We start from the raw sequence: 64,112 nt of genomic DNA on the forward strand, positions 1-64,112 counted from the left end.
CCAATTGACTTTGTACTATGTTGTCTGTTTTTAAAAAAAGTTGCTGCCTGCTCTGTGGAATGTGTTTTTCATCCCTGTCCATCGGTCTCCTAGTAGTTTTGATAGACACTCAGCAACCCTTCTTATCCTGTGTTTGCAGCCCGAACAACCCATGTGGAATACATGCTTTCAGTCATTGTTTGGAACGGTTGATGTGATCTGCTGTCAACAAGCCTAAATTTAGCTCTTTACTTTCTTACCCTGATTGAGGCATGATTTACAAGGACATACAACGACTTCAGCCGACCTCTTTTCATTTTGCCATAGTCCAAGTGAATCTGGTATCTTTTATGGTGTCAGAAGGAAATGGAGATTAATTTCTCTTTTTCTCACCTACCAATTTCCACTTTTATATTCTACGCTCTCATCTTCTCTGTGAATTCCTGAATGAGCTTGACATGCAGATTTCTTCATTCCCAAATGATGGCTCACCACTCATTTCATTGGAAGACTTCTAACTTCTGCCGTTGATTAATTTATTTCACTTGCCACTTTTTTCCTCTTTTGACCTCCCTCTTTCCAGTTAACTGCCTCTCACAAAACAGTTAATGCACTTAATCTAATCTTTACTAGATCCTGTCTGTCTACCAATCTCGCAAGTACCCCTTTCCATGGTCAGTACCCAGCCACGTGTTACACCGCCATAATACTTGTTCTCTCTCCTGAACTGCTCTCTCCCAAATCCTATAATCTCTTCCATCCCCTTAATCCTTCTGCCTTCTCCCTCCTGATTCTGCCTCTTCCACCTTCCTCTCCATGCTTTCCAAGTCCTACGACTCTCACTGCCCCCTTTTCTCCCTGCTGGCCAAGCTCTACCCTCCTTACTCACTGCAAATGACCAACGAGGAAGACAAAACTTCAGAATGACCTAGCATTCTCAGGTTTCAAAATGAGCCACTTGACCAAGATTGTTCCCTTCTATGTTACTGGGGCTCTTAAAATGGCAATGACCAAGCAAAATCATCTGACAACTCAGCTTTGCATAGAGTACCTAAAATAATTCCACTCCCACCACCACCTCTGGCTGTTGTCTTTTGTAACCGTTGCTTATTTTATTCTTAGTTTATTCTTCGTATTTTGCTGACAACCAATTCACTGATTAGAATGCACTCACTGTTAACCTGTGTGGTTGTTTTCACTAGCTTTCTTAAACAGTATGCATTTACTGTAAGTCAGTTTGTATAAGAGCGTCTTCTAAATAAAATAAATATAAATGTAATTTATATTAGTATTTGTGTGCAGGCACGTGCACAGGCAGGGGTGAAGGGGAGCGACTGCCCCTGACCCTCTTCCCTGCTCTTGACAAAGTACCCTTCTGTCTGGATGTTTTTTTAAGAATATCATATTTTTCTAAACGCAACCAAAGAGTATGTAGTAACATGAAAAATAGAAGCCCAAGGGAAAAATAGAACACCCCTCTTCTTCCAAATGGTTTTGCCTAACTTGGAAATTACTGCTGGTCTTGTGTTTAATGCGCTGCCCACTGGCTGGTTAAATTATAATTCAAGCACATTATCTAGGTATGTCTATTGCAGCTATGTGACATTACATCGGTTTTTAGCATATCAGCAGTCAGCTAGCGAACATACAGCATTGGTTTACTGGTGAGTGCATGAACCAATTCTTCCTGCTGCTGTTTTCACCCCCACTGTCTGACAAAGCCTAAAGTTCATCCCCTATTAAATGAAATTAATATATATAAATACAGAAAAAAAATCACTGGCTATCTACCTAGTTAACCTAAGCGTTGGTGCTAGCTTGGAATGTATTGCTCAGCTGCAATGGTGCATTAATATTGTAGCTACATTAACTTAACAAATATGTAATGTTTCCATCTGGCCAACATCCTCTTGGTAGGCAGACAAATTTATATTCAGAAATGAATATGTGGTTATTAAAATGCGGTTATTAAAAGCCCTCCAATCCAATTAAACATCTCAAACTTGATCTAAAGTACACACAAATTATTATAGACCTATGAATGTGTCAATAACTGTGCTTTTCTGGCCAGCAAATGGATTTTGACAAACACAATTCCTATCAAATAAAATATGTGCAGCCCTCTGTTGAACTTCAAAATCCCTATTTGAGCCTTGAACCAAAACGTTTGCTGAGACAGGGCACATAGTATATAATAGGAATACTTATTATGCATTAAAAAGCTTGGCCATTTCTCCTGCGAGTGTAGGTATGTATTTTCTCTATTATTATTATTTATTTTTTATTCAGGGGGTGCTCTTTTTTGTGTTTGTGTGTGTTTATGCATATGTTTGTAAGTACCTTTGCTTGAAGTCAGCATAGAGGATTCTGCTGGGGAAGCCTTTCCTGCAGATCCTGATACCCTCCAGTACATCGTTACACCTGAGCTGATGGATAACCAGGTGGTTCTCCATCAGACCTAGAAAGACAAGTCTCCTTTAATACTCTGATCCAGTTTTTTAAAGGTACTGATACTGTACTAATGTTACTTGGCGTTTGTAAGTCTATATTTGTGGTACCTGGAGTCTTTGACTCATTAGGAATCAGGCAGCGCACAAAGTGAGGGTGAGTGCTCCTTAAGTTGGTCATCAGTTTGCCCAAGTTCTCTTGTAAGAGGGTTACAAACCAGTTTCTCAGAAAATATGATAATCAAAGCAGAATTAAGGACTTGATTCTGAAAAATCCAAAGCTCACCCTGAACTGGGAGGTCACTGTCTGCATGGAACCACCCTTCTTCTTGCCTCCTTTCTTGGTTGTATCTTGATAAAATGGTGGAAAGTCAAATATCATAAATGAGAGGATCTCAGGTAAACTTGTGGCCTAGCAGTGGGATGATCTGACCGGTAATCTAGTGGATGCTAGATTAAATCCCAAAAAGTGAAAAGATAATCCATAGTTTTGTCACAGGGAATTGGAATTTCTCCCCAGACTCTCATATTGAATTACCCCATGCCGCTACAACATAGAGAGGTTCAGATAAATGCAGAAGAAATACCTTGGTGGAACTTGGTGACATATATCTACTTTTTCCTCAAGCTAATTCTAAAATAAAGATTTTCTGAATAAACTAGAAGATGATAGTGATACTATCATAAACGATTGAGAAAATGGTGGTCTGCATTTTGACTGAAGTTTCATTATTTAGATGTGTTACTATTCTTACCCAAAGGTGGGGCAGCAGGATACAGGGCAGCCAACAGTTTAACTGAGGACTTCCCGTACAGCTGACAGACTGAGTCATTCAGGGGGTCCTTGTTCTTGTCCAGCCAGCCAGGGATGTTGTAGTCCACAGTGCCAGCGTAGTGCACCAGGGCAAAGTGGGCCTCCACCTTGCCTTTGACGGGCTTTGGCTTCTCAAATACCTTGCATTTACCAAGATGTTGGTCATACAGCCTGTTCTTGAAGGTAGTGTCTGAAGCCTTGGGGAACATACACTCCTCTTCGAGGATGGAGAAGATGCCCATTGGCTGGACAAAAAAGATTGATATTAAATTGATTAGATTTACATTTAGGATCCATATTTGTTAGCTTAGCTGTTGGGGTAGGTAATAAGGTCTTCACTTTCAGCATGAAGTATGAAGTTGATGGAAGTCTTCATTTCACAAGTTATAGAAATCACATAAACAAACAAAAAATGTATCATAAAAACAGAGACTTCAAATGTCCTATGACCTCACTTATCTTGAGAGGTTGAGACTCTTCTTGTTCATATTTGTGTTTCTTAACAATCTTGCATTGTGAGGAGGGGAGAAAAAATTGTAGGGAGGGGATTCAAACTGTTTGTTTTCTCTGGTGAAGGCTGTGTGTTTTATCAAGTGAGGCATGAATGTTTTTTTGGCATTGGCTGAGGGGATTTTGGTGAGGGCTGAGAGTTATTTGGCAAGGTCTTTGTGTTTTTTTGGGCATTGGCTGAGTGTTTATTGGTGAGGACTGTGTGCTTTGAGCTGGCCAAGAAGAGCGAATGTGACCGACCCACCGACCGAACCACCCGACATAACACACTCTCATACACAGTCTAATCTGTCCTTTCTATTCTTATTATGATTATGAATGGTTTGCACTTTGTGGTAAACCCTCTGTATTTCCTCTCATGAAGTTTTCTCTGTAACACTTTATTTGAAGGGGTGTGCATAAGAGTAACATGACACTGTCATGATAATGTCATAAAAATGACATGACACATGAAGGAATCACTATGAATGTTTATGAATGTTGTCATTAGGCGTCATTCGGTTGATTATGTCATTTTTCTATGCAAGCTTGACATTGTTTGTGATGTCTTTGTTATGACAACTTGACATTGACTGAGACAACATAAGGTAACACTTTATTTGAAGGGGTGTGCATAAGAGTAACATGACACTGTCATAACCAAGACATGACACATGAAGGAATGACACTGACAGGTTATGTTGTCTCAGTTAATGTCAAGTTGGTAGACTTGGTAAATTATATGCCTACCTCTTGGAGAGTGTCCTTTACTTGGCTGGATGTTGTGAAGGGGTTTTTCTTTACCATGGAAAGGATCCTACGATCATCCACCACTGTTGTCTTCTGTGAACTTCCGGGCCTTTTTGTGTTGCAGAGCTAACCAGTGTGTTCTTTTTTTTTCTCAGAATGTACCAAATGTACCACTCCAAATGTTCCTGCTATCTTTTTTTTCTTTTTGCAGTCTAAGGATGGCCTGTTTCACCTGCATTGAGAGCTCCTTTGACTGCATGTCGTGGGTTCACAGCAACAGCTTCCAAATGTGAATGCCACACCTGGAATCAACTCCAGACCTTTTACATGCTTAACTGATGAAGAACTAACAGAGGAATAGCCACACCTGTCCATGAAACAGCTTTGGAGTCAATAGTCCATTTACTTTCGGTCCCTTGAAAAAGAGGAGGCAAAAAAGGGGGGAAAGTATTTGATCCCCTGCTGATTTGGTACGTTTGCCCACTGACAAAGACATGATCAGTCTATAATTATAATGTTAAGTTTATTTGAACAGTGACAGAATAACAAACAAAAAATCCCGAAAAACCCATGTCAAAAATGTTATGAATTGATTTGCATTTTAATGAGTATTCGACCCCTCTGCAAAACATGACTTAGTACTTGGTGGCCAAATCCTTGTTGGCAATCACAGATGTCAATCACAGACGTTTCTTGTAGTTGGCCACCAGGTTTGCACAAATCTCAGGAGGGATTTTGTCCCACTCCTCTTTGCAGATCTTCTCCAAGTCATTAAGGTTTCGAGGCTGCTTGGCAACTCGAACCTTCAGCTCCCTCCACAGATTTTTTATGGGATTAAGGTCTGGCTAGGACACTCCAGGACCTTAATGTGCTTCTTCTTGAGCCACTCCTTTATTGCCTTGGGTCATTGTCATGCTGGAACACCCATCCACAACCAATTTTCACTGCCCTGTCTGAGGGAAGGAGGTTCTCACACAAGATTTGACGGTACATGGCCCCGTCCATCGTCCCTCTGGGCTGATTCCTCATGATCATTGCAACTCCACGAGGTGAGATCTTGCATGGACCCCCAGACCGAGGGAGATTGACAGTTCTTTTGTGTTGTCACCTTCTCTGTTGTCACCTCTGTTGTCACCCTCACGAAGCTGCTTGGAGATGGTCTTGTAGCCCATTCCAGCCTTGTGTAGGTCTACAATCTTGTCCCTGACATCCTTGGACTCTTTGGTCTTGGCCATGTTGGAGAGTTTGGAATCTGATTGATTGCTTCTGTGGACAGGATAGTTTGTGGATAGTTTGTTCCTAATCTCAGCTCGTTACCTGTATAAAAGACACCTGGGAGACAGAAATCTTTCTGATTGAGAGGGGATAAAATACTTATTTCAGTCATTAAAACGCAAATCAATTTTTTTCTGGATTGTTTGTTGTTATTATGTCTCTAAATGTTGAAATTAACCTCCTGTTGAAGTCTAACACTTCCCCGAGTTGGTTTGTTGGAAAGGAGAATAACACACCAGGAGTCAGGTCAATTATCGTATCGTATATCCATTTATTACAGAAGCTTCCGGAGACAAGTGACGCCGCACAATGTCCAAGGATCAACAGTCAAAACATAATTTTATACTTCCACTACTCCCAAAAGATAGAGGCGTTAAGTTCACAGAGCAAGTGTGCCATTGGCCCAATCCCGGTTCTATTCCTTATAGGATAACTGCAAGTATCCCCTTGCCCCCCTTGTGGTTTCTGTGTTGTCTGTCCGACTATGTGTGTGTGTCTCTAACCTGTGTCCTGTTTCTCAAAAGACAGACATACTAAATATGTAGGGTTTCTTGTTCTCCTACTTGCACCTTCCGTTTTAGCTCATATTTCAAACAATTAATATTTTGCTTCATTGGTTACAACAGCTTACAACAGTTCACTAACTTATACAATCAATATATCTACACTACCATTAAAATAATAGACTGATCATTTCTTTGTCAGTGGGCAAATGTACAAAATCAGCAGGGGATCAAATACTTTTTTCCCTCACTCTACATATTAAGAGCTGTAATTCCTAAGGCCTTCCTTCAATTTGGATATGAATACCATCAAATGTAAGCTGAGAGACTGCACTTTAAGCTCATATTCACTATTTAACTGTAACTTGAATAGTTTGTTAAACAAACAAAATAACAAAACTTGTGTCAAAATTATCATAGATTTTTATCCCCTGCTCTACATAGGTAGTAAATGTAGGGTATAATGTGTCCGAATGGTGATTTAGGACCCTGGAGGGCAGGACTTCCGATTGATGTGACAGGTGGGCGGGACATCCGGTTTGTAGGGTGGGACTTCCTGTATGACGTGTGTTAGGGTGGGACTTCCGGTGTGACATATGGACTTCCTGTATGACGTGTGTACGGGCGGGACTTCTGGAGTGACATATGCATGTCCGTTGACTTTGTAATTCATGATTACATTGAAGTTTCCATGTTTGATGTTTTACAACGACTGATGAGCAAACCAGACTAGTGTTATAACAGGTGGGTTATGATGGATGATAAATAAATGGTCGTAGGGTTCCAGAATGTTAAATTCCCAGGCAATAAATAAATGTTGTGTCAGCGGCAAGATGGTTGGTGTTTAACAAATGGGGTCCAGCATATCTATAAACCCCCCAGGGTTTTATCTTCTGACAAGTGGTACAACAGATGTAGGTTTCATGTTTTATGGGATGATTGGCGTGGTCTGTGTAACCATGCAGAGACCGGTGATGTTCATTCAGTCTTGCCTGAGTAAACCTGCCTACACAATACAAAACATGGCGGATTGTGTGGCGATCAATGTTTCGGGTGAAACACATTTGAAAGCTAACAACTTAACCACAGCTCAGCGATTTGGTAAGAAATTACAAATGGACTGCAGAGACGCAATCAACACGGAAGCACCGAAGAAGCCGATGCAGAGTTTATCACGGATTCATCATCTGCACCAAGATATGTTGCAACAGGAATGGAAGTTGGACGACGGTCGGATCGGTGGATACATTTTCAACCCAGAGATACCGGAGGTTGCATTTTATGAATTACCCGAAGGCCAAGAGTTTAAGCCTGGTGTGACTGATCAAATGGTTTTCAATGCTAGTTTATGGAACACCTTTCGAAAAGTGTTTTATTTGGGGCCAATACAGGGCACACATAATACGCTTGATGTATTGTTTATAGGTGTCGAGGGGATGAAACAGTATAACTATGTCCGTAAAATGTCAGCGGGTTAGATTGTGACTGCGACTGCGGACTGTTCGACTGACGTAAGACCCTGAAGCCCCGCCTTAAGCTAACACCATACTCAACAGAGCATAAAAACAGACATACTGCCTGTGACTATCAAGCACTCTGAAGAATTTACGAAACATGTCGTAAGATTACAATCAAGCGGAGATTGAAAAACCCAAGGTTGAGGACTGGCTGTGTGATGCCTGGGATGACAATGCTGAAGCCTTCTACGGAACCCCTGATCAACCAGATTGGTGATCAGCTAGGTCCTCTTAATCTATCATACCTTTCAAATGCTAACAAGAGTTGGACAAACATTTTGTACCAAAAGTTTTAAAGATCAAAGCAACTGTTGTGGAAATTCTTGAACGGATGTATTCTTGGTCGTCCTATACATGTATGAATCATTACTAGTTAAAGATGCCGAGAGGGATCTGGTGTTTGACTAGGAGACCTCCTTGACCGGCACCGGTGGATTAGAGAGTTAATCATAAATCTGTATAACTATGTTGACTATCCAGACATTGTGTCTCCTCAGGAGTTGAGAAGGATAAGGTGGGGGGACAGCCCGCCCTTTGGGTAAATGTTACACAAGACAGATGGGCAACAACTTACCACACCCCTTTTCACTGTAATAAAAACGGATTGTGCGTGTATGGAGTCAGAGACTCCTCGGACGATTATGTTTGAGTTATACCACAACATTTGCCAAAGATATAGATTTGAAAGGTGATTGGGAAGTATCTTTGATAGAGTTCCAATACCCGCATACGTGGAAGACTTTTACATGGGGTGAAAACGCATTCGAAACACGACAAAACTTGGAAATATGAACTCAACACTGGTTATAACAACGGCATAGTAAAACTGGTGGTAGAGATCAACATTTATATGAAACCACATGGTGTATGGGTGGGGTATGATGAATTTAAAAATGGAATGTTTCTAAAAGGTGAGAACCATTTTAGTTAGAAATTGTACCACCCCATGGTACGGTGCGTTCCCCATAGATAATGTGGCTGGGTTTAACACCCTATACATCTACACAGATATAATTCATTATCATCGTGTTGGTGACAGTCATGTCCCACTGCTGTGAACTGTACATATTTCAGTGAAAAAGAACAAAGTTGTCACAGTGACAATGTATTTTGAAGATCACTGTACATGGAGTATAAAACCTCAGCCATCTAGCAGTGTTCACTGGACTTGGTGACAGCAAAATGCAGCCTAAGCTCCTCCCACTGGTCCAAAATGCATGAAACTGCAGGTTCAATGGAGAGCCAACCTGTGGCACACACCTTGGTTATCTGTAAAGGTTTCTCCCCACAGTTGATGGTTGTGCAGGCTGGAGTGTAAGGGGCCAGTAGAGAGCTTATGCTGGGAAGAGTGCAGGTTGGTGCTGAGGGAGGACGATAACACCCAGCAACAATCAGCAAAGAGTTATTTGAGAAGTTAATGTTCAAAAATAACAAATGTGTTTTTTGGGGGACAGACTTAGAGGAGACAAAAGAACATTGAATGTGTTTCTTTGTGTAAATTGCCACTTGATCCCCTTTAGAATATCGGTCCTGTCTAACCAACACATCAGAATTCAAAACACTATTTCTCAACCACATCTCTTTAATAACCACCACATCAGAGTTCAAGATACTATTTCTCAACCACGTCTCTATAATAAACAACACAACAAGACTGGAACAGGAGACCCACACTTTCAGTGGGTGCTACAAAAAACAAGGCTTTTACAGGACAGAAATCAGCTAAGCATATAACATCAGAAAACAAAGTTTGTTTTGTTTTTTGACTATAACACAAGTCAGGGTTTGAACTATTCCCAGTAAGCGGGCCCGCATGCATATGCACATTTCTAGTTAACATTAGCAGTAAAACAATCATGGGAAAATCACTTGGAGCAATTTACAATAAATTTGTATTATGTTTGATATGGGCATCCGATGGCATTACAATGAGGTTAGAAAGCAATTTCATCATGTAGCATGAACATAACCCTTATGAGAGATGATGTGGGAGACCAAGAGTGAGTTACCAGGAAAGAATCATTTTCTTGATTGTGGAAGCAAACATTAGCTGTCACACATTTGAATAAACCTGCCAGCTTATAGTCAACAAGAGGCACATTGTTTATGGAGCAGATAGCTCAAAGCAAAAGGAAATAATATTATTAAATATTATTCGGGTTGGCCATTGTATCAAAAAAGTCCAGTCTAAAAATGTGATTCAGTTTCGATTCTTGGGGTTAGGATTCGATTACAATTTGACTCTGTATTTAATTCGCTTCCTATTGCTGTTCAGTTCCGATTGAAGTAAAGTAGCCGGTATGTCCCCGTTTGGAACTAAATCGTCTCAAGTTCAACATGTCACAGTAGAAGCACCAGAAAGGTGTCAATTTGACCCAGAGGTACTTAAAAAATGTTTTGGGTGTCAGTACTGAATAAACTTACAGGAATGTCCTTTCTGGAATTCTCCTAGATATGCTTTATCCCCCACATCTGGCCCACATTTCTGCCTGACACGCTATCCGCCATTTTTATTTTTTAACCCTTTGGCGCGTACGATCACACTGGTGTGATCAATCTAGAGTGGTCCCTGGAGCGTACGTTCACACCGGTGTGATTAGAACGTCATGTTTAGAACGCACCATTAGCATACCTAGCTACAAGTAACGTAACAATGGCTGGTAAAACCGCGCTATTATTTACTCACATTTAGCTCAAACAGTGTTTATAACTTTATTTCCTGATTGTAATTGTTTCAAGACCATACTATGATATTAACCAGGTAGAAAGCATTCAAATCGGGACAAGAAGTGTTAGTTACGTACCAACAGACAGCCAACACTAATGCACAAAACGAATTATATTAGCGACTACTACCGATCAAAACCATTGCAAAAACTTTCTAGAAGTTACGTTCCCCGTTGTATGCATTTTATATAGTTTATTCATTTTCACTGCACTGAATAACTGGTCACGATTTGTTAGCTAGCGGGCAGCTGACGTTTGCTAGCGGTTAGCTGACGTTTTCTAGCTAGCTACAGTAATAAATCAACCAACTTTTGCAGCTCTTAGAATTCGAGTCAACGAGAGAAGCTTGCAATGCAATGTATGTAGTGTTCCTTACTTAGCAAGGTGACTGTTCAAAAGCTGGCATGAGTTCAAATGCTGTAGTGAGTACTGAAGTCACGTGCAAAAAAACTCACGCTGGGGGGTCGGTAAGGAATATTTGAAACTCACGCGTGAAAAGGTTAAAGCTATAATTCTCTTTGTCTGTCACCAGGTGGTGCACAGAAATGGCTTAATTGCCACCAGATGGCTCTGCGTTTTGGTAATATTGATTAGTCTGAATGTGTGTTTTGTGTGTGAGTGTGTGTATGTTTGTGTGTGTGTGTGTTTGTATTTTTAGACAATGTGGAAATTATCAAATAACTAAAAGTGAAAAATTTCTTTACAGCTGACTCTTTGGAAGCTCTCTATCAGCCACCCCGATCACCACCATTAATTCAGCAGGACCTGAGACGGATGACGTACAACTACCCCCCTCCCCCTTGGTGTTAATCTACACCAGGACCTGAGACGGATGATGTACAACTGCCCCCCTCCCCCTGGTGTTAATCTACACCAGGACCTGAGGCGGATGATGCACAACTACCCCCCTCCCCCCTTGGTGTTAATCTACACCAGGACCTGAGACGGATGATGTACAACTGCCCCCCTCCCCCTTGGTGTTAATCTACACCAGGACCTGAGACGGATGATGTACAACTGCCCCCCTCCCCCTTGGTGTTAATCTACACCAGGACCTGAGACGGATGATGCAAAACTACCCCCCTCCCCCCTTGGTGTTAATCTACACCAGGACCTGAGACGGATGATGTACAACTGCCCCCCTCCCCCTTGGTGTTAATCTACACCAGGACCTGAGACGGATGATGTACAACTACCCCCCTCCCCCTTGGTGTTAATCTACACCAGGACCTGAGACGGATGATGCACAACTACCCCCCTCCCCCTTGGTGTTAATCTACACCAGTACCTGAGACGGATGATGTACAACTAGCCCCCTCCCCCTGGTGTTAATCTACACCAGGACCTGAGACGGATGATTCACAACTACCCCCCTCCCCCCTTGGTGTTAATCTACACCAGGACCTGAGATGGATGATGTACAACTGCCCCCCTCCCCCTTGGTGTTAATCTACACCAGTTTGGTGTTATCCCTCCAAAGACGTAAAATCTAAATAAAAAGATCCTAGGGCAAGTGTGAAATTACTAAAGACGCTTGGCGTATTCCTGGTTGCTATGTTGTGTGGTGAAGTGGGCTTTTTGATGAGCAAGTTTGTATTGTAAGGGTTGAACTGCATGTATCACTTGATCAGCAGTCTAGACTTCCTGACTGACAAGCAAATCAGTAGAATTAAAATGTAATATACACTGGTTGTTTCAAATCCTGGATGCTCATTAGTTGAAAGCTGTGTTATATTGGACTGAAATTCCATATCGTCCAGGCTAACAACATAAACGCTTTGGGCGAGTTACATATCATTGGTGTGCTCCCAGGATTCATGAAAAGGCACTGAACGCCCCGCCTTTGTGGCCAGGTTCCTCTCTTTGTCCATGTACGCCCCTCTCAAAAGACCTAGACAGCTTGTTGATGTGTTGACTGACTCAACTCAACATTTTATACTAATTATCTGATTTATAATTTTTAAGTAGGCAAACAGATTATAAAATCAACACCTGTATGGTAGGGTTTTATCATTCAGTACACCTGTATGGTGGGGTTGTATAATTCAGTACACCTGTATGGTAGGGTTGTATCATTCAGTACACCTGTATGCTGGGGTTGTATCATTCAGTACACTTGTATGGTGGGGTTGCGGTACATGAACCCTTGATTTCTTTAGGTTTTCCCTTTAATTTGTCAATTTGTCATCTGTATGTCCTAAGTAGGCTATGTTTTTCTACATACAATACCTCCTATGTGGCCTTAATGAATAATAACAATGTGACTGCGTTAACCACACTATGTAAACTTCAATGAAATAAACACAATGTACATTAGGTAGCTAGCTACCCAGCCTCCTACACCAGAGTCTACTGCACGCCACGTTCCATGGGGCATTAAGAGATGAGACTCACGGGAAGGTAAATAAAACATTACCGTGCTTGATGTAAATGAAATGAACACAACATGTTCCACAGCCCCTCCCCTTTCCCAGCCTCAGTTAGTAATATGTACAACTGAAACTAAACTGAATGTGAAATATCTATTTGGTGCGTGTTGTGATCCAAATGAATATAGTTTAGTTTAACCGCGCACGTAACTTCTCTGTGTGTGGAACTAAAATTGTAAACTCCGAGTTCCCCCCGAAACGGACCTTGGAGCCGTAACTATAGCAACCGAAGTAGCCTAGCACACTTGATGCAGCTTCGGAAATATGGCAAATGCAAGCCAGATTTGTATTTGCCTTCCTTCGTTTAGGGAATTATAACCAGTTCGTTTTCTTACTATCTTTATAATTCTTGGACGTTGTGTAATTTACTCTGACACCAACATTATTAAATACTCCATTGTTGCGATTGTGACAAAACCACGATCTCTGATTGGCTACCGTCCAGCGGCAAGAGCCAAAGGTTGAACATGGTTGAGCTTCGCCGGCAGGACCAAATATTGTGCGTGTTCCCGTGGGCGGCAGTCGCCTTGCTTCCGCTTGCCGCGGCTGCCAGGGTTGGAGGCAAAGCTGCGGTCGAGGATTCATTGAACGTAACGGAGGAGGCAGCGGTTGCCGGTTCCGGTGTTTAAAGCCCCTTTTACGTGCACGGCGGTAGGGATTATTGCGTGCTAGTGTTCTTAATGACACCACAATGCAGTTCCAGGCCAAATACAGTTAATTTAAAAGATAATTCAGTTTCTAAGCGAAACAGCGATTTGACAAGTGCGATTTTGGTGAGTCCACTATTTTAAAATGTTTTACAGTCAATTAGCCTCCGCTACTTTGGTCAGTGGGAATGTAAATTAAAATGTTTTTGTCAATATATATCCATACAGCATGAACAGTTAATTTAAGTAATGGATTTATTTCAGTTTCTATCAATCCATCTGTACTGACTGCTCTTCAGTCCGCTTTGACTGGCTGTCCTTCCTGTTCTGTCTTAAAATTCAATCTGTCAATTTCTCTGATCTGGCTGTCTTGATGCTTTGCTTTTCTGTTCTGCCTGCATTTGTGTCTGTCTTGCTTGCTGTTTGATCTGTCTGACTGCCTGCCTGTGTGCATTGCCATCTGTCTGTAATGCCCACCTGTCTATCTTTCTTGTACCTTCTGTATACCTAGAGTGGTACACAGTTGGCTATAAGATATTCGCCCAGTTCATCCACCACAAATACCAAATGTCAATCTATCAGTTGCTAAAAAGGCATATGAGGCGAAAAGTGTAAGATTCATCCCAACGTAGTCTGAAGAGTTTCCCTGGATTTGGCTCCCAACAGGACCAAATGGGATACAAACCTCCCATATTACTGACAACCAATCACCTGCCTCCGTCCAAAGCCATTTAACAGCTGGACAATTCCAGAACCGACGCATTATTGTATCAACCTCACTACACCCTTGCCAACACCTGAAAGGCACTGGTCCATCCTATTTAACTTATATGGTGGGATGCACAGTGGCTCTCAAAAGTATTCACCCCCCTGGAATTTTCCACATTTAATTTTTTTTTTTTTTTTTTTTGCTACTGATTATCACAAAACAGTCCCTACAGTCAAAGTGAATGGTTAAGGGTCAGCATGTTCTATTGCTGTCATATCCTGTATGGCAAAGCTATGATTATAAATGAGCAGAAGTGACATTTCAATTATATTATTTCTGAATTCATTTCCAAAATATGTTTTCATGTTTTTCACATCTACAAGCAGACTGAACTCAAGGCAACACACCACTTACAGCTGAAGAAAGAGGAGAAGAAAATCTAGTCCAGGGCAGAGGAGGCTTATACAACTACCCTCACCCAGAGAGATTGCAGTATAAAAACAATGCAGAAGGAGATCAGCAAGCTGATGATGGAAAAACAGCTTGCACAGGTAAGACATTGTCATTATTTTGGGAGTGTTTTCAATGGTTGACATCTAAATTTGAAATTGGGGGGGGAAAAAGCTTTAAATTTGAAGTATTAAAATACAAGTTGACTCTAGCCTGCTGTACTAATCCAATATAACACTGTATTTTAAAAGATTACAGATGTAATTTATTTGTCATTGACTTGAACAGAAAGTCCAACCTTTGTTTGAACTACTTACTGAAAGTCAGCTACTGTACCAACTACTGTCAGATTCCCACACATGCCCTACAAATTCACAACAGTGCCAGTTTTACACATAGTGGTCAAAAACCATGGACTGTGTCTTCAGGGTATCTAGCATTAGTGTACTACATTAGATAATGCTATTAAAATGTGGTTAAACATGGGTCTCATCAGCTGTACAATATAGTCTTTAATAATTTCTATATTGAATATTAGTCTAGTTATAGCTATTAAAATGATAAAATATTATAACAAATGTTACATTTTATTTCAGCAAGAAATTGATAGATTAAAGCAGAGGCAGAAAGTCATTAAGAATCAGAGACCACGTCTAGCTTGGAACGACAAACCGATTGAGACAAAGCGAGAGGAGACAGAGATAAAAGCAGGATTAGAGAGACAAGGAATACATGAGAAAGCAAAACAGGACGAGGAAACGATAAAAGCACTGACACAAGAGATTGAGAGATTGAGAAAGATTAAGCCAGAAATGTCTCATAAAAAAGATGAAGACATTTGTAATCTAGAAAGCGAGAGAGTTAAACTGGTCAACAAAAAGGTACAAGATTTGTAGAGAGATGTTGAGAGACTGAAAGAGATTGAACAGGAAAGGTCATTTGACGGAGAAAGAACAATGCATATTGCAAAAATCGAAGATGTTCAACTAGTCAACAAACAGCTAAATGACTTGAAGAGTGAGGTTGAAATATTGAAACAGAAGCAGTTATTTCAAAAGCAAAGATCCATGCATATTGCAGAGAGAGAGGGAGTTAAACTGTTCAACAAACAGCTAAACGACTTGAAGAGAGAAGTTAACAATTTGAAAGAAGACATGATAAGTAAAGAAATTCAATATGAAAGAAGATTTGAAGTTGCAAAAAAAGCGCATAAAAGACAGAATGAAAGAATTAAACAAGTTAACCAACATTTATTACAACTAGAGAAAGAAATAGTGATAATTAAAGAAGCGATTGGATTGAATGAGTATACTGGTTTAGAGAGACTAGGTGATGGAAACAGAGAGACAAAGAATGATGGAAGAGAAAAAGACATTAAACAAAGCATTGAGAAAGAGATGGAGATTAACCAAGAACAATATGAATTGGAGGAAAACCTCAAGACAATCAAGCAACAGACGGTAGAATTTGATGAAGTGAATTACTGCCCTAAAGCAACCATGCGGTTCAAAGGTGAAATGTTACAGGTAAGTGGGGAAGGGGGTGGACAGAACCAACTGGACATGAAGGAGGAGGAAACAGAGAGTGAGAATGACATACAAAAAGAGAAAAAACAAATGAGACGTGAGATGGGACCAAAAGAGACTGAAATAATGAATGCAAGACTGAGAGAGTATTACATGTCAATCTACAGGGAAAGACTGACACAGAGTAAGAATAGAGAGATGCTAAAGATTGCAAGAGAGAAAAGAGAGCGAGAGAAAGAGATTCAGACTGAGGAGGAAAGAGAGAGACAAAAGGAAATGGAGATGGAAAGAGACAGACAGAGAGTGAAATCAGGGAAGCTACAGATAAAGATTGTAAGAGAGAAGAGAGAGTGGGAGAAAGAAATACAGGGAGAGGAAAGGGAGAGACCAGGGGAAATGGTGGAGGTGGAAAGAGAGAGACAGAAGGAGATGGAGGAGGAAAGAGAGAGACAGAAAATGAAGACAGTGGAGAGACAAAAAGAGATGGCAAGAGAGGAAAGAGAGCAGGAGAAAGAGATACAGAGAGAGAAGGAAAGAGCCAGACAGAAGGAGATGGAGACAGGAAGAGAGAGACAAAAGGAAATCAGGGAGATGGAAAGAGAGAGACAGAGAGAGAAAGAGAATGAGTGTGAAAAGATTGGGAAAGAGATTGAGGAAGCAGAGGACAGGATGTCCAAAGAAAATATGAATGATATAGTAACTATAATAAAATTAAAAGGACTGCAACAGCATCAAAGGCGGAGAGAAAAGTGCCTACAGAGTTTCAAGGTGGATCGAGAACAGAGAGAACAGAAAGAAGAGAGAGAAATGAAAGAACAGAGAGAAAAGAGAGAACTGAAAAAACTGAGAGAAGAGAAAGAACAGAGAGAAGAGAAAGAACAGAGAGAACAGAAAGAACAAAAAGAACAGAGCGAAAGAGAAAACCTCATGAGGGAGAAAGAGGAAAGACTTCAGGAGATTAAAAGGAATCAGGAATGGTTAAGACAGCAAAAAGAGCTGAATATACAGAGAGAGAGAGAACACCCCAGCTACATTGCTTCAGCCAGAGTAAAACAGAAAAGAATTGAGGACCCTGCCCCTTCCAATAAGAGTCTTATTAGGAGAGCTTTTCACTGGATGCGTAGGACGTTTGGAATGAAGAACCTCAGAAAGAAGCTGGTAAAAAATTAAAGGAAGCCCTTGTTAGTCATGGAAGCCATTTAGAGGTCAGTAATCTTTATTTACACTGTTTGTCACGCCCCCTTCCCCGTGACTCTTGTTTGTTCTATGTACATGTTGTTTCCGTCTTTGTTTGTTGGTATGTGTGCCTGGTGCGTCTGTTCCATGTCTGTCCTGGTGTTGTGTTCTGGTTGTCCGGGCAACGAGGCGGGGCGGGGTGTTCCCCACCTGACAGTCATTATCCACTCTCACACCTGTTCCTGATCTGTTCCTGACCTGATCTGATCTGTATTTGTGGAGATATAATAACACACAGACACTGCGCCAAGGTGAGTCCGTTGATTCCAACTCCGTACCCCCTCAAACAGCCAAACCCCTGAAGGCCCAATGGCCCCTCCCATTACCGTATTTACTCTAGTTCTGATACCATCATGACCGTACCTTATAAACTACTACACTCCTCCCCCCCTAGAGTTTAACCTATGACAAGAAGACTAAATAACTGAACTGTTATCCCAATTCCTGTAAACATAATATGCAGTGCTAAAAGTATACCACATAAACAAATTATTTAGTGTAGCAGTAAGCACTCTGAACATGAATAGTGTATTCATAACTCATCTCTACATGAACACTTAAAGATTCAGTCTGGTTGGTGCTGTCCTCTGTCTTTCTGGATAGCGGCGCTCTTGTTGCACTTCCTGAGATGGACCAGCATTTTCTGGCTCTGTGCTTTCTGCTGGATCCCCACAGCCCACTGAGTACTCCAAAAAATCATCATCCCTTCTGCTTGGTGAATATGAAGCTTTAGATGCATACAGGTGATCCACGTGCACCTTGATTTGACGACGACCAACTTGGACCACATAGGTCAGTGGTCCTCTTCGTTGCAGAATCGTCCCTGGAATCCACAGCACCTTTGGATGTCTGAAATCCCAAACTAACATCCTCCCTCCCAGTTTAAACGTCCGGAGTGGCTTCGCTCACTTGTCGTAAGCCTGTTTTTCCTGTAGCCGATGCTTGAGCCCTACATGTCTGGCTACATTAATGACAGGCGAGTGCGTGGTTGTCTCTTTAGAAACATTTCAGCCGGGGTGCGCTCAGTGACTGTGTGAGGAGTGTTTCTGTATGTGAACAGGAACCGAGCAAGCCGTTGCTGGGGTGACACAGACTGTGCTTCCAGTCGAGTCCAGGCTTTCTTGAATGTCTGCACAGCTCGCTCAACTGCTCCATTGGACGCGGGATGGTAGCACACTGACCTACGAAGTTCTCTCTCTTGATCTAGTCCAGGCCTTCACCAGAAACTTCGGGCTACTGCCTTCATTTGTGTTACCAGGATGTCCATCATATAAATCAGAAAACAGTCTCCGTCTGAACTTTGGTGGTATCACGACCCTTGACCCCCAGAGAATACATCCCTGGTTTGTAGACAACTGGTCTTTTCTCAGAAAGAATTGTTTAAGATTTGAATCTGGCACAAACTTTGGTCATCCTGACAATGTCAGATCAAGAACTTTGGAAAGGATTGGGTCATGTCTTGTCTCTTATGCAATGTATTTTGCTGAAACAAGCAGCTCATCCACATGTGAGACACAGAGTACTCCACCTTCATCTGTAACGTCATCAGTGTCGTGCTTGCACAGGAGACATGACAATGCATCTGCATTGGGGTGATCACTGGATCGTCTTTACTGAATGTCATAATCGTACGCCAACAGGGTTAAAGCCCAGCGTTGCATGTGGAGTGCAGCAAGAGTTGGAACTGTACATTTGGGGCCAAGAATCGTCAGAAGTGGTTTGTGGTCAGTCAACAACACAAACGTTCTACCGTATAGGTACTTATGGAACTTTTTGACACCGAGATGAGAGAGTTCTTGACGCAAAAGCAATAGGTTGCTCTTCGCCGGATGGAAGCACATGAGAAATCACTGCTCCGACACCATATGGACTGGTGTCACAAGCAAGCCTGAGAGGCTTCTCTGGATCATAGTGTGCAAAGCATTTGCTATTCAGGAGATGCTGTTTACAGTCCTTGAATGCATCTTCACATTGTGGAGACCACTTCCATGGTGTTTCAGCTTGTAGCAGCTGGTGAAGTGGGTGCAGCCATGTGGACTGATTTGCCAAAAATCTCCCATAGTAATTAAGCAAACCCCAAAATGATCTTAACTCTGTAACATTCTGTGGAGCTGGTGCCTTTACTATGGCCTCAACCTTGCTTGTGGTTGGGTGCAGTCCCTGTGCATCTATTCTGTACCCTAGGTAGTCCACTGAGTCTTGCAGGAATGCACACTTGGAAAGCTTGATTCTCACACCATACTTTTCCAGTCTTGCCATCACTTGATCCAAAATGGCTAAGTGTTCTTCCTTTGTAGATGCTGACACCAGAATGTCATCCATAAAGCACACAACCTTCTCCATTCCACTCAGTATTTGATCCATTGTGTGTTGAAACACTCCGGAGCTGTGGAAACTCCATAGGCAAGGCGAAGGAATCGGCCTTGTTTGTGTGTTTACTGTAATATAGTGCTCTGACTCTGGATCTAATTGCAGTTGTTGGTAAGCGCAGGACAGGTCTACCTTACTGAAAACTGTCCCGCCTGCTAGAGTGGCAAACAAGTCCTCAGCATTTGGAAGTGGATATTCTTCCGGGAGTATGCATCGATTCACGGTCACTTTGTAATCACTGCACAATCTCACTGTCTTGTCTTTCTTTGGTACAACGACAATAGGCGCCGCCCATTCACTCCTTTCCACTTGAGTTATGATGCCATTCACCTGTAAGCTTTCAAGCTCTTTTTCCACTGCTTCCCTCAATGCATGAGATACTGGTTGTGGTTTGTGGAAGATGGGCTTGGCCTCACTTTGCACTCTTATCTTTGCTCTGAAGTCTTTAATCTTCCCATATCCATGCTTGAAGAGATCCTTGTGCTTTCCAAGCATTGCTTGCAGAGTGAGCTGTTCATTTTTCTCATGATTGTCTTGAAGACTGAAGATCTTTCCCCAGTTCAGCTTTATCTTCAGCAGCCAATTCCTTCCCAGTAGTGGTGGTTTACTGCCTTTCACCACCACAAGTGGCAGCTTCCACTCATGTCCCTCATACTTCACCGGCACTAGGATTTTCCCAGTGAAGACAAATGAATGGCTGCTGGCTGCGCAGAACGGCTCTTCAGTTGTTCATGATAGATAGACTCTGAAATCAAGGACATGGTTGCACCTGTATCAACTTGCATATCCACTGGTTTCCCAGCTAAATCCACTTTGACAAAAATTCCATCTTTTGTTCCTTGAGCAGTATACACCGTAAACAGGTCAGGTACGTCATCCTTACAATCATCCAAGTCATCAGTTTCTCCCGTTGCGTTAACCTTTTGAGCTTTGTCTCTATGCTTTATTTTCTTGCAGACTCTTTTTTGATGTCCCACTTTTCCACAGCCGTGGCATGTTTCGGTACGATAGTAGCATTCAGCTGATTGATGATTGTCCTTGCCACATCAATGAACTGTTACTCTTCTTGTGATGTTGCCGGTCACCAGAAGTGTTGAAGACTCTGTGAACTGCCCCTTTTGGTTTATCCGCAGGTTCTCTCACTTCCTTTGTATCTTTGTAAGCCAACTCAAGAGCAAATGCAATGTCGCAGGCCTTTTTGAATGTAAAATCTTTTTCAGATAATAGTGATATATAATTGTGATATCCTTCCCCTGAGAGGCCACAAACAAACTGATCTCTGAGGGCATCATTTAGAAATTGTCCAAACTCACACGTGCTCGTTAATATCTTCAATACAAGAATGTATTCAGTCACCGTTTCATCTTGCTTTTGCTGTCTTTTGTATCATCGGAGTCGTTCTGCAATCAAAATGGGCGTAGGCTTAAAATGCAGTGACAGGGCACGTGTGATATTGTCATATGATGCTTCCGTGACCTTCTGAGGTGCAATCTAGTTTTCCAACAGTCCATATTCTGTGGGACCCAAGACACTCAGAAACACGTCTGCTTTCTTCCCAGCATCAATCTCAATTGCAGCAAGCCATCTTTCAAATCGTTCTAATAATGAATCAAAATTTTCTTTCTTACTTTCAAATTCCTATTAATGCCATTTCTTCAGGTGTTTTCTTTATTTAATTACTTTACAATTTCCCCTCTTCCAGCACATTTCATCTTCTGGCTTCGTCTGTTAATCTCCACTTTCTTTAATTACTTGCTTTGTCTGGCAAGACAAATTATTTCCTTTTTAATCTTTTTCAGTTACATTCACTCACCACAGTAGGTCGCCCTTGTGCTTTCAGGGATCTGTCCCTACCCTAGCTCTGATGGCAAGCTTAGCCGTTTCAGCAGCTAGCAGTCTCGGTGTCTTCCGAACCAGAAACAGGCGGAGGGTTGCCCTTTTCACGGCGTTCAACTCGCCAGATATCTTCAGTATCCTTCACTGATGTGGATTCTTTACCTCTAGTACCTCGTCGCCACTGTAGTATTTGTGGAGACATAATAACACACGCAGACACTGAGCCAAGGTGAGTCTGTTTATTCCAACTCTGTACCCCCTCAAACAGCCAAACCCCGGAAGGTCCAATGGCCCCTCCCATTACCGTATTTACTCTAGTACTGATACCATCATGACCGTACCTTATAAATTACTACAGAGAGGACCTGACTTCCAGCCCCTGCTGGATCGTTAAGCCCCAACCGTATGTTGAGCTTTGCGAACCAGCTAAACCTTTGCTGTATTGACCTAGTCCTGTTTTGCCTGTCTGCTGTGTTTTCCGATTACCTACCTGTAACCCTGCTTTTTCCCCTGCCTAGACAAACCTGACAACTGCACGCACCTGTTTGTCACCCTGGACCTCAGAGCCGCCCTGCACCTAGATTCCACGCCAACCCACAGCCACTCGGCCCACCCCCCTGACACTGTTGTTATACGTACGGCAGCTTTTGAATTTTTATTTTATTTTAGGTCCAAATGTGATGAGATTTGGTACTATTGGTACTACACAATTGTTTTGGAAATACTGACCCAATACTTTCCTGCTTCTGTGCTTTTCCTGTTACAGCTACTGCCATGATGAATGAAGCCCAGTCAATGTCATTGTCATTTATGCTTGAAACCATCTCATATATAATAAAATAGAAATGAATTACTATGTGTGTGATTATTGACTGAAAGCATTGAGATTATGTTGGTTATAAACAATGTCACCCAGCGATTTAGGAGATAAAATAGCACCCAATACAGCTGGATGACACATTTAGAGGCACAGGGCCTGGCATGAAGATCTGTGTTTAAGGGTTAAGTGCCTTGAGAACAGAGCCTAACATGGGTGGACCAGTAGATGCAAGGTTGCTGTTTCAATCCCTGGACAAAGGGGACCAGTTTTTGAAGATGTCATTTGTTTTTTGCAGTACACCCTTTTCACTTATTGCAATAATATATATTTTTGAAAACCCTTGTAGCACTACGGTGTTAATTATTTCATAATTTCTATACATGAACAAAGTTGTTCTTTAAATAAGATAAATTGTCAGACTTTTACAATAAGTCACTCAACGTTTCACCAGTGTTCTAGTCTACTCTAGAACAGTTACTTTTTATAGGAATCATCAATAATACGAATCAATACGAATCATCAATAAACATGTATAGAGAAATTAACATTTGATTCTCTGGCAACAGCTCTGGTGGATTTGCTTGCATTCAGCATGTCAGTTGGACACCTGTCTCTCAAAACTTGCGATATCTGTGGCATTGTGTTGTTTAACAAAACTGTGCGTTTTAGAGTTGCCTGTTATTGTCCCGAGCCCAAGGGGTACACGTTGATGCTGTTTTATCACCTGTCAGGTCAATGGATTATCTTGGCAAAGGAGAAATGCTGTGAAATAACATTTCATGAAAATATCCCTACAGTCCCTAATTCACAACAATAACAATGCTATATTTATCTGTTGGGAATTTATCTGTAGCTCAGATAGTCCAGGAACATATGCCTCTGTGATGAGAAACGTTTTGTTTATCTGAGAAATATCAATCTGTGCTAATTCCTAGGCTTTAACTGAGCAGGACCATAAATTGGATGTGAATGTCAAGCATGTTGTTTTGAGGAACTAACCTCTACCTGAAGATGAGACACCATTGGAAATTAACTCTTATGATACGATGAACTTTCTTGATAAACCCATGTGTAGCAATTAGAGTGAATACCTGAATGTTACTGATGTTATTGAGCCAGTGGGTGGACTCCCAGAAGGCATTTGAAATAGTGACTGAACAAAGTTTGTAGTTTAAAAACATTTGTAGTTTTAGTGTGTTAGTAGCGGCTCTCCAAGTATCAGATCGTTACAGCAGAATTAATTTCAGTCAAATTATTTTTACACTGTGGTCTCCTTTCGTGGCTAATTTAACAATGTTCCCATTTATTGGATTAGATGAACTCTGGTCAACGAATAGGCAGTCCTGGTTAGCAAGCAACATATTTTGCATCATTAGTTAGGATGTTTTAGAAGTCTTTTTTTCACCTATAGTCTACAGTCAGAAAGAATAATGAGTAAATAATCATCAAAATCCTTTTCAGAAATAAAGACAGACAATAGACAAGAGTGTAGAACTTTAGTTCCTCTAGTTGGCTCGCTGGCTAGCAAGCCGAGCAACATTGGCCAAAAAGTTTAAGTTAGAGAGAGAGTGTGAGCAGCAAATGCAGAATTGGGGAAGAAGAGGAACTTTTTACAATAAACTATCTTGCTAGGCTAACCACGATTCCACTGCCACAATATTAAGTAAAAAAGTAAAGCCATCAGCATACAGTGAGGGGAAAAAGATATTTGATCACCGGCTCATTTTGAATGTTTGCCCACTGACAAAGAAATTATCAGTCTATAATTTTAATGGTATATTTATTTGAACAGTGAGAGACTGAATAACAAAAACAAATTCCGGAAAAACGCATGTCAAAAATGTTATACATTGATTTGCATTTTATTGAGAGAATGAAGTATTTGATCCCCTCTCAATCAGAAAGATTTCTGTCTCCCATCTGTCTTTTGTACAGGTAACGAGCTCAGATTAGAGCACACTCTTAAAGGGAGTGCTCCTAAACTCATTTTATTACCTGTATAAAAGACACCTGTCCACAGAAGCAATCAATCAATCAGATTCCAAACTCTCCAACATGGCCAAGACCAAAGAGCTGTCCAAGGATGTCAGGGACAAGATTGTAGACTTACACAAGGCTGGAATGGGCTACAAGACCATCGCCAAGCAGCTTGGTGAGAAGGGGACAACAACTGGTGCGATTATTCGCAAATGGAAGAAACACAAAGGAACTGTCAATCTCCCTCGGTCTGGGGCTCATGTAAGATCTCCCCTCGTGGAGTTGCAGTGATCATGAGAACAGTGAGGAATCAGCCCAGAACTACACGGGAGGATCTTGTCAATGATTTCAAGGCAGCTGGGAACATAGTCATCAAGAAAACAATTGTTAACACACTACGCCATGAAGGACTGAAATCCTGCAGCGCCCGCAAGGTCCTCCTGCTCAAGCAAGCAAGCAAGTTTTTTATATAGCACAATTCATACATCGAACCAATTCAATGTGCTTTACAAAGAAACCAGAGCAGTTTAGAAAAGGTGTAGGAACTCCAGATGTCCTGCTGTCTCAGGATGTCTCTGCAGAATGCAGACAGTTCCAACAGGCGCTGCAGGGCAACCTGGAAGAAAAAATGCATTTATAAGGAATGAAACTACAATACCTGTTAATACCACATCATTATTTGAAAAAGTTCAGAGTAAGGTGTATTTTACACACATTATTATAACTGAAAGGAAAGGATTAAAGTGAAGACCTACGGACTTCTGAATATCCCAATGATTCCAGGAAGGAAAGAGAAGACCCCACACCAGTCTCACTTCTGTTTCTTGCCTTAAGAAAGAATACATAAATATTCAGATCTCATTTAGTGCTTTGTAGCTTGATTCACTATGTTTGTGTTTTCTATCCTGGTTAGCTCCTCTGCCTGTAGTTTCACAGACACTCTCCACCCAGCGGTTGCAACCCTTCACATCTTGTGTCCCTGCCCAGGAGTTCCCTCAAATGGCCACTTTTCATGCAAGATCATGCAGCTTTTGTTCCCTTTTAAAACATTGCATTTGCATTCATATTTGAAGACGATTAACAACCAAGTTTAGTGGACATGAATTGTCGCTGTCCCATGCTAAGCTAGCCTCCCCCCAGTCAACTTCAAAAGTAGTGTATTTTAGGTAACAAAACTCCTAAGGAAAATGGAAGATTATATTCAGTTACACAATTCGATATTTGGCCAGCACCGAACATATGAATAATCGCTTGGATCGGAAAAGCCGACCAGTTGCATCCAAAGCCAAGTCGGCAATACCCCTTAACAGTTCCATAAATATCACATTATTTTACAGAAAACATACAAACATTTTATGAATACATTTTGTAACTGTTTTTTACCCCACGATCGTTTCTCAACTCACCGACAGACATTCCCTCTGGTTCTGAGGTAAATTTCACAGAATTCCAGATTTTTGCTGCTAGCTGTATAATTACATTAAAAAGCCAGGAGATGGCGAAAGCCCCCCATTTTATGCAGGAATTTAACAGAACTTATTTACATCGTTACATATATAGTGAATATAAATAGACCCTTTTTAACTCCTATTTCTCTTCTCAACACTCATTTTTAATGATGAGAGTGTTAGAAACACAATATCGTACCTGAACTAGACAGGCAGTTTGAGTGTTGGCCACGCTGTTGTTTCCCAGTGACCTCACCCTGTTTCAATCGATGGCACTGAAAATACATTTGTAGAGTATGCCAAACAAAAAAACCAAATTAAACAAAATATACAACTCAATGCACAAACAATAATGTAAACAATTGATGCCAACACTATACAAATACATGGTTATTTAGAAAACAATGCAGAAGAGAGACAATGTATTATTTGGAAATACAACATTTTTGGATATTTGATTGTGATATACTCTCAGTAGGCTCACAAATGTAGGAAAATGCATTATCATCTTGTCCGTTTATCAGCCCATTCTATTACACACAGCTCATATAAGCCTGGTACAAGAACTATTTAAAGTTGTCCTTGGTGGTAGTGATCATAACCTCAACAGTATTGTTTAAAGACACTTGTAGTTATGTTTGAAAAACGTTTTCAAGGGCCAACTAGAAATGAAAGCCTTGTAGCATTCCTAACATTAAGATGGACAACGATTGCAAACTAAAGGCTTAGCTTTGTAATTTATTCAAAGCGTTGTTGTTTCGATAGTTTCCCACAAATATAATAGAACATGGGTGATGTCAAACCATTAGTAACACTCTACGCTGTCATGGATTAAAATCCTGCAGCGCATGTCCAGGCCCGTCTGAAGTTTGCCATTGACTATCTGGATGATCCAGAGGAGGAATGGGAGAAGGTCAGGTGGTCTGATGAGACAAAAATTGAGCTTTTTGGTCTAAACTCCACTCGCCGTGTTTGGAGGAAGAAGAAGGATGAGTGCAACCCCAAGATCATCATCCCAACCGTGAAGCATGGAGGTGGAAAAATCATACTTTGGGGATGCTTTTCTGTAAAGGGGACAGGACGACTGTACCATATTGAGGGGAGGATGGATGGGGCCATGTATCGCAAGATCTTGGCCAACAGCCTCCTTCCCTCAGTAAGAGCATTGAAGATGGGTCCTGGCTGGGTCTTCCAGCATGACAACGACCCGAAACACACAGCCAGGGCAACTAAGGAGTGGCTCCGTAAGAAGCATCTCAAGGTCCTGGAGTGGCCTAGCCAGTCTCCAGACCTGAACCCAACAGAAAATCTTTGGAGGGAGCTGAAAATCCGTATTGCCCAGCAACAGCCCTGAAACCTGAAGGATCTGGAGAAGGTCTGTATGGAGGAGTCGGCCAAAATCCCTGCTGCAGTGTGTGCCAACCTGGTCAAGAACTACAGGAAACGTATGATCTCTGTAATTGCAAACAAAGGTTTCTGTATCAAATATTAAGTTCTGCTTTTCTGATGTATCAAATACTTATGTCATTCAATAAAATGCAAATTAATTACTTAAAAATCATACAATGTGATTTTCTGGATTTTTTATTTAGTTTTCCATCACAGTTGAAGATTACCTATGATAAAAATTACAGACCTTGTAGGTTTTCCCACTTACAAAGCATGTAGAATTCTGTCATTTTTGTTTAAAATGTTAAAAATGGGCAAGGGGGATACCTTTCTCAGTGCACAGAATATACGAGCTTGCATTACCAGAAGCATTCACAAGCAAGACAAAAATACAAATCCTCGAATAAATGTTTGAAATGGGCAAGGGGGATATATTTCCCCCTTGCCCATCAAGGTTGTGAGTGTTTGGTCAGTGCAAAGAATACAGTATTTAAGTGAGAAAGCAACAATGTGACAACCCATGGCACTTTGCTTCTGACTTGTGCCTGTATGTTGAATACAATTTAAATAATCATCTGCTATCCAGTCTTTTAAGAAGTTTCTTCAGACAAATTTTTTCCCTTGTCGTTTTCCCTGAAAAGTGGACTTTTCCACAGAATCAACATTTAGACTCGGTCTGTATCTTTGTGGTCTCTCTTCATTCGACAGCTTTCTGTCTCAAAATGTACTCCATCGAATTTAAGTCAATCGAATTTAAAGGGATAGTTCAACCTAGATTCATTATTGATTGTAATTCTGATTACTTTGAGTTGTTCCCATGGACACATTTATCACAACAAGCCATTATTCACCTCGGTACCAGCCATTTATTAGGATTATAAGCATTGTCCAAATTAATTAATTGAAAGTGTATATCCCGAGCCACAATAGCTGCATTACAACCGGAAACCTACTCCAAAACTCTGAGAAATTAATGTTTTCATACCTCTGTTTTCAAAAAGTTTAGTTTTTCTGATATAGTGCAGCACAGCTCATAATAATCAGGGCTGGTCATCTGTGTAATAATAGTGCTGGAATGCACAGAGCAAGAAGGATTTATTGCACTACTACTGAAAAGGACAAGGGAGAGCTGTGGTCGTTGGACAGGCTAAGGTCGGTAAACAAGTATCAATAGTAACCAATGTAGTTACCAATCAGACAAGGCTGAGATCGAAATCCAAAACACACGTAGGGTCTAAAGGGTAACAGGTTAGATTGAATACAGACAAAAAGGTTCAGTAAGTGTCCCGAAACAAACAATACCTCACAACTGAAAGGCGGCTAACAGAGTTCAATAATAGAAAACCAAACATGGGTATATTAAAAACAGGTGTGCCAAAACCAACAGAAACTAAGTGAATCAGTAGTCAGGAGAGTGGGGGTGTTGTTGAGACGGAGGCCGGGATGTGACAACCTCTAAGAAATTCATCCAAGCCATTAGACTTCATGATGATCTGTTTATGTTGTTCTCTATCTGCCAACAATTCTGTGAAGCCTAATTCTGGCATTGCCACTGTTACTATATCAAATATACTCAGTTAGCTGTTTGTAGGGGAGAGAACATTCACACCATGCAGAATAATATTTTATCTTTGGTATTTTAATGTGTAAAGGTCTTTCATGGTAGATTTAGGGAGTGATACTCTTCATAACTTTGGGCAGAAGTTGCCCTCCAGTAACCTGACCTTATTCAAGTTCTTTGTAGTACAAATAATACTTAATAATAATTATTAATAATAATTATTTGTTCAATTAATTTGAACTCTGTACCCATCTGTTGTACATTACCATGTGGTTAGTTTGTTTGTTATGAAATATCTGAATATTCTCCATGAATGAATACCATACATACATACATACCATATGGGGTAGGTTTCCGGTTGTATGGGGTTTTAAATCCTCATCATCTTCTGTACATGCTATTTGAAGTAGAATAGACCAACATAACGACTTTAGTTGGTTATGTCTGCCCTGGAAAACTTTAACAAAGCATAGGTGGCTTAGATTCAAAGAAACCTCATAAATACCTCAAACTGTTAAATCTAATATGTTATTTTAATTGTTGACATTGTATACATTTTGAAAGTATCTATTCATACAATAAACATTAGAGGGGCTTCCTAACAACTCATATCTGCTTTCAAAATAGATTTATTACTTCAGACAGGAGTTTGCCAGAAACATGCTAGCACCTTCACTCCCATCAGGATACATTACATGATTTCATCCATTAAGGTGTCACTGCCAAATCTGGATTTTAAATGTAATATGTGGTAACATGGATCCATTAAACAAACAAGCTAGCCTCAGCAGCCTTTATATTATAATAATGTTACACCCAATGGTCACATACTCCTCTCTTCATATGCACTTTTGAAATACTCAAATTCCACCCCTGCCAATCCTGGCATGGGCCAACCTGCAGACACTGTCTCTACCTCAGCACAGCCCAGTGATGTAGCATCAAACACTCCTGTCCCCTCTACCTCAGCACAGCCCAGTGATGTAGCATCAAACACTCCTGTCCCCTCTACCTCAGCACAGCCCAGTGATGTAGCATCAAACACTCCTGTCCCCTCTACCTCAGCACAGCCCAGTGATGTAGCATCAAACACTCCTGTCCCCTCTACCTCAGCACAGCCCAGTGATGTAGCATCAAACACTCCTGTCCCCTCTACCTCAGCACAGCCCAGTGATGTAGCATCAAACACTCCTGTCCCCTCTACCTCAGCACAGCCCAGTGATGTAGCATCAAACACTCCTGTCCCCTCTACCTCAGCACAGCCCAGTGATGTAGCATCAAACTCTCCTGTCCCCTCTACCTCAGCACAGCCCAGTGATGTAGCATCAAACAATCCTGTCCCCTCTACCTCAGCACAGCCCAGTGATATAGCATCAAACACTTGTGATGGTAATTCCATGTATCGACACTCGGAGTAAGGGACACAGAAACAAAGTTCTCTTTGTACATTATTTTATTAATTATTATGCACAGAGACTATTATGAGAGACGCGTCAACCGCTTACACAAACATAATCGTCTGAGGAGCCTCTAACTAATGTAGCTCATTCAACCGTATATATCACATAGGAAAAAGGGGTGTGGTAAGATGCTGCCATCTGTCTAAACACCTTTCCCTTTGTTCTATCAAGTCAAATGCTATCTTCCCCCACCTTATCCTTCCTGCCATAATGTTTACTGTAGTGTTTACCCAAAGGGGCCAACTGGCCTTACTGCCCCCTGTTGTATCTTCTCCTATCCTGTCCTAAAACCCATTGATCTCCATCTGGACAGACAATAGATGCCCCCTATGCAAATACCAGATCCCACACATTCCTATACCTATCTAAACCGTGGGACTCAGTCCTTTACTCAGTCAGAATACATTGTATATAGAAATTTCCACAACACACTCCTGTCCCCTCTACCTCAGCACAGCCCAGTGATGTAGCATCAAACACTCCTGTCCCCTCTACCTCAGCACAGCCCAGTGATGTAGCATCAAACACTCCTGTCCCCTCTACCTCAGCACAGCCCAGTGATGTAGCATCAAACACTCCTGTCCCCTCTACCTCAGCACAGCCCAGTGATGTAACATCGAAAATCTATAGAAGGTCTGCATCAACAGACCCTACTAACTGGACATCTGTTTTAACTGATAAGGTAAGAACATAGTTAGTTTGTCAGCATGACAATTTCAATAGTCTTAGTCAATGGAGCCCAAAATATGTTTAAGGATGTATAATAATGCTGCAATATGCATACTGCACTAAGGTTTCTGTTATATTTTTTTAGTCAATACTCTTATTTATATTATAATAATAATTTGTTTTATGTCACCAGTTTCTTTAATATGTTTTTTGATTTTATGTATTTGGTTTCTAAAATAAAGAAAATCTCAAAGACAAAGCTATGCAGTTTCTGTGTGAGTGTATGAACACAATGATTGGTGGTGGAACTGACTGCGATGCAAGGGGCAGCTACAATCTTGCCTAGGGCACCAAATTGGTCAGGGCCGTCCCTGTTTACAAGATTAGGTCAATGCTTGGATTCTTCACGGACACTTCATATCTTAGCTTTTCCTCTGACATGCATTATGAATTGTGGGACCTTTTATAGGCAGGTGTGTGTCTTTCTTAATCATGTCCAATCAAATAAAATAGCCACAGGTGGACTCTAGTCAAGTTCTAGAAACATCTCAAGTATCATACAAAGAATACATCTGAGCTCATTTTGGGACTGAACAGTAACTCTCAAAACTATTAACCCCTTGAACCTTCCTCAGGATACAATTTAACAAGACATTGGGCATACTACAAAAATAGCCAACGTGCTTCCCAAACGTGGTGTTTATGCTAGAGTAGCAAGAAGAAAACAACTCACATCAAATCAAGTATTGCTTCACCTACAATTTCCAGCTTTCAAGATGCTGTTAGCTCCTAGATTATTTCTGTATTAGACTAGTTTTCTATAGGACACAGATTATTCATAAGACCTGGGACTTTTTTGGACACAATATATAGAAAGAACACTTACACTCCAGCTTTCTGAGGCATAATTTTATGCCACCAGTCCAATGTATTGTTTTGATTACTTTGCTTCCCACCCAAACTGTTCACATAAATCATTATCTAGTTTATAAGGTGCAAGAAGAAATGTTCCTCATGTTCCATCCTAAACCAGCTGGAGGGGTCAATCAAACTGATTTATAATGCCCTTTTTACATTGCCACAAAGTGCTTTGACAAAACAACCAGCCTGAAAACCCAAGAGCAAACAACAAGTGTTGAATTTCAGTGGCTAGGAAAAAGTCCCTAAAAAAGCTGAAATTAAGGAAGAAACCTAGAGTGGAACCTGGCCTCAGAGGGTTGACCAGTCCAAAAATCCTAACTGGTACTCTGGAGGTGTGGGCCAAGACCTCATATCCTCCTAAGTTTGAACACGGCAGGAGACAGGGAACATTTAGAAAGTGCATTTCTTAGATCTACAAGGATTAACTGTGGAGAAGGAGAACTGACCCTACTCCCCCAGCATTAGTAATAAACAGGACAGAGTCCTGAAGTTTCTCTGCTTAATTTTATGGTATGAAATGTCTGTAAAATCAGCCACAAAGGAGATTTATGATGTTGAAATGTTTTCTTTAATGCTCAACATTTTACCATGAAAATCATATTTTATGCAACACAGTAAAATTATTAAAGAAGTTGATCTTGTTTACTCTGCTGTTTCTTTACCCTGTAGGAAGAAAAAATATGACATAATGAAAGGGTTCATGAAGAACATTCCACAGAATTTAACAATTGTTAATCAATTTGAGGACCAGGAATTTACAGATGCTTGAAACTGGAATTCTTATCAGATACCTTGAATACATATAAATGATCAGTGTTGACCTCTATGAAGGTTACTTCTGTTGAACTGGTCATATTTAAAAAGTGGTAGAGTTTAAGGAGAAGATCTGTACCTTTCCAGCATCGCGACTCTTGGCTCTGAGCTTGTTGACTTGAGACTCAGCAATGTCAGCGCGCTCCTCTGCCTCCTCCAGCTCATGTTGCACCTTCCTGAATTTAGACATGTGCTGGTTGGCAGCTTCCTCCTGGGTGAGGAAAACAGAAGTGGATAATATCAGCAAAGTATCTCCCTCAAAGTTTCATAGAAGTTTGAATCTTTAAGTAGCAACTACATTTTCAAAATATTTATTATACAGAAATTTTTTGCAATTAGGGAATATTGACAAATCATAACGTCTTTTAGGCCTGGTAAAGGACTAAGACTCACCGCTTCCTCAGCCTGCCTCTTGTAAGCCTTTACTTTCAGCTGCAGCTTATCTACCAGGTCCTGAAGTCTTTTAACATTCTTCTTATCCTCTTCAGTCTGTGGGAGAAGATGAAAGATTCAAAGCCCCACATACACAGATGTGTCTGTGACTGTGAAGAAAGAGAGCATTTTCTCTTACCTGGTAAGTCAGCTCTTTGACTCTGCGCTCATACTTGCGTACTCCCTTAACAGCTTCTACACCTCTTCTCTGCTCAGCCTCCACCTCAGCCTCCAGCTCACGCACCTTTTGTAAGATTATACAGTTATATACATTATTGTAGGCATATTGTGGAATCAGAGGTTGTGGAATCAGTCATCTTTGTATAACAGAAGTATTCTTCTAAATCAGCTTATATACTGTATAATGAAATGTACAAAAAGTATCTTTAATTCTACCCAAACCCATCCTGCTGGTAACTGACCCTGGACTCCAGTTTCTGGAGCTGCTTCTTGCCTCCCTTCATGGCCAGATTCTCAGCCTCATCCAGGCGATGCTGCAGGTCTTTGACTGTGACCTCCAGGTTCTTCTTCATCCTCTCCAGGTGAGAGCTGGTGTCCTGTTCCTTCTTCAGCTCCTCAGCCATCATGGCAGCCTAAAATATTGGTTTGTTTATATATATATATATTCATAAAAATCTAAATGCGTCCCTGTTGTGATTGCCCAGCTGCCATTGAATCATTAGAAAAAATAAAGTATAATTGAATAAATCATGAGAACTCACATCAGTGATTGCCTTCTTGGCCTTCTCTTCTGCATTCCTGGCTTCCTGGACAGAGTCATCCACCTCTCCCTGCACCTGCACTAAGTCACTCTCAAGCTTCTTCTTGGTGTTTAGAAGGCTGGTGTTCTGGAGAAGGAAAAACATGATTTATTTTGCTCCAAATAGGACTAGCAAGGTATAAATTATGAAAATCAATTCACTGTTGAATTCCAAGTGTGTGTATACAGCTTAGGAATAGTTTCATTAGAAATAGCTTTGACTCATACCTGTGAGTGCAACAGTCCCACGCGTTCACTGGCATCAACCAGCTCAGTCTCTGCCACTTTGCGACTCCTCTCTGTCTGCTCCAGAGCTGCTCTCAGCTCCTCGATTTCAGACACCATCAGACCGTTTCTGCGCTCCACCATGGCTACCTGCTCCTTCATGTCCTCTGAGGCACGTACGGCATCATCAAGGTGCAACTGGGCATCCTGGGTTTCACATAGATATGGTTCCATTAAAACGTGTGGAAATAGTGACAAAATAGTTGTAAATTACTTGTAAATAATGTATACAATATTCCTACCTTTCTACAGAACACTATAATATTTATTATCTATTTCTTTCTGTTCTATTCAGTTCTACAGATTAACCAATAAAACTCCATCCATGTTCAGGTTTTTGCCCATGATGTCCCCGTTCCATTACCTTGAGCTGTCCCTGGACATTCCTCAGCTGTTTCTGGGCCTCTGCGGCCTGCCTGTTGGCATGGCTCAGCTGGATCTCCATTTCGTTCAGGTCTCCCTCCATCTTCTTCTTCACCCTCAGGGCGTCGTTTCTGCTCCTGACCTCAGCATCCAGGGTGCTCTGCATGGAGTCAATCACCCTTTGGCTGTTCCTCTTGATCTGCTCCATCTCCTCGTCCTTCTCCGCCAACTTCCTGTCCACCTCACCTTTGACCTGGTTCAGCTCCAGTTGTACACGCAGAATCTTGGACTCCTCATGTTCCAGTGTGCCCTAAATATAGTAAATATAGCCAAGTCGAGTTTTTGCATATTTAAAAGACCAGCAGATCAATAAATGCAAGAGTGCTTTTATACTATCTGTGGCCTTGGCTAGCATAACATTTATTTTCCCATCTTATAGTTTTAGTTTGTACCTCAGCTTCCTCCAGAGCGGTCTGGATCTCAGATTTTTCTGTCTCCACGGTTTTCTTGGCCTTCTCCAGCTCATGGATGCTCTTGCCAGTCTCTCCGATCTGCTCAGTCAGGTCAGAGATCTCCTCTGTACAGACAAACACAGGGCCAGTTCAGAAATGTGAGGATATTACCAATGCAATAAAGTGGTATTTATTTATAATAACAAGTTATTAATTAAAGGAATCGTGGAAAAAAATGAAATAATTGGAATCTTCAAAGAAATGCCAATTACATGTTAAATTTATATATATATTTGATAATTACAGTGCGCTCCATTAAAAAAATCCAACATATACAGGCTGCTGGGAAATACTCACGTTGCAAGTTCTTGTTCTCTCTCTTCAGAGTTTCAAGCTGGTCCAAAGCCTCCTCATAGGAGTTCTTCATTTTGAAGAGTTCAGTGCTGAGAGAGCGAGCCTCCTTCTGAGCTCCTTCCAACTCAGCCTGGCCCTCCTCATATTTCTGCTTCCACTCTGCCAGAACCTGGGGAAATCAATGCATTATAAATCAGAAATATACTACTATTTTACAACAACTGATCATATTTAAATCAGAAAATATTCTCCTAAAGATATTTCAAATGTTTACCTTGTCAAAGTTCCTCTGCTTCTTGTCAAGGTTGGCGGCCATGGCGTTGGCTCTCTCCACATCAATCATGAGGTCCTCCACCTCTCCCTGCAGTCTCTGCTTGGTCTTCTCCAGGGAGGCGCATTTGGAGTTAACAGCCTCAATGGTCTCCTCAGCCTCTTGCAGACGCTGGGCCAGCTTCTTCCTGTTGGATGGTTGGTTTTATGTTGCAAAACATGTTACAACACATAATCCCATAACACTGCTCAGAGCCCAGTATCACCCTAACCATCCATAATATATTTGTGTTCATTCAGTTCTGTGTGACTCACTTGGCCTCCTCCAGCTCCTCTGTACGCTGGATGGCATCAGTTTCATACTTGGTCCTCCACTGAGCCACCTCACTGTTGGCCTTGGACATGCCACGCTGCAACTCTGCCTTGGCCTCCTGCTCCTCCTCAAACTGCTCCCTCAGGAGATCGCAGTCATGGCGAGCAGACTGGACACCGTGAGCCAGTGCATTTTTAGCCTATGAGAGAAAATGAAGAAGATTGTAGTGACAGTAAAACCGGAGGTCTCAGAGAGTGGCATGCTGTCAATATGCCTTTAAACTGTGATCGGTGGGTCCATCCTTTGTCACTTACCTTCACCTCCTCCTCAATATGCCTCTTCAGCTCCTCCACCTGCTGAGTGAAGGCCTGTTTGCCTCTGGTCAGCTGAGAAACCAGGGCTTCCTTCTCCTCCAGCTGGCGGCTTAACTCACCTGCAGGTATAGAGGAACATTTTGTTAAAAGTGTCTCTTTTCTTTACGGTTATAAATAAATGTTGAAGAATTTTAGGAGAATGTTATGGGCTGAATAGAATGGTAGGTTCTTTGTTGGGTGGATTTCAAGCCTCATACAATTGACAGTTTCCTCCTGACGAACAGCATTGGTTTGTTGGTCCTGGTTAATGGTTACCATTTTCTGTCAGGAGTCTGGCCCTCTGTGCACTGATGTCGGTGATCTGGCGAATATTCTCTTCATTCTTAGTCTTGATTTCACTCAGCTGGTCCTCTAGAGTACGACACATCTTCTCCAGATTGCCCTGTCAGTACAACACACCATCATTACTTCTGTCCGTTTGAATTATGATGACAATGAAACTTCTCAACACAGCTTGACCTCTAAACCATTACTCACCTTAGCCTTGGCGACAGCCTCCATGTTACTGGACAGGTCATCTATCTCCATCTTATATTCGCTCTTCTCCTTCTCCAGCTTCTGCTTGACACGCTGCAGGTTGTCGATCTGCTCTCCGAGCTCAGCCACACTGTCGGCCTGCTTCTTGCGCAGAGCGGAGGCTGTGGACTCGTGCTGCAGGGTGGACTCTTCAAGATCACGACGCAGCTTCTGGAACTCAGCCTCGCGCTTCTTGTTCATCTCAATCTGAGCAGCAGTGGCGCCTCCGGCCTCCTCCAGCCTCTCGCTGATCTCCTCAAGTTCCCTGGAGAGATCTGCCCTCTGCTTCTCAACCTTGGCCCTGGCAGCACGCTCAGCCTCAATCTCCTCCTCCAGCTCCTCAATACGGGCCTAAAACAGCAGTGTAATATATCGAATTAAGAAATTCCCCCCCCTACAATACAGCTGAAACAATTCAACTTCACACAATTATGTTATTGGTATTGTCATATAAAGATGTTGATATAGACTATAATATTCAGAGTTACATGCAGTTGTCAACCCAGAATGGTAAGAAGCACATATAATTAGAAAATGTCAGCATAGGCATTAACAACATTTTATAATGGACAACTGAGAGGGGTTGACATATTTGGAGAACTAAAGAAAACTCTTGACACCTGAGCCCTCAGATTCCACCAATATAACGGAAGGTGTTATCAGAATATATTATTCAGGTGTTTTCGGTTCCAGAGTTCAGATCCTGTCCTGTACCTGGAGCTCCTTGATCTTCTTCTGCAACTGGGCTCCCAGAGACTGCTCATCCTCAATCTTACTAAGGAGTTGGGAGGTCTCAAATTCCTTCCTAATAAATACAAACATGTCAATTATTGTCAACATCATGTCAATTGTAATCAATAAGGCAGGTAATCGTGTTGTCATTTCTTTGTTTTTACTTCTTTATTTTCTCATCAGACTGCTGCTTGTCATTCTCCAGGTCCATTATGGACTCTTGGGCCAGTTTCAGATCTCCCTCCAACTTTCTCTTGGCTCTCTCAAGGTCCATACGGAGCTTCTTCTCTTGCTCCAGAGAACCCTCAAGCTACAAGATGCAAACACAAGCATAAAGTATGATTTAAATCTGAACTCAAGATAGTATCATCTTGAACACTGCCACGGCCAAAATGTTCAGCTTCACTCACGTCGTCCACTTGCTGTTCCAGCTTAGTCTTGGCCTTGGTCAGAGTGTTGACTTTGTCTTCCTCTGCCTGCAGGTCGTCTAGTGTCTGTTGGTGGGCCTCCTGGAGAGCTTTCTTCTCCTTGGTCAGCTTAGCGACACTTTCCTCCACAGAAGCCATCTCCTCTGTCAGGTTTTTAACCTGAAAACAGCAACAAAACAAGTCTGCGTCATAAAGAGAAGGTTTCGCTTGTTATACTTTATATTATTTTAATTGATATCAAATGAATGTTGATAGTGGTTTTCAATATGTATTCATTAGTATATCACAGCATACACCATGCTAGTCTGCTTAGGGAACAGAGCCTGCAATCAGTGTGTGGAGTTCCTTGATAATGACACGTAATCTAAACCTGCTACTGTAAACCTTCTCCTGAAATTATACTATTTTTTATAGATTTTAAATCTATTCATGTTAATATGTGTTCATTAGATCACTCAATGTTGGTACTATTTCATAGTTAAATAGTTAGTTATATAGTTACTTTGGTCAGACACTATACCTTGTTTTCAGTGGCATGCTTCTCTTTCTCCACTTTGGCCAGGGTGAGCTCCAGGTCATCAATGTCCTTCTTCAGCTCAGAACACTCATCCTCCAGCTTCCTCTTCTTGGCCGTCAACTCAGCATTGATTTCCTCCTCATCCTCCAGCCTCTCGTTCAACTCTTTGAGTTTGGCTTCCAGCTGGATCTTGCTCTTGATGAGCCCTTCACACCTTTCCTCAGCATCGTTCAGATTCTCTGAATCCTGGTATCAGAACAGGAGGAAAATCACAAAGCAGCCTCACTTAGTGGACCAGAAGAAACATATTAGTCAAAGACATTATAAAAAAATTATAAAAATGTATGAGTATTAATGGCCAGTAATCTTTATGAGTTCACACTGTGTCAGTATTCGTGTGTGTGTCTGTGTGTGTTCTTGGTATTGTGTGAATGTACTTTTTGTATTCATGTGTGTGTCTGTGTGTGTGTGTTCTTGGTATTGTGTGAATGTACTGTTTGTATTCATGTGTGTGTCTGTATGTGTCTGTGTGTGTGTGTGTTCTTGGTATTGTGTGAATGTACTGTTTGTATTCATGTGTGTGTCTGTGTGTGTTCTTGGTATTGTGTGAATGTACTGTTTGTATTCATGTGTGTGTCTGTGTGTGTTCTTGGTATTGTGTGAATGTACTATTTTTATTCATGTGTGTGTCTGTATGTGTCTGTGTGTGTTTGTTCTTGGTATTGTGTGAATGTACTATTGTATTCATGTGTGTGTCTGTTTTTGTTCTTGGTATTGTGTGAATGTACTATTTGTATCATGTGTGTGTCTGTGTGTGTTCTTGGTATTGTGTTAATGTACTGTTTGTATTCATGTGTGTGTCTATGTGTGTATGTTCTTGGTATTGTGTGAATGTACTGTTTGTATTCATGTGTGTGTCTGTGTGTGTTCTTGGTATTGTGTGAATGTACTGTTTGTATTCATGTGTGTGTCTATGTGTGTATGTTCTTGGTATTGTGTGAATGTACTGTTTGTATTCATGTGTGCGCAAATGGGCACTCACAGATGCGACTTGGAGTGCCAGGTCATTCTTCTCCTGCAGCAAGGATACCATCTTCTCCTCCAGCTCCTTCTTCTTGGCCAGAGCCTTGGCCAGGTCCGACTGCATCTTCTCATAGTTCTCCTTCATGTTGGCCAGCTCCTTCTCAGTCTCAGCACTCTTCAGCAGGGGCTTGATCTTAAAGTACAGCTTCATCCATGGCCAGTGTTTCACATTCATGAATGAACGGATGTTGTACTGGATGGAGTAGATTGATTCTCTGGTCGAAAATATAGGACGAGGAAAGGTGAGTAACATGCTTAAAGCTACATTTTGGATTTGAAAAACAAAATGAATTCCACCACAACGTTTTTTATACAGCTGAGGCATTGGGCTTGGAAAATTCAACCCTGCTTATCGTCGTAAACTGCATGATTTAAATCTTATTAGGAAGTGTAAATTCTTCAAGACTTTAAATAAAATGTTTGATTTAGGTAAATCATTCAGATAATTAATCCATATTTAATAATGTTAGATATGATTATTTATGATTGGGATCAAAAAAATGCAATGTACTGTAAGTGAAATTTGATGTGATATGGCTTAACATTATAAGATGTCATTTCCCATTCTGATCAAGTGATATTCATTAAATACAGGATGTTTGCAGAAGATTTAGCCAAGATGTCTACTACTCCTCACCTCCTCTCCATCATCTTGCTAAACTCCCTCCTCATGAGATATCCACGGCTAAGAGCCTGGATCATGCGGACCAGAGCGGCCAGCTTCTCGTCTCTCATCTCCTCCAGGACACCAAGAAGACCGGCTTTGAAGAACACCTGAGGCAGGTAAATATGTTACATTCTGGAGCCATAGTCATACAATGTGTAATGCTTACAAACAAGCCATAAAACAGATAACACAATTACCTGTTTATTTTTCATTAGTTACTAGCAATGATAATAATATGTAAGGATCACCTATCTGTTATAATCCTTAAGTCTGCTTCAGTTGGGTGTATTGGACTGACCTTGGTGTGTCCAAACTTGTATTCCTCATGATTTACATCAATGGACCCAAGCAGCTTCTCAGAAGCCTTCTTGTTGTCCATGAACTGTCCCTCAGGGATGACGCTGGCATTCAGTACTTTGTACCTGAATGAGGATAATTTGTTTTATCATAATGTTAAGTTATATTCTTTACCAGGAAAGCATTTACTAATGCTGGGAAAAGTCCTCAAAGCAGATCAGATCAAATGTGCTGCATTGGAGCTGGGCTGGTCCACCCTCTTGAGAAGAAGTGAAAAACAGAACACCCCTCTCCTTCCAAATGGTTTTGCCTGTCTGGAAAATTACTGCTGGTCTTGTGTTTAATGGCTGGTTAGATTATAATTAAAGCACCTTGGCTTGGTAAGTCTATTGCAGCTATGTGATATTACATTGGTTATCAGCATATGAGCAGTCAGCTAGCTAACATGCAGCATACACTGGTTTACAGGTGAGTGCATGAGACAATTCCTCCTGCTGCTGTTTTCACCCCCCCGGTCTGCCAAAGCCTAACGTTCATCCTCTAACAAATGATATATGTATATATATATATATATATATATATATATATATATATATATATATGTATTGCTCAGCATCAATGGTGCATTAATATTGTAGCTACATTAACTTAACAAATATGTAATGTTTCCAGACTCGGCTGGCTAACATCCTCTTGGTAAGCAGACACATTTCTATTCAGAAAAAATTGGTTATTAAAATTTGGTTATTAAAGCCCTCCAAGCCTATTAAACATCTCAAACTTGATCTAAAGTACATACAAATTGTTATAGACCTTTGAATGTGTCAATAACTGTGCTTTTCTGGCCAGCAAAGTGATTTTGACAAACACACTTTCTATCAAATAAAATATGTGCAGCCCTCTGTTGAACTTCAAAATCCCTATTTGGGCCTCGAACCAAAAAGTTTGCTGAGACAGGGCACATAGTATATAATAGGAATACTTTTTATGCATTAAACAGTTTGGACATTTCTCCTGCAAGTGTAGTTTTTTTTTATTATTCAAGGGGTGCTCTTTTTTGTGTTTGTGTGTGTTTATGCATTTGTTTGTACCTTTGCTTGAAGTCAGCATATAGGATTCTGCTGGGGAAGCCTTTCCTGCAGATCCTGATACCCTCCAGTACACCGTTACACCTGAGCTGATGGATAACCAGATGGTTCTCCATCAGACCTAGAAAGACAAGCCTCCTTTAATACTCTGATCCAGTTTTTTAAAGGTACTGATACTGTACTAATGTTACTTGTCGTTTGTAAGTCTATATTTGTGGTACCTGGAGTCTTTGACTCATTAGGAATCAGGCAGCGCACAAAGTGAGGGTGAGTGCTCCTCAAGTTGGTCATCAGTTTGCCCAAGTTCTCCTATAAGAGGGTTACAAACCATTTTCTCAGGAAATATGATAATCAAAGCAGCTTTTGAAGGACTTGATTCTGAAAAATCCAAAGCTCACCCTGAACTGGGAGGTCACAGTCTGCATGGAACCACCCTTCTTCTTGCCTCCTTTCTTGCTTGTATCTTGATAAAATGGTAGAAAGTCAAATATCATAAATGAGAGGATCTCAGGTAAACTTCAAATGTCTTAATCGGGGAATAGTGGCCAAGCAGTGGGAGGATCTGACCGGTAATCTAGTGGATGCTAGATTAAATCCCCAAAAAGTGAAAAGATAATCCATAGTTTTGTGACAGGGCATTGGAATTTGCTTCAACATAAAGTGGTTCAGATGAATGCAGAATTAATACCTTGGTGGAACTTGTGTGCAAACTGACATATATCTACTTTTTCCTCAAGCTAATTCTAAAATAAAGATTTCCTGAATAAACAAGAAGATGATAGAGATACTTCCATTAACGGTTGAGAAAATGGTGGTCTGCATTTTGACTGAAGTTTCATTATTTAGATGTGTTACTATTCTTACCCTCAGGTGGGGCAGCAGGATACAGGGCAGCCAACAGTTTAACTGAGGACTTCCCGTACAGCTGACAGACTGAGTCATTCAGGGGGTCCTTGTTCTTGTCCAGCCAGCCAGTGATGTTGTAGTCCACAGTGCCAGCGTAGTGCACCAGGGCAAAGTGGGCCTCCACCTTGCCTTTGACAGGTTTGGGCTTCTCAAATACCTTGCATTTACCAAGATGTTGGTCATACAGCTTGTTCTTGAAGGTAGTGTCTGAAGCCTTGGGGAACATACACTCCTCTTCAAGGATGGAGAAGATGCCCATTGGCTGGACAAAAAAGATTGATATAAAATTAATTAGATTTACATGTAGGATCCATATTTGTTAGCTTAGCTGTTGGGGTTGATAATGGTTTTCCCAGACAATGTACCTTCTCAATAAGCTCAATACATTGTGCCAAGTCCATGCCAAAGTCAATGAACTCCCAGATGATGCCCTCCTTCTTGTACTCCTCTTGCTCCAGGACAAACATGGTGTGGTTGAAAAACTGTTGCAGTTTCTCATTGGTGAAGTTGATGCACAGCTGCTCCAATGTGTTGAACTGTTGATGAGATTTAGAGAATATAATGAATCAAGGTTGTAAGCTATCTGAAGGATAACAAATTGACTAGTGTTGGTCTCATACTTACATCAAAGATCTCAAACCCGGCAATGTCGAGTACACCAATATAAAACTGTCTTGGCTGCTTGGTGTCCAACATCTCGTTGATACGGACCACCATCCACAAGAACATCCTCTCATAAACAGACTTGGACAGGGCGCTCACTGCATTATTAACCTGCAACAATAGTACCTCGTTTAAGTCCAGAGATAAGATAAGAGAATGAACATAACTGTAATTAAATGCACTCATCCCTAAAATAAGTCCAGGTGACTGCCTTACCTGAGGCACAGTCTGTCCCTTGGTCACATACTCATTGCCAACCTTCACTTTGGGGTAGCAGAGACACTTCAACATCTCAGCTGAGTTCAGGCCCATGAGGTATGCGATTTTATCAGCAACTGGAGAAAGAACAACCCGAAACACAATAAGGCACACAATATCTCTTGTATCTGATATAACAGAGACAACATGTTTTCCTTTGGTTGACTTTTTGGAAGGTATACTATTTAAGTCAAAGTCAAATCATGTTTTATTTGTCAGATACACAGAATAACATAGCGTAATTCTGAACAGTGTAATTATTGTGACATGGGACACATTTACACAGTAGGCATTAAGGAAAAAAAAGGAAAAATAATACCATAAATATACATTACAATAAGAACTAGCAGCAATACCAGAGAATGTAGAAACTCTTTTATGGTAGATGCCTTGCACAGAAGGGTGATGGCAGCCGATGATGCACGCTGCTGACTTCACCACCCTCACGATCAGCAGCTGCCATACCAGGCAGTAATGTCGCCTGAGAAGATGCTCTCAATGGTGCACCATTAGAAGTTGGTGAGAGTTTTTGCAGATATGCCAAACTTCTTGAATCTCCTCAGGACGTTAATGACCTTTTGGACAGTTTTAAACACAGAGTCTGCTTGCCGGGACCAGGTGAGGTCATTTTTGATGAACACACTGAGGAACTTGAAGTCCGAGACGCTCCTCTTCAGCTCCATTGATGTGTTTGGGGGCGTGACCCCTGTCTGCTGCTTTCTTTCATCTCCTTAGTCTTGCAGACGTTGAGAGAGAGTTCAGACCCTTAATCGTGGTGTTGTCCGCAAACGTAAGTAAGACATTGGACCTGTGTGTGGCCACACATTAATGTGTGAACAGGAATTACATGAGGGGACTGAGTATGCAGCCCAGAGGGGCTCCAGTGCTCAGGGTCAGTGCAGAGGAGGTGAGGTTGCCCATTCTCACCACCTGGGGTCTGATTGTCAGGAAGTCCTGGATCCAGTTGCAAAGGGAGGGAGCTTAGGGACAAGCTTAGCAGGGCACACTAGTGTTGAATGGCTGTAGTAGATTTACAGCATTCACGAATGTGTTACCCTTTTCCAGGTGGGAGAGGGCGGTGTGTGTCGTCAGAATTTCCAAATAAAATGCTTGGTAATGGAAGATTGCAGAATGTCGTCCGAGATCTACATAGGATACCGTCACGTTTGCATCTCTTCTTTCACCTTCGGCAGCATGTTGGTAAAGAAATCAGCAGCAGGACAAAGGAGTCGCAGTAAGGGCTCCGATAAGTTGAGAAAACGTCCATATCCAGTAATGAACAAACTTCCAAATGTTCTTGACGATCATACTGTATGAGCGACAGTGCAGCATGTACAAAAATAACAACAATACAAACAGTAATAAGCAAAAGACTATGTAGTGAGAGCCATTTTCAGTTCGAACTTCCTCTAAGGTTCACTAAAACACAGCCTCATCCGGTGTAATCTCTAGTGATTATAAGATTTCTCCAAAAAATATCTACAGCCTGACTTTCTTGGGACAATATTTGTCAAACATTTTATTTTCCTTTTTTCAGAAGGGGAATGGGACTAATGTTTTACACTGTGTGTCAATGAGCGGGCCTCACCCTCAGTTCCGTCTGGCTCAGCTTGCTCCTCACGCTGCTTCTGCTTGAAGTGCATGTTGCCATGGTGAATTACAGCTCCTGTCAGCTTGTAGATGGACATCTTCTCCTCGTTAGTGAAGCCAAGAATTGTAATGGCATCCTGGCAGTAGAGAGGAATTACAAAATTTAAACTCAATGGCTGCTCAATTCCTCCTCACTTCCTCTGTCATTGTACAAAGGAAGTCAGATCGAATCTTAACTAAAATAAGAGATTTTCATTAAATGAAATAGAGACATGAATGTTCAAGCTGCCACAGCATTGGAATTGTGTTGTGGGTTTACAGTATTTGGTGGTCCTACCCATTCCATTTCTAGAGTTTGGTAAACCTTTTGTTTGACTCACATCTGTAGCTTCCAGCTCAACCTTGTCGTCGATGCTGTTCACAGTAATCTGACCCTGGCTACACATGGGGAAGTCATAGGGGTTTGTGGTAAGAAGGGACATTTCTGTGGACCACAGAGAAAAACGTTTTAGTTCAAAAATGTATTCCCAAATGTTTTCACAGCTATGCTTTATCATGCACATTTACTAACCCTGACAGATAATCCACAATTCTTTAAACAGATATTTGCATTACATTTTCAACAATTATTTTGGCCTCAACTTGGACAGCTGAAAGAAAACAATCGTATTATCATTACCTTCAAATACTGTATCAAATACCTTTCTAGGTTGTATATTATTATATACACTGCTCAAAAAAAATTAAAGGAACACAAATCATCACAGTATAACACCAAGTCAATTAAACGTCAGGGATATCAATCTGTCCAGTTAGGAACCATAAGATATTGTGAATCAATGTCACCTGTTGTGGTGCAAATGAAAGTGACAACAGGTGCCCTGGAGAGGCAACTGTAAGATAACCCCAAAACAGGGAATGGTTTTGCAGGTGGTGGCCAGAGACAATTGCTCTCTCCTTATCCTTCCTGACCGATTCTCCTGTAGTTTTGTCACCTGTATCCTTGTCACTACTGGTAGCATGAGCGGTACCTGCAGCCCATTCAGGTTGCACAGGCAGTCCAGCTACTCCAGGATGACACATTCCTACGTGCTGACGAAAGAAGGTTTGGCGTGGAGGAGATACCACGAGTAGAGTTGGACAGGGCCGTAGAAGGACATCAACCTAGCAACAGGACCGATATCTGATCCTTTCTGCGAGGAGGAACAGGAGGAGCACTGCCAGAGCCCTAGTAATTGACCTCCAGCAGGCTACTGGTGTGCATGTTTCTGACCAAACTGTCCATGAGGGCCCAACATTCTCCAGTGGGACCTGTGCTCACAGCCCCCGCACAGTGCATCTCGATTGGCATTCACCAGAGGAATTGGCAGGTGCCCCTGTACTCTTCACAGATGAGAGCAGGTTGACACTGAGCACATGTGACAGACATGAAAGAGTCTGGAGACGCCGCGGTGAATGTTATGCTGCCTGCAACATCAACTGGATTGTGTCGACCGGATTGGCGGTGGGCCATCTGATTGTGTTGTTTTATTGTTTTGTTAGTCTATGGCACAATTTTTTGTTTTTGTTATTTTGAAGCTTCTGCATTGTCCATATCTATAGCATGATACGATTTCCATGTGTATCTCTTTTCTCATTATGGAATCCTCTGTCTAGTTAGCGTGCAGTTAGCTCTGCTGCCATATATATCCTAGTCCAAATAAGTTACAAATAGGTGAGTGCATTCATATTACTTTGGGGTTGTAAATAGTTTAGTCATGGTCACCAATTCAATGCCTGAAGCATAATTTGAATTAAAATACTACCATGCCAAACTAACCACAAGTATCCAGTTAGCATTCTAGCTAGCCCAACTGCTATACACAATGCCTTTTGACATGTACTGGCTAAAATCACTACTTAATTCTGCTGCATCAAAGTACTGGTGCATCAAAGTAAATTAATTGATACATATTTCTCAAAGACCTGGTCCATGTGTAGATTTACTGATGTATGAACTATAAAAACTGTAATGAAATTGCTACAGATGGAATGATTTCCCTGAAACCTTTTGCTTACCAACTATTTCAGGTTTGTGGCCTGTCATCATCTGGAAGAAGATGTGGTAGCCTCTTTCATCTGGAAGCTGGAAGGTCACTCTTGACTTCTCCAGCAGGTCTGAAGGAGAAAGTAACAGAGTAAGTGAAAGAAAGAGAGAAAGGATGACTTACAATTTAAATGTATTCAATTATTAGCAAAATTCAATCTTAAATTTATATAGAGAAACAAAACCATCTCACAGGTCTCAATGTCAGCTTTAGCCAATTTGGGTCCTTGGAAGTGAATCCTGATGAATTTACCCTACAGAATATTTGGTTAGAAAAAGTTATAAAAATAATAAAGAAAGTTGTTGCCATTTATTACGCATCGACAAAACGGAGAAATAGGGAAGAAATGTAATATATATTTCCCCCAATATAAGATCACTTTTCCAGAATGGCTTTCATTCTGAGTAAGGTAAGGGTTAGATTTGAGGTTATATTTCCCCCAATATAAGATCACTTTCCCAGTACGCCTTTCATACTTACAAAGCGAGATGAGTTGTCGTTCCTCACTGTCTTGGCATTACCATAGGCCTCTAGCAAAGGGTTAGCTGCAATGATCTGATCCTCAAGAGAACCCTGAATGAGAGAAACACAAGTTGCTATAAAACTGGTAATGTGGGGATAATAACTGAAACAGTATTAGTAAAATGTACAAATCCAACCAAACTCAAATGCATTATAAAGGCAAGCTTAAACACCTGCATTTTGCCGGGATCTTGCTTTTTCTTCTCACCACCAGACACTGCAATGGTGGCAAAGTACTGGATGACACGCTTGGTGTTGACAGTCTTTCCTGCACCGGATTCTCCACTGGTTAGTATGACAAAGAAAGAGAGGTATTAGTCACAAGTTTTACTATGAAATGCCATGAAGAAATACGGTTTACCTGTTTAAAAAAAGTATGTGAATCAAATACTCTACTCAAGACATTAATATACTTAGCCTAATTTATAATGTAATGCAACACATTGCAATAGATTAATATCATTATTATAAATATAATTTTTATCAATATTAACAGCTTACGTAATCAAGACGGACTGGTTCTCCTTATCTGTAAACAGAAAAGTGTTATTTATCATCCTGTAATAGTATTATGGGTTGGCCTATGATTTTTATATCAATCCATCCATTCAAATGTACCAATCTGCATGAACTGAAAGCCATTGTCAGAGACAGAGAAGATATGGGGGGGAGCCTCCACTCTCTTCTTCCCTCTGTAAGCAGCAACCACCTCTGCATCGTACACAGGGAGCCACTTGTAGGGGTTCACCGTGACACAGAAGAGCCCAGAGTAGGTCTGTAGAGATTGTATGAGGGGATTACAAAATTAGTGTACTGTGGATCTGTGAATGGGTGTTTTGTTTCTGTATGTTCGGTATGTGTATGCCATAGGTTTGCATGGTCACGCCTCTGACCCTATTCTACCTAAAGTCATGAAGTTTGGTACAAAGGGCCCTCTCCTCACAAGGAAAACTATACCACAGGTAGGCCGCCACGATGGATTTTCTAGGATTTGGGATTTTGAAAAAACACTTTTCCTCTATAAATAAAGGACCAACATGCACAAATATTTAGATGCAGAAAAATGTATACAGCGTTCTTACCTGTAATCATAAATATTACTATATATTTACCTTATTAAATGCCTAGAAGAATCTTGTAATACAATTTCAGACACCCCTAAAGTGGACCATATCATTTCTTAACCTTGATGTTAATTGAAGTCTTGTCTGCCTGCCTCACTCCCAATGTTGCAAGGGCTTTAATTAATGGCTTCAATCATTACCAATGTAACATTTCATATATTATCTAATGTTAGCTAACACTGGTGCTCAATCATGAGAAGTGAGACAATGGAGGATTAATTTTTGTAGATATACGTTTTGACAGCAATATATAAGTGGGAGGAAAGCCCAGGAGAGTCAACCCAAAAGGTTAGACTGATTTGATAGAATCATTAGGCTACTTTAAAGACTGAAACATTAGCCTAGATACTACTTAAAGGCATAGAACACCCAAAAATCTGCCATATTTATCAACTGTTTTCTTACCTTGAAAAACATCTAATAGTTTAAGTAGGGAAACAGCTTATTTAGATTATTGGGTGGTCTATGCCTTTAATGTTAGTCAGGCACAGACATAGATGCTGAATGGTAATAACACATGTGCCTACCTATTTGGAATGTAGATAGATAGTGTCTTTGGTTCTTGTACAGCATTGTGTGTGTCTGTGTTTGAGCAGAAATGATGGTCCGCTGCTGTGTATGCGGGTCTAACTTGGTGCCAGTTTTGCTCTAGGATACTTTGTTGGTGACCCCTGGCTACAAAAGTTGTTGTGTGATTCGTGCCTCATGAGCTGATTTAATGGATTGGTCATATCATAATCTACAGACTGCAGACATTACACAAGCAAGATACTGTAAGTATTGTAAGACTTCAGTTCACTGAAACATGGGTCTGCGCTGTACTGGGTTCCCTTTACGCCCTGGAGGAATAGTTGACCCCCCCGATTGTCAGTGTATAATTTTCACTCTTTGTGTGTGTGTTTTTGCAGGTTTCTTACGTAAATCATCCATGCTGCATAACGCTCTTTGAGGTTATACAACACAGTAGCTTCATTCAGGTAGGTCATCATGGCCATGTCCTCAATCTTGTCATACTTTGGGGGGTTCATCTGGAGCAGGTCTGCTTCTTTAAAATCTTTTCCTTCCTGAAACATTCACATCCATGCTTTTATATAAAGCAGTTGTGCAAAAACCTCCTGACTAACAGAGATACCATGGGCCTATTTAGAACTGGATAAAACTGCTTCTGAATATTTCTCCTCACACTCATGTAATGCTATTCAGAGTGATCTTATGTTGTTTTAATGCCTATAAGACACTTTCAATTTCTTATGATTTATATTTCTACTGCGAATTGTTTTTGTTTTTCTAGATGTAGGTTTTATGTAAATGTTGTAGTCGAATGAAGACACTAATTCAAAACTATTTTATCACAGTTTAATGATAAGAAGGCCCTATGTTTAGTAGAAAAAACACATACATACAAAAAACGGAATCTGGAATGACTATATGTTTAGGGGTTTCATAGGTTAAGGTTTAGTAATAGTGACAGAAATTATAGGGATGGGAAGTATAAAGTAAGTGCAATGCCATCATAAGTCTTATGATGTGTTTTTAAGCTTTAAAAAACTTTGAATTTAAACATTCTGAAAGAATATGGAGCCCTGTATTTTGCCCTTGAAAGGAATTTGCACATGGATGCTTTGGGGAGATTTTAAACTACTTCCCAAAAGCAGATAAAAGCTATTGATTAACAAAATACATCCTTTCATTTAGATTTTGTTTAAAAAACTACAAACTTACATCAAACAAAGCCTCTTTATCAAACCGGTCTTACCTGTACAGTGCCGTCAGGCAACTTCACGTTCACAGTACAGTTTCCATCTTTTCTGCCTGTGACCAAACCCTTAAGGTACAGCTCTTTGGGATCAGGGACAAAGCAAGCGTTCTTTGAATCAAAGGGGGCTGTTTGTGCCTCAATCCTCTCCTTCTCAGGCTTACGGAGGAATATGGCGGCCTTGCCATACTGCTCCATTTCTGCGTCCGTACTCATGGTGACGGATCTCTAGGAACGACATGAAACAAGAAGCATGATACACTCTGAGGGGGTTCCTTCCCAGACAACTGGTAGATGGGTGGTATCTCTAACAATATGTTTGAATGTAAAGATTCAAACCTTGCTCACCTTTTTTCCCCACTACAGATGAAAATGTACTTCTTGGATTACCCTGTAAAGTATTAGATTGTTATGAAACCCAGTCTGAAACCTTATCATATAGCCCTGTAAGGCACAGGAAACATTTGGAAAGGCTTCTTTCAAGTCAATCATTTTCACCAGGGACATGCAACTGGTAACATTCATTTTCCTAGAGGCAAACAACTTTACTAAATATAGAGAATTCATATTAATACCCCTGAAAACCATATGAAGTAAAATATATCAAAACACACATTCAAAATCAATGTAAAAATTGTAGAACCCATTCATTAACACATATTTGTCTAACAAGGTGGAGTCTTACCACAAATGAAGAAGCCGTCTGACTTAAGGGGAGCCTTGGGCTCCAACCTCCTTATATCAGGTTGAAGTTGCCAACCAAGCACAAGTTAATTATGGACCACTCTGGAGAAGGAAATGGATTGAAGGACATGGATCTTTAATGTTGCATTCAACTAGCGTAAACAACCTCCAGGAGTGCCTCACTCATACTACATTGTAATAAGGTTCTCCGAATTCTTTTTATGCAAAGGAAACATGTAATTACCAATATTTTTGAAAGTATGAGATTTCTGATTTATCAAATGTATTTCAAAAGTATCATTTTGCCTTAATACAGCAATAAATGAAAGTTATCAATTTTCCCTCACTACAAGTTAATTTGTTGTCATAGAATCTCATCCATCCTTATTTAGATCAATATGTTTCACTCTCATTCCACGCACTGACCCTGTGTATTTATATGTTTGATAACATTTCTGAACATTCTTCTCAGTGCTTTGATTAGTTTGCTTCATCAGTCTGGATAAACTCCATACTTTGTGTCTAATACATGATCTATGCAAGGTGCTGAAGGTGCCAGTATTCGTCTCACATTTCAGTTAGCTAAAAAAGTAGTAGAATTCTTAAGACTAATTTAACACCAGGACAATATTTCAACAATCTTATCCACTCATATTGCTGACAGCACAGTAGCTGCATCAGATTTACATTACATTCTGAAATTAGTACAGGAAGTGGCAGAGATTCTTGATGCACAAGTTGAGCAGAAGGTCGGGCCAACATTTCTAAATAAATACATTTGGACACTAAGGACACTGCAATGTTTACTGGCTGTTTGAATGAACCCCACCTGACTAAGAGTTTAAATTTTAGTTCATTTAGTTTAATTTGCAAAACTCTGGTATTATATTTAAATTGCACTTTTGCATTTGAGGGACATGTTTGGCTAAGCTCCAAAATCGCCTCATAAGTATAATTTGCAACTTCACAAAAGTATTTACCAATTGTTTTTATTACTCTGTTTGTAAACATATCTGAAATATTACTCATTTTATCCTAATGATAAAGTAGGCCATGATAATGTGCAATGAGCTTTAATTTATAAACCTGGAGAAAATATAGGAACTAAATATTTAAAAACAAGAACATAAACATTTAGGCTTTCAGCAGCTTATCAAATGTGTAATTATAATTGTGAGTTTTTGACATATTTTGGCCTTTGGAGGAAATCTTGATGCAATAAATATTACAAGGGCTTTAACAACTTATTCTGTCCTTGCAAAGTAGTTTCCAAATGTCACATGTTTGACATGGATCCAAAGAACAGCCAAACCGGGCTTGGTGTGAATATTGGTCTTACGTTGTCATATATTATGTTACATATCTACTACCGGGACCAATGTCCCCAACGAGAGTTATGAGACCTTATAGTTGACAAATAAGGTAAAAACTATGTGCTGGTCTGTATCAGATATATCTGTGCTCTACAGGATAGGTAATGAGGCCTTAACTTTTAGGCATGCAGTATGAAGTCAATGGAAGGATAAATGTACTTCACATTCTCAAATTATTAGGTTGTAATATGCACAAAGCATAAATTTGCTTCTCCTAGGAATCCCATGTGGTCAATTCATGGGATTTCTCTCAGTAACATTCAACAGATATTGCAACTGCATCCCCCACCCAAAGTAAATGTCAGTGTAGTAAAAATGCCTCAATCTTTGTTTTTACACCCTGCAACACTCTATGGAAAATGTATCATTGAATTCTTATTTACAATTAGAAAATAGCTTAATACATGACGTTTACTAATAGACATGTGTTCAGGGACAGTAAGTACAGGTGCCCATGTACTAATAGACTTGTTTTCCCTAGTCATCTTCTGTTTAACTTACCTGTGTTCAGGGACAGTAAGTACAGGTACCCATGTACTAATAGACTTGTTTTCCCTAGTCATCTTCTGTTTAATTTACCTGTGTTCAGGGACAATAAGTACAGGTACCCATGTACTAATTGCATTATGAACATTAAGAACTTCCTGTATACACAACCCTGTTTCCAAAAAAGTTGGGATGCTGTGTAAAATGGAAATAAAAACAGCAATGCAATGCAAGCTGTGCAAATCATTTAAACCCTTTATTCAATAGAAAGTTGTACAAAGACAACATACCAAGTATTGAAACTGAAATGTTTTATTGTTCCTTGAAAAATATATGGCCAATTTGAATTTGATGCCAGCAACACATTTTCAAAAAAGCTGGGATAGGGGCAACATAAGACAATGTCATGTCCTGGCAACGATCTACACCTGCCTCCAATTGGGGAGACCAAACTGGATAGAGGTGCCTAGAGGCACTAACTTCTCTATGGCCCCAGACCAGCGCAGATAACCTTCTATGTTTGGCCATGTTTGGTTCATTTTGGTTTTGTTGTAGCTTGATGCCCCATGTCATCTGTTGCTGCTATTGTTTTGTTTCTTTTCATTAAACATGGATTACTACTACCCTTTCTTCTCTGCGCCTGTGTCCTACCTCCACAACCGTGACAGAAAAAAGTTGTGTAATAGTACAAAAATAACCTGGTGGAACATCTCTCAACTAATTAGGTTAAACGGCAACAGGTCATGATTGAGTTTAAAAAGAGCATCCCAGAGAGGATCAGACTTTCAGAGGAAAAGTTTGGGAGTGGTTCACCATTCTGTGAAAGACTGCATGGGCAAATAGTGCAACAGTTTAAGAATATCTCATTATTTATGATACCTAATATCATTAAAAGATTCAGAAAATCCGGAAAACCAATATTGGATGTTGGATCGCTATCTTCTGGCCCTCAGATGGCACTGCAATAGAAACAGACACGTTTCTGTAGTGCACCTCACTGCGTGGGCTCAGGAACACTTCAGAAAAAAACATTGTCTGTGAACACAATTAGTCGTTGCACCCACCAGTGCTGTGATGCGCGAGGGGTGTGAGCGGGAAAAGGATAAGGTGAGAACCACACCAAACAAAAACGACAAACACACAGCTTTCTTCAAATATGTGGGATTTAATAACACGGCAAGAGAGATAAAGTATACGGCACCTCGGGTCGCTATGATTTATTGCTTTTTGTATTTGACATTTGGTACCTTCGACTGCTGTGAAAGTTCAAAGGTTATATTTTTTAATGGATGGTAGTTTATGGTGAGGTAAAATTTGGCCAGTTGTTTTCAGGGGGTTCATTCTCAGGGGGGTTGTTGTTTATGGTTAATAAAAGTGTTTCTGAATATGTCTATCAGGGCTTCTGGGGAAGTCTTAAGGTAAAAGATGGAGAGGAGCAGAGCAAGGGAGGGGTTGAGCAGGTGGAACCGGGGCTTCATTCTCAAGGAGCCGAGCAAGGGGGGTGTTGGGTTTCATGAGATATTAGCTTAGGGAGAGGAGCAGAGCAAGGGGGTTGAGCAGGAGCTGTTTTCAGAGAGTCACAAATAAAATAAGAGGCAGGCTTTCTCCTGGTTTTGAGTTTAATTCATTTTTTGTTCAAGATCTGTGTAAGAATCAATAATGGGGTTAGTGCTTAGTGACATTATCCTGCATCTAAACTGAAGCTGTATAGTTTGGTTCAAAGGGTCAAGCTTCCTCTCACATTAGGAAGAGACCTACAGACGGATTTTAGGTTTTATGTCTTTAAGAGCTTCTCATAGATGGGAAATATGTATTGAAATGGTCTTATTATACTATACATATGCTTTAAAAAGGTGTGTGTGCCTGGATTTCTCAGGAAAAGGTAGGGGGCAGTTCAAGGGGGGGCTGGGATCTCCAGATAGGGAGGGGTGATGGGTTGGTCAAGGGGGATCAGGTTTTTGGAACTCGGGGAAGGGAGGGGCTGGTCACAGGGTCTGTGTTGAGCAGTCATGGCGTAAGTCATAAATATGGGGTTGTTTTCTTCTTGGTCAAAGCTGAGTTGAACTTTAGTATTTTAAATCCTTTTAGGTTTTAAGATCTTTGTTTCAAGAAAGTGATCGCCTAAGAAATAATAATGGCTCAGGTACTGAGCAATACACTGTGGAAGTAGCCTAAGGTTGCCAATGGTATTAACATGGTCTTATTATGTGTATGTTTAAAAAGGTACAGTGGGTACAGAAAAGAATCACCCCGCTTTATAATAATCACATTTTGTTGCTTTGTAGCCTGAAATGAAGACAGACACAGTTTCTTTTTCATTCAGCTGTATTTACTCAGTGCAACTTATAACATCCAAGTGAAAGATATATCACCAACATGTCAAAAAATAAAACCATAATCACTGAGTTGGAAAAAAGATCTTGTGTCAGTATTTTGTTGAACCACCTTTTTCTTTAATTACAGCCTTTAGTCTGTTGGGATATGTCTCTACTAACTTTGCACATCTAGACGTTGCAATATCTGACCACTCTTCTTTGCAGAACTGCTCAAGTTCAGTTAAATTCGATGGTGACTGTTTGTGGACTGCTGTCTTCAAGTCATTCCACAGATTTTCAATGGGGTTTAAGTCCGGGCTCTGACTAGGCCATGCAAGGACATTCACCTTTTTCTCCTTCAACCACTGTGTGGTCAGTTTTGCTGCGTGCTTTGGGTCATTGTCATTTTGGAAGGTACATTTTCTTCCCATTGACAACTTTGTCAGAGAACAGCAGATTTTCCTCAAGAATTTGACAGTATTTTGCCCCATCCATTTTTCCTTCTATCCTGACAAGTGCTCCAGTCCCTGCTGCAGAGAAACAACCCCATAACATGATATTACCACCTCCATGCTTTACTGTAGGAATGGTGTTATTTGGAAGGTGAGCTGTATTGGATTTTCGCCAGACATATCGTTTGGCCAAATAATTCAATTTTAGTCTCATCTGACCATAACACCTTTTTCCACGTGGCCTTAGAATCTTCAAGGTGCGTTTTGGCAAAGCTCAGTTGTGACAGCATGTGGCCTTTCTTGAGGAGTGGCTTTTTTCTTTCAACCCTCCCATACAAGCCACATTTGTGGAGAATTTGTGATATTGTTGTCACATGCACACAATGACCACTCTTTGTCAGGAATTCCTGCAACTGCTTCAGAGTTGCTGTAGGCCTCTTGGTAGCCTCTCTGACCAGTTTTCTCTTGGCTCTTTCATCCAGTTTGGAGCGACATCATTCCACTTCACTGTGCTTCTAGGCACTGATAAATTATTTTGTATCCATCTCCTGACTTGTGCCTGTCCACAACTTTATCCCGGAGATCTTTTGACAATGCCTTGCCACCCATAGTTGATTGTTTTTTCAGTTGCACTACCAAGGACTGAAATGCTTCAGGAAAAGCTTGTTTCATGCGGAGTTAATCAAAATGACCACAGCTGATCACAGTTGAAAGTCAATTGGCTTTGTGTGCTATTGAGAAGGTGATTAACTATACCTGGTTGGGTTTACAAGTCATTTTTAGGAGGGGGGTGATTCTTTTTCCAACTCAGTGATTCAGTTATTTTTTTCTTTTTTGACAAGTTGGTATTATATCTTTCACTTGGATGTTATACGTTGTAAATAAAGCTGAATAAAACAAAACATTTTTTTGTCCGTTTTCATTTCAGGCTGCAAAGAAATAAAATGTGATTATTTTAAAGGGGGGGTGATTCTTTTCTATACCCACTGTACAGGTGCTGGTCATATAATTAGAATATCATCAAAATGTTTATTTATTTCAGTAATTCCATTCAAAAAGTGAAACTTCTATATTATATTCATTCATTGCACACAGACTGATATATTTCAAATGTTTATTTCTTTTAATTGTGATGATTATAACTGACAACTAATGAAAATCCCAAATTCAGTATCTCCGAAAATTTGAATATTGTGAAAAGGTTCAATATTGAAGACACCTGGTGCCACACTCTAATCAGCTAATTAACTCAAAACACCTGCAAATGCCTTTAAATGGTCTCTCAGTCTAGTTCTGTAGGCAACACAATCATGGGGAAGACTTCTGAAATGTTGAAATGTTGACCAACTGAAAAGTATGAACATGAAAAGTATGAGCATGTACAGCACTCAATACTTAGTTGGGGCTCCTTTTGCCTGAATTATTGCAGCAATGTGGCGTGGCATGGAGTCGATCAGCCTGTGGCACTGCTCAGGTGTTATGAGAGCCCAGGTTGCTCTGATAGTGGCCTTCAGCTCTTCTGCATTGTTGGGTCTGGCGTATCGTATCTTCCTCTTCACAATACCCCATACATGTTCTATAGGGTTAAGGTCAGGCGAGTTTGCTGGCCAATTAAGAAGAGGGATACCATGGTCCTTAAACCAGGTACTGGTAGCTTTGGCACTGTGTGGAGGTGCCAAGTCCTGTTGGAAAATAAAATCTGCATCTCGATAAAGTTGGTCAGCAGCAGGAAGCATGAGGTGCTCTAAAACTTCCTGGTAGACAGCTGCGTTGGCCTTGGACCTCAGAAAACACAGTGGACCAACACAAGCATATGAGATGGCACCCCAAACCATCACTGACTGTGGAAACTTTACACTCGACTTCAAACAACGTGGATTCTGTGCCTCTCCTCTCTTCCTCCAGACTCTGGGACCTTGATTTCCAAAGGAAATGCAAAATGTACTTTCATCAGAGAACATACTGTAACTTTGGACCACTCAGCAGCAGTCCAGTCCTTTTTGTCTTTAGCCCAGGCGAGACGCTTCTGACGCTGTGTCTTGTTCAAGAGTGGCTTGACACAAGGAATGCAACAGCTGAAACCCATGTCTTGCATACATCTGTGCGTGGTGGTTCTTGAAGCACTGACTCCAGCTACAGTCCACTCTTTGTGAATCTCTCCCACATTTTTAAATGGGTTTTGTTTCACAATCCTCTCCAGGGTGTGGTTATCCCTATTGCTAGTACACCTTTTTCTACCACATCTTTTCTTTCCCTTCGCCTCTCTATTAATGTGCTTGGACACAGAGCTCTGTGAACAGCCAGCCTCTTTAGGTATGACCTTTTGTTTCTTGCCCTCCTTGTGCAAGGTGTCAATGGTCATCTTTTGGACAGCTGTCAAGTCAGCAGTCTTCCCCATGATTGTGTTGCCTACAGAACTAGACTGAGAGACCATTTAAAGGCCTTTGCAGGTGTTTTGAGTTAATTAGCTGATTAGAGTGTGTCACCAGGTGTCTTCAATATTGAACCTTTTCACAATATTCTAATTTTCTGAGATACTGAATTTGGGGTTCTCTTTAGTTGTCAGTTATAATCATCAAAATTAAAAGAAATAAACACTTGAAATATATCAGTCTGTGTGGAATGAATGTATTTATTATACAAGTTTCACTTTTTGAATGGAATTACTGAAATTAATCAACTTTTTGATGATATTCTAATTCTATGACCAGCACCTGTACGTGTGTGTGTGTTGACTAGGACGTCTAGAGAGGGAGGCTTTCCTCAGGGTGGGTGGACCGAGCCCTCTGGCCTGTTCATTATTTACATAGCTGCCCCAAAACAGAGCCAGACCCCTTTTCACAGACTGAGAAAAATCACAGCAAACCCGCCTTATAAGAGAAGAAGAAAAACGGTATCCTACCCTACATGATCAAGGATATTAGATGGCACATAGAACACGTGAAATCAGAGGAATTCAATCACCTTATTTCACACCTAGTTTATTCAAATATTTATTCTAGTTTTTGCTTAACAATGCTGTTTTGACCATAAGTAGTACATTGATTATTGACAAATATAGATTGTTATTGATAATTACCTCACGTCCACTCTGTAGTGCAAGAGTCTGCAAGACATATAAATCAGGCAGTTGGTCAAGTGCCTTAAAGTAAAAAAAACTTCAAATTAAAAGTCCCAAACCCACAAGTGTGCAACATGTGTCGTCAAGGTAATGCGTTGCAAAGTGCGGTCTCATTACAATTTATAGCATTTTGAGCCCTAGCAGCTTCTTGCACTCAGTCACTTACCAGGTGATGTCTTTTAAGCCTGTGAGGGTTCAGGGCTTAGGGTTTAGGGGGGACATTGGGATTGGGCCATGGTTGTATGGGCAAAACACCCAGCGTTACAAGTGCAAGTTAAAACTCTACAATGCAAAGAAGAAACCACATACACCGATCAGCTATAACATTATGACCACTGACAGGTGAAGTGAATAACACTGATATTATATATAAATATATACACCGATCAGCCATAACATTATGACCACTAACAGGTGAAGTGAATAACACTGATAATCTATATAAATATATACACCCATCAGCCATAACATTATGACCACTGACAGGTGAAGTGAATAACACTGATAATCTATATAAATATATACACCCATCAGCCATAACATTATGACCACTGACAGGTGAAGTGAATAACACTGATAATCTATATAAATATATACACCCATCAGCCATAACATTATGACCACTGACAGGTGAAGTGAATAACACTGATAATCTATATAAATATATACACCCATCAGCCATCACATTATGACCACTGACAGGTGAAGTGAATAACACTGATAATCTATATAAATATATACACCCATCAGCCATCACATTATGACCACTGACAGGTGAAGTGAATAACACTGATAATATATATAAATATATACACCGATCAGCCATAACATTATGACCACTGACAGGTGAAGTGAATAACACTGATAATCTATATAAATATATACACCGATCAGCCATAACATTATGACCACTGACAGGTGAAGTGAATAACACTGATAATCTTGTTACCATGGCACCTGTCAGTGGGTGGGATATATTAGGCAGCCAGTGAACATTCTGTCCTCAAGATGTGTGAGAAGAAGGAACAATTGGCAAGTGTAAGGATCTGAGCGACTTTGACAAGGGCCAAATTATGATGGCTAGACAACTGGGCCACTTTTAAAAACTCTACATATTTCAGGGAAAAATAAGTTTTCACATTATTACAATACATCTGCCCGTTTCTAGAATATACTTTCTTCAAGCAGTGGTACAGGAAAAAGTCCTCAGCATTCAAGAAGGCCATGTTCTTTTTTCAGGACAATGCTCCATCACATGCATCCAAGTACTCCACTGTTGGCTGGCAAGCAAGAGCCTCAAAGATGCCCAAATAATGACCTGGCCCCCTTCCTCTCCTGACTTAAATCCTATTGAGAACTTGTGGACCCTTCTCAAACGTTAGATTTACATTCAGGGAAGACAATACTCTTCTTTGAACAGCATTTGGGAGGGTATGGTTGTTGCTTCAGCGAAGTTGATCGTGAACAGATCAAGAAACTGACAGATTGCAAGGATGGAAAGCTCATGGCAGTTATTGAAAAGAAGGGTGGCTACATCGGTCACTGAATATTTTTGAAAGGGCATAAATGTTAATTAATTTTCATTTTTTATTACTTATTTGTTGCACATACTCTGATCATAATTATTTTTGTAAATTAGTTGCCTTGTCCCCTTAGAAAGGTCAAAACCCATTTTTCCTTTGTTAAACATTCAGGTTTGAGGTTCAATGATATTCTTGATTGACTGAGAGCAGTGTTTGTTCAACAATAAAATAAATGGTAAAGATGAAATTGATCTGAACAGTACTTTGTTATACCTACATGAAACTCACTAAACCAGACAAAACAAATCTTGATGCCATTATTTGACGAAACTGGCCACAGCCTCATCGTATGTGAGGTTTAGCTGTTAAAAAGTTATTTGTTTCTAATATTGTTTAGAAAAATGTACATTGAATTGTGTGAACTGTTAGAAAACATGTAGACAGAAGTGTTTTGTCAAGAACAGGTACGACTGTCAATCAGAATCCCCGACCGTGTTGGCTCTGTCCCAAGCACTTCTTTGAGTAATGTTAAGAACATTAATGAACCTTGTGCGTAGGGTGCCCTATTCTGGATGCATCAGTTGAGCAGGAGGCTACGCCAACATTTCTATGTAGCTAGATTCTGACACTGAGAACACAGCGGAGAGTCAGAAGATCTTTACTAGCTGTAACATTTCTTTGATCACGAGTTTATAACATTGTAGACATTTTAATGTGAAATAATAACTGCTTATGGGCAGACAACTTTGTACTACTAATCTATATTAGCAACTTCACAAAAAGTGGTCTTAAATTATTTTTTCTGTAATATACACTACCAGTCAAAGGAGTAGACACCCTCAAGTGAATGGGTAGGTGTGTCCAAACCTTTTGCTGGTACTGTATCTGAATTTCTATTCAGCGTATGCTAGTGATAAAGTAAGCCATAGTAAGGTACTTATGCATTGTTTTTTTATTGAAAATATATTCATTAAATATATAAAGCTAGAACAGAAACATTTAAGCTTTCAGCAGCAAATAAACTGTTAATCAAATGTGTAATTTTATACTTTACAACATATTTTGGCAGGGCTAGGGACAAACTCTTGATGATAGAAATATTATAAGGGCCTTAATTATTTAGTCTGTGCTCGCAAAGTAGTTTTATTACACAGTCAGAGACATCCAAATAGCATTTGCATCTGTCAGGAGTTCTTAGATGATTGAATGCATTGGAAATCTAAATCTGGATTTGAAATGCTACATGTTTTGGCATAGATCCAGAACAATTGCCAAGCTGGGCTTGGTATAATTTCAGATCTTGTTTTATGCTCACATATCATGTTATGTGTCTATTACTGGACAAATGTCAGCAATGAGCGGACCTAATGCTTGACTAATAAGGTCAAAACTATGTGCTGGTCCTTTATCAGATATCCCTGTGCTGTACAAGGTAGGTAATAAGGTCTTCACTTTCAGCATTAAGTATGAAGTTGATGGAAGGCTACGTTTCACAAGTTATACAAATCACAAAAACAAACAAAAAAACTGGCATAAAAACTAAGACTTCAAATGTCCTATGACCTCACTTATCTTGAGAGGTTGAGACTCTTCTTGTTCATAGAGTGGAAAAACGCCCTGCCTTCCTCTCGTTTGTGTTTGTTAAACAATTTTGCATTGTGAGGAGAAATAAGAAAAATATAGGGAGGGGATTCAAACTGTTTGTTTTCTCTGGTGAAGGCTGTGTGTTTTATCAAGTGAAGGATGAACGTTTTTTGGCATTGGCTAAGGGGATTTTGGTGAGGGCTGAGAGTTTTTTGGCAAGGTCTGTGTGTTTATTTTGCATTGGCTGAGTGTTTATTGGTGAGGACTGTGTGCTTTTTGCCAGACCGCGTAAATGAAGCCAGCCAAGAGGAGCGAATGTCACTGACCGACCGACCGAGTTCGTATCTCCTGCAAGGCGAAGCATGCATTATGATTTATTCAGTTTTCTCTGGCTAAAACCTTCAGTATCTACATTAGAGTAAGCCTGAAATAAAACAGTTTACAGTTATATTGCGACTGTTTCTTGTGGATTTTCGAAGTATGCATCCGTGCATGCGTTTTGGGTCAGGATAGACAAACACATTTGCTGGCTACAACATACAGTAGTTACGTTATAGTACCCCGACATTACACACTCTCACCCTTCCCCTGGCTCTGGTCCTCCTCTCTCCCTGGCTCTGGTCCCCCTCTCTCCCTGGCTCTGGTCCTCCTCTCTCCCTGGCTCTGGTCCCTCTCTCTCCCTGGCTCTGGTCCTCCTCTCTCCCTGGCTCTGGTCCCCCTCTCTCCTTGGCTCTGGTCCTCCTCTCTCCCTGGCTCTGGTCCCTCTCTCTCCCTGGCTCTGGTCCTCCTCTCTCCCTGGCTCTGGTCCCCCTCTCTCCTTGGCTCTGGTCCTCCTCTCTCCCTGGCTCTGGTCCCTCTCTCTCCCTGGCTCTGGTCCTCCTCTCTCCCTGGCTCTGGTCCCCCTCTCTCCTTGGCTCTGGTCCTCCTCTCTCCCTGGCTCTGGTCCCTCTCTCCCTCTCCTTCTCCCTGGCTCCAGTCCCCCTCTCTCCCTCTGGTCCCCCTCTCTCCCTCTGGTCCCCCTCTCTCTCCCTCCCTGGCTCTGGTCCCCTACCTGGGCAGCACTCTGGACTGAGTCAGCCTGGGCCTGCCCACCTCAATCAGGTCAGGGCCTGGTAACCTCCATACACAGGCACTCAGCACTTACCCCACTTAGTACAACTCTCTCCTGGGTACTGGAGGATGGGAACATCCCTGGCTCTGGTCCCCTATATAGGCAACACTGTGTGGCCATACTCTGCTCATGGGGAACATTTGCAAAGGTCAGGGCCTGGTGACCTCCATGCAAAGGCACCCAGCACTTACCATACATAGAACAACTCTCTCCTGGGTTACAGGAGGCATGAAATTGCCCTGGCTCTGGTCCCCTATAGGGACCCTATAGGTAACACTGCGTAGGCCATACGCTATACCATACGCCATATGCTATTTGTGGTGGAGGTAAACTTAGTAAGAATCATTAGTCAGTTTAACTATATCAATGTCATTCACGAATGGCTAATTAACTGCAACAACGGCCAGTGGCCAAAGAGGATTTGTTCAGGGTAGGCACAAGAGGCTATACTGACACCCAGCAAATGTACAGCTCCATGGTGTAGTGGTTAATGACATAGCCTGTCATGTGGGTGAACTGGGTTTGAATCTTGAGAAGGCAACACTTTTTATTGAGGACCAGCTGAACTAGGCTTGCCTGGTTTCTTGTTTAGTCAGGGCTGTGATTTTTCTCAGGGGAGGGCTGTGTGTTTTCTCTGGTTTGGGCTGCATGTTTTCTCTAATGAGGGCTGTGTGTTTTATTTAGTAAGGGCTGTGTGTTCATTCTCTGGTGAGGGTGCCATGTTTTATCTACAGTAGTGAGTTCTGAGTGTTTTTTAGGCATTGGCCAAGGGTTTTTTGGTGAAGCCGGTATTTTTCTGGTGATGGCTGTAAATAGGAAGAATAATGAACACCAAGTATTCAGGCGGCCAAAATGAGCTTTCTC

At 40.9% G+C, this 64,112-nt stretch overlaps 2 protein-coding genes and 1 long non-coding RNA gene across 3 annotated transcripts in view; 1 reads left to right on the forward strand and 2 right to left on the reverse strand.

Moving 5' to 3' along the window:
* LOC106024093 (myosin heavy chain, fast skeletal muscle-like) overlaps positions 1-3,071 on the reverse strand; it is a 4,352-nt gene extending 1,281 nt beyond the window's left edge. Inside the window, exons 1-3 of the mRNA XM_034295540.1 lie at positions 2,713-3,071; positions 2,538-2,624; positions 2,320-2,437 (exon numbers count right to left, since the gene is read on the reverse strand). Coding sequence (XP_034151431.1) covers positions 2,320-2,437; positions 2,538-2,607 — 188 coding nt within the window. The 5' untranslated portion in view covers positions 2,608-2,624; positions 2,713-3,071. The remainder of the gene's footprint in view (positions 1-2,319; positions 2,438-2,537; positions 2,625-2,712) is intronic.
* Positions 3,072-21,952: 18,881 nt separating this feature from the next.
* Positions 21,953-22,558, forward strand: LOC114830861. Its single transcript, XR_004576525.1, has 2 exons — positions 21,953-22,339; positions 22,471-22,558. It is a non-coding gene; the product is annotated as an uncharacterized LOC114830861 (long non-coding RNA).
* A 10,018-nt stretch (positions 22,559-32,576) lies between these two features.
* On the reverse strand, positions 32,577-50,827 carry LOC105009061 (myosin heavy chain, fast skeletal muscle-like). Its single transcript, XM_034295436.1, has 39 exons — positions 50,600-50,827; positions 49,761-49,907; positions 48,338-48,494; positions 48,221-48,248; positions 47,893-48,004; positions 47,678-47,770; positions 47,390-47,450; positions 47,169-47,267; positions 45,491-45,594; positions 45,109-45,247; positions 43,479-43,597; positions 43,224-43,373; positions 42,965-43,135; positions 42,558-42,861; positions 42,092-42,156; positions 41,915-42,002; positions 41,697-41,814; positions 40,607-40,730; positions 40,279-40,415; positions 39,601-39,856; positions 38,562-38,804; positions 38,024-38,200; positions 37,778-37,923; positions 37,596-37,686; positions 36,843-37,232; positions 36,621-36,747; positions 36,306-36,424; positions 35,994-36,190; positions 35,683-35,866; positions 35,412-35,577; positions 35,055-35,179; positions 34,604-34,912; positions 34,183-34,386; positions 33,917-34,042; positions 33,617-33,787; positions 33,334-33,438; positions 33,156-33,251; positions 32,842-32,973; positions 32,577-32,612 (listed from the first exon to the last, which is right to left on the reverse strand). The coding sequence occupies exons 1-39, from the start codon at positions 50,813-50,815 to the stop codon at positions 32,592-32,594; spliced, it is 5,817 nt and encodes a 1,938-aa protein (XP_034151327.1). The 5' UTR covers positions 50,816-50,827; the 3' UTR covers positions 32,577-32,591.
* Between the last annotated feature and the right edge of the window lie 13,285 nt (positions 50,828-64,112).

This window comes from Esox lucius, chromosome 11 (assembly GCF_011004845.1).
Source record: "Esox lucius isolate fEsoLuc1 chromosome 11, fEsoLuc1.pri, whole genome shotgun sequence".
NCBI lineage: Eukaryota > Metazoa > Chordata > Actinopteri > Esociformes > Esocidae > Esox > Esox lucius.

What these genes read in the sequence shown, in the direction of transcription:
- LOC105009061 (XM_034295436.1), bottom strand. Translation starts at nt 50,815, where the DNA reads ATGAGTACGGACGCAGAAATGGAGCAGTATGGCAAGGCCGCCATATTC. An exon ending in CTTTCAGTTCATGCAGATTG is followed by an intron (nt 48,249 to 48,337) that starts GTACATTTGAAT and finishes TTCTGTTTACAG; the next exon opens with ATAAGGAGAACCAGTCCGTC. An exon ending in TCTGATGAGAAAATAAAGAA is followed by an intron (nt 37,687 to 37,777) that starts GTAAAAACAAAG and finishes TGTATTTATTAG; the next exon opens with GAAGGAATTTGAGACCTCCC.